At 46.0% G+C, this 72,089-nt stretch overlaps 2 protein-coding genes and 1 pseudogene across 2 annotated transcripts in view; 1 reads left to right on the top strand and 2 right to left on the bottom strand.

Moving 5' to 3' along the window:
• LOC124675978 (cysteine-rich receptor-like protein kinase 10) overlaps positions 1–2,189 on the bottom strand; it is a 3,608-nt gene extending 1,419 nt beyond the window's left edge. Inside the window, exons 1-4 of the mRNA XM_047212067.1 lie at positions 1,177–2,189; positions 904–1,035; positions 145–275; positions 1–60 (exon numbers count right to left, since the gene is read on the bottom strand). The exon at positions 1–60 is cut by the window's left edge and continues 151 nt beyond it. Of these exons, the coding sequence (XP_047068023.1) occupies positions 1–60; positions 145–275; positions 904–1,035; positions 1,177–2,035 (1,182 nt within the window). The 5' untranslated portion in view covers positions 2,036–2,189. The remainder of the gene's footprint in view (positions 61–144; positions 276–903; positions 1,036–1,176) is intronic.
• Positions 2,190–17,783: 15,594 nt separating this feature from the next.
• LOC124672658 (probable long-chain-alcohol O-fatty-acyltransferase 2) lies at positions 17,784–18,794 on the top strand. Its single transcript, XM_047208852.1, has one exon. The coding sequence runs from the start codon at positions 17,784–17,786 to the stop codon at positions 18,792–18,794; it is 1,011 nt and encodes a 336-aa protein (XP_047064808.1).
• A 2,533-nt stretch (positions 18,795–21,327) lies between these two features.
• On the bottom strand, positions 21,328–52,528 carry LOC124675980 (annotated as a pseudogene).
• Positions 52,529–72,089: the final 19,561 nt, after the last annotated feature.

Below are 72,089 nucleotides of genomic sequence, written 5' to 3'. Positions count from 1 at the left end.
TTGCGTCGAGGTCTGGGACATCCGCTTCACCGCTATTTCTTGACCTTCCGAAAGAACACCCTGCGCAATCCAAGACAGTCTATTACTCCACAACTAAGATGTATACTACTTGCAACCAACAAGTTTTGAGTGCATGACCGGCACCTTGTAAACAGAACCGAACCCCCCTTCGCCGAGTTTGTTGCTTTCAGCAAAGTTATCGGTTGCTGCCCGCAGCGTCGACAGGTCAAGAAGAAGAGAATCGATGCTCTGGATGTCATCTTGGTTAGTTGAATCTGTTGCAAGAGGAGAGGTGTACAATAATCAGCCTACAACTCTCCCTTCTTGGGCGCGGTATGCCGCCCCAGACCCAGGATGCTGGGCGTAGCCCCCCTGGAGTCACACTCTGTATTGTTGTCGTTTTCAGATGAAATATGAGTTCAGGTGGATAATCGCCCCCCGTTGATTTCTCAAAAAATCAACCTACAACTAAAGCCAGAAACAAAAGGATGCGAATCTCATTGCAGTCAGTTGAGGTTGAGGTTGCATCATTGGCTAGTACAGGTTTGATTTTGTTGTTGTTGTTGAACTTACTGAAAACTTACCCTCTGTCACTGTTTATTAGCCCTGCGTGGATCCCTACATTATGAATTTAAACTATATAATATAAATTGTATAACATAAAAATTATACTACCATTAAAAAGTATGACATCTAGAGTTTGTAATAGTTTATTTTTTGTAATATATAACTCATATTATGTTGGTTAAATTGAGGATCTAGAAATAAACGCAAGACTAATAGTAGTACTAACAAATTCAGGTAACAAGCGAATGAGCATTCCGGCCATTCCCCTACTGATCCACCAATCGAATCATTTACCGCAAAGGGTTTACTGTCCTTAGGAAGAGATGACTAGCTTACATGGTACCAACGGCTTTCTTTCTGCCTGTTTTCTCCTCCTCCAAAAGCAAACGCACGTGGCAATGAGAAGTAGTGCAGCAGCTATAGGCAGTGTAATGGCCAAGATCAACCCTGTCCTGTGTCTTGTTCTTCCTGCAAAATACATATGATGTACATTTCAGACCAGGTGCATCTTAAGGCTCATAGTCTGCCGCCAAGAAGTATGCCATCATTCCTATGCTCTGTTCCACCATTCAACGAGTCGACTGCAGGAGAGAACAATCAGAAACTCACCTTGTCTGGTCGCCGCTGGCGCTGGCGCCGTTGCAGGCGGCAGCACGCCCGGGAGCTGCAGCAATGGGCGGCCAGAGAAGAAAGAGTAGGTCTCGAACCGGAAGTTGCACCGCACGCCGAAGACTCTCCCGCCCGGCTGGCTGACGAAATACTTGGGAGTGAACGCAATGATGCGCCTGAGGCAGTTCTGGCAGTCGGCCGCCGTCATGTCCGGCGTGCACTGCGCCAGCGAGTAAATCTTGGGGTAGGTCTCGTCGAACCCCTCCTCCCCCGTGCCGAACCGCCGGCTCGGGTCGTTCGCCGCGTAGTCGGCGGTGGCGTTGACGAGCCGGCCGGATGCGGCGTCGAACGCCGGCGCCGCCCCCGCGCTGACGTTATTTCCGTTCACCGCGAGGAGCATCCCCCTGTTATCGGTGACGTTGGCCAGGAAGTCCTGGTCGGAGTAGCGGAGGATGCAGGGGTCGTCGAACATGGTAGCGACCTTGTTGAAGGCGCAGAGCTGCTGGGCGTTCCGGAAGGCGGCGGCGACGCAGGCCGCGCAGGAGGAGGCGTTGGTGTCGCCGCGGCAGAGCGCGAGCGCGTAGACGGCGTCCGGCGCCGTGCCGGCGGAGCCCTTGGTGAAGAGGGCCCGGGACGAGGAGGCGTTCTTGGGGAAGACGCTGGCGAGGACGCGTATGTTGGCCTGGTAGGCGCTGCCCTCCGTATAGCTCCCGGTGTTGTTGCCGCAGAGCTGCCATGGCAGCGGCTGCGCGGCGGTGAGCGGGGCGTTGAGGAACGCGATGACGAGGAGTAGGAGAGCAGCGGCGAGGTAGTAGGAAAGGGCAAGACGGCGTAGCGTGGCCATGGCCACCATCGTCATGGGCAGCGCGAGGAAATCAGCTCCGAGTTAGGCTGCGCTGCTGACGCGGAGGAGAGGTTGAGCGGGGACAGGCGACGATCGAACCATTGCTGCCTTGGTAGAGCACCTGATGGCGAAAGGAGTTCGACGAGTCAGTCAGTGAGGTCGTGATCATGGAGGAAAGCAGCGGATCCGGTTGGGTCGCGTGGCATGGCAATCGGTCAAGAGAGGCGGCTTGTACATTTATTTCCTTATTTCTCTGTTTTTTTTTTCTGAATCAGGTATTCTGGTAGACTGTAGTACAGCGCAGTGATGGTGATGCATACTGTACTAGGTACGGACGGTCAGCCTCACCATTAGCCGCCGGTCTTCAGAAAACAAGGATTTGGAACTCGTTCTCTACGGTCTTCGCTTCTTTTCTCCGATCCACCACGGGTCAATTTGGCAACGGGCCCATTCTCCGATCCCGGTGGTTAATTCACTTATTAGAGGATGATTTTAGTTAGTACTTCTTTCGTCCCAGTTTAAAAAGGCACGCACGCAGTTTAAGATAAACTTTGACCATTGATTTGGTCAACAAAATATAAATTTTATGTCTACAAAATTTATATCATTAGATTCGTCTGGAAGAAAGCTTTTCAATGATATAATTTTTGTGACATATATTTCATATTTTATTGACTAAAATAATGATCAAAACAATTTTTTAAACTACGTGCGCGCCTGTTAAACCGAGACGGAGGGAGTACTTCATCCCTGTGGTCTTATTGGATGTAAACTTTTCCCATTAGGCAAGGTGGGGATGGATCTGTGTTACCACTATCCATATCCGATAACCATGAAATCCCCGTTAGGCACATGACATGCGGCACTATGGTACAAGATAGGTATATATAGATACCAAAAAACCATAATCCTATTGTACTCACATTTCCCCTCCCGTCCCCAACCGCCGTAGTCTCCAAATCCCAAATCCCAAACGCTCGCCACTCCTTCCTAAACTCCTGATATAGCCAACCCTATCATCCTACCATGTTGTCATTTTATTTTGAGCTCACAGTTACTAGCTAAAGCGGAGATGGTTAACATATGGTTATTTGTTTACCCGATGGGATGGAGATGGTAAAAGAACTGGCCCCATGACAGTTAGTGGGGATGGGGACGGAGAAAATTTTCCAGCACGGGGATGGTTATGGTTGAGCAATGACCAGTGGTTAGTGTCCCCGTTGCCATATGGAACAGTGAGGCGCTGGCCTACCACAACGAGGAGGCCAAGGACGACAGTGATGGCGTGTAAGACACACGTCCGTTGGGAACCCCAAGAGGAAGGTGTGATGTCTACAGCGACAAGTTTTCCCTCAGTAAGAAACCAAGGTTATCGAACCAGTAGGAGTCAAGGAGCACGTGAAGGTTGTTGGTGGCGGAGTGTAGTGCGGCGCAACACCAGGGATTCCGGCGCCAACATGGAACCCGCACAACACAATCAAAGTACTTTGCCCCAACGTAACGATGAGGTTGTCAATCTCACCAGCTTACTCGAAAACAAAGGATTAGATGTATAGTGTGGAAGATGATGTTTGTTTGCGAAGAACAATAAAGAACAAGTATTGCGATAGATTGTATTTCAGATGTAAAGAATGGACCGGGGTCCACAGTTCACTAGTGGTGTCTCTCCCATAAGATAAATGGCATGTTGCGTGAACAAATTACAGTTGGGCAATTGACAAATAAAGAAGGCATAACAATGCACATACATATATCACGATGAGTACTATGAGATTTAATCAGGGCATTACGACAAAGTACATAGACCGCTATCTAGCATGCATCTATGCCTAAAAAGTCCACCTTCAGGTTATCATCCGAACCCCTTCCGGTATTAAGTTGCAAACAACGAGACAATTGCATTAAGTATGGTGCGTAATGTAATCAACACAAATATCCTTAGACAAAGCATTGATGTTTTATCCCTAGTGGCAACAACACATCCACAACCTTAGAACTTTACGTCACATCGTCCCGCATTCAATGGAGGCATGAACCCACAATCAAGCATAAATACTCCCTCTTGGAGTTACAAGTATCAACTTGGCCGAGCCTCTACTAGCAACAGAGAGCATGCAAGAACATAAACAACATATATGATAGATTGATAATCAACTTGACATAGTATTCCATATTCATCGGATCCCAACAAACACAACATGTAGCATTACAAATAGACGATCTTGATCATGATAGGCAGCTCACAAGATCTAACATGATAGCACAAGAGGAGAAGACAACCATCTAGCTACTGCTATGGACCCATAGTCCAGGGTGAACTACTCACACATCGATCCGGAAGCGATCATGGCGATGAAGAGCCCTCCGGGAGATGATTCCCCTCTCGGCGAGTGCCGGAGGCAATCTCCTGAATCCCCGAGATGGGATTGGCGGCGGCGGCGTCTCTGGAAGGTTTTCCGTATCGTGGCTCTCGGTACTGGGGTTTTCGCGACGAAGGCTTTAAGTAGGCGGAAGGGCGGAGTCGGAGGGCTGACGGGGGACCCACACCATAGGGCAGCGCGGGCCCCCCTCTGGCCGCGTCGGCCTATGGGTACGGGGCCCCGTCGCCCCACTTCGTTTCCCTTTCGGTCTTCGGAAGCTTCGTGGAAAAATAAGACCCTGGGCGTTGATTTCGTCCAATTCCGAGAATATTTCCTTTGTAGGATTTCTGAAACCAAAAACAGCAGAAAACAACAACTGGCTCTTCGGCATCTCGTCAATAGGTTAGTGCCGGAAAATGCATAATAATGACATAAAATGTGTATAAAACATGTGAGTATCATCATAAAAGTAGCATGGAACATAAGGAATTATAGATACGTTTGAGATGTATCAGACAGCGACGACTACGTCGCGTGCATTTTCCAGGAATGGCAGTTGGCCATGGCAGAGAGCTGAAAGTTCGAGTACCTGGACAACGTGAAAAACGACGAGATCGCGAGGCTCGACGTCCTCGTCTCGGAGGTGGACCGACCGGTGCAGCCGCCGCTGCCCCCGTACGCCACCGGCATCATGCCACTGGGCCTCACGGAGGAAGAGGCCCTAAGACTGGCGCTCTAGGACTTGGCCACGCAATCGGTGCAACCGCTGCCTCCACCTCCGCCGTACAACCCGTGGGGGCCTCCACCTCCACCACCGGAGTGGGCTGCTCAACCTCCTCCGCCGGAGTGGGATGCTCCACCTCCACCACCGACCTGGGCTGCTCCACCTCATGCACCACCACCTGCATGGGCTGCTCCACCTCCACCACCGCCGGCGGCACCAGCGTATGTTCCGCCGCTTCCTAACTAGCCATGGGTGGTTCCGGAGCTCGTCGTGATGAGAACCACTAGGCGCAGATGTTTTAGGGTTTTTATTTTCCTTTCTTTTACTATGTAAATTATGTTTTCATGTTAAAAAAATGCAAAATCAAAAATAAATGCGTCAATGCCGCTGTAACCACGACGTCTGAAATGCGTCGCTCCGTTGGAGATGCCCTTAGACACTATGCCTTAGGCTGCTAGACTGGTACAGACGCTTGTTTAAGCCAGGCGATCGCTTCGTGTCCATTCGTGTCGGCATGCACCTGAGGGCATGTCCAGCTGGGCGGCGCATTTTGGACGCCCGTCGTCCCAAATGGTCGAAATTGATCGCGCGTCTGTTTGCGTTGGGGGCCGGGGTGGCTCCAGCGGCACGATGCATACTTTTTTTTCCCATTCATGAAAGTCATAATTTACATTAATAAAACATAAAAAGACTTTTAAAAGGCCATAAAGGTGTGCTAAAACTAGCTACTAGCTACTGCTCGTCGTCGGTGACGAGGTCGATGAACTCCGGCGTCGGTCATGGAAGCTGGTACGCCAGCGGTGGAGGAGGAGCAGCGTCCAGTTGTAGGAGTTGAGCGCGTACGCCGAATCTTCTCGGAGATCGGCCGGCAAGATCGCTCGGCGGCGGCGCACCTCGGCCCGGCACCCTCGGCCCTCGCGCGGCACGGGGGGGGGGGGGGAGGGGACCGGCACACGCCTGGAGTTGAGGCTGAAAGGACACGGATGTCGCCTAGAGGGGGGGGGTGAATAGGCGATTTAAAACTTTTACGAGATGGGCTTAACAAATGCGGAATAAAACTAGCGTTTACTTTGTCAAGCCCAAAGCCTATATACTATGGTTCACCTATGTGCACCAACAACTTATGCTAAGCAATACAAGCAAGTATGTGATAGCAAGATATATATAACTTCAAGCACGATGGCTATCACAAGGTAAAGTGCATAAGTAAAGAGCTCGGGTATAGAGATAACCGAGGCACGCGGGAGACGATGATTTATCCCGGAGTTCACACTCTTGCGAGTGCTAATCTCCGGTGGAGAGGTGCGGTTGCTTAGTGCTCCCGAACGCCACAAGAGGCTCACCTTGAGGTGTGGTTGCTCGATGCACACCAACGCCACAAAGGCCTCACCCCAAGATGCGGTACTCACACCACACACCGAACGCCACAAAGGCGCCTCACCTAAATCTCCGGTGACCCTCGCCACAAAGGCCTAGGTCACGGTTCCACTAAGGGATTTCCTTCGAGGCGGAAACCGGGCCTTACACAAAGATTGGGGCACACATCCACAACTTAATTGGAGGCTCCCAACAAACCGCCACAAAGGCCTAGAATCCGTCTAGGGTTCCAAGAACCCAAGAGTAACAACTTTCTTGCTTTCACCTCCACGAATCACCGTGGAGAACTCAAACCGATGCACCAAATGCAATGACAAGAACACCACAAAGATGCTCAAGTCCTTCTCTCTCAAATTCCAACAAAGCTACAAAAGCTATTGGGGGAATAAGAGAGGAAGAACAAAGGAATTCACAAAGAACACCAAGATCAAGATCTAGAGAGTTCCACTCACAAAGAGATGGATTTGATTGGTAGAAATGTAGATCTAGATCTCCTCTCTCTTTTCCCTCAAATGGGGGCAAGAATCATGGAGGGATTGAGAGATAGTGCAAGCTTCTCTAGTTCAACAATGGAGGAGAGAGAGTGAGAGAGAAGCTACAGCCCAAGGAGGAAGAAGGGGGGTATTTATACCCCCCAAGAAAATCGAGCCGTTTGGGCAAAACCAGGGCCGGATAATCCGGCCTAAGTAAGGGCCGGATTATCCGGGGGCCGGATTATCCGGCCTCAGGGACAAAACCTGGACAAAATCCGGCCAAAAATCCGGCCCCTATACCGAGCAGCAATTCCCCGGGTCCTTAGCCGATTTCGGGGGCCGGATATTTCCGAAATATCCGGCCCGGATAATCCGGCCCGGATATTTCCGAAATATCCGGCCTAAGCAAACTGCAGAAACACCAAAACTAAAACGGGCATAACTTTTGCACCGGACTCCGATTTCGATGATCTTGGGCTTGTTTTAAAGCTAGGAACAAGCTCTACAAGATCATGCAGGAAACCATCATAGTCCAACAAGGGAGGATAGAAACAAATGATGAAAGGTTTGACCTATCTAAAAAGACATACCGGTAAAACCTCCAATCTTGAAAATGCAACAAGTTGCCCATGCAAAAACCATTCTCAATGAACTAGAGCTTGTCATGAGAATAAGCACAAGCTCTAAAACATCACATGGATAAGATCCAAATAAAACCAAGAAAGATGATGAACCAAACTCGAAAACGCAACAAGTGATCTATGCGAAATCCGTTTTCGATGAACTAGAGCTTGTCATGAGAATGAGCACAAGCTCTAAAACATCACATGGATAAGGTCCAAATAACAACCAAGAAAGATGATGCAAGGATGCAAAGGTTTGAGCTCTCTCCGAACGATACGATCGAGTTACTCACTCGAGAGCCCTCTTGATAGTACGGCAACTAAACTATAAACCGGTCTCCAACTACACTATGAGACCGGTGAGAAAGAAACCCTATCAAGAGCAAACCTTATACTTGCGCGTTCCACTTGAGCTTGATGACGACGATCTTGACCTCAACAAGATGGAGCGCCTTTCTTGCTTGTGCTTGCTTGACGAAGTCTTGTAGATTGCTCCCCCATAAACCACCATGGGAGAGCTTCTTCTTCGGCGCATCTTCACATAACCATGACCACCATGTGGATTGCTCCCCCATAATCCACCATGGGAGAGCTTCTTCTTCGGCGCATCTTCACATATCCATGATCACCATATGGATGGCTAGACTCAAGCAAAGGATCTCTTCGAGATGGCTCATCTTGAACTTGCACTTCATTTCTTCATTCTTCATCATGTTGATGTCTTGAAGTAACTTGAGGGCTCACTTCATCTTCATCTTCAAGACATACTTGACACTTGATATCCTTCATCAATTTCTTCTTATTGCAACCTTGAAGCCAACATATGGTTCAAGAATTGCCTATGGATAACTCCTACAAATATAACTCAATGCAAACATTAGTCCATAGGGATTGTCATTAATTACCAAAACCACACATGGGGGCTCCATGCACTTTCAATCTCCCCCATTTTGGTAATTGATGACAATCTCTTTGAGAGGGTTTATATAAGGAATTTAAGTAACAAATAAGTTGAATATGTAGAGCAAACTCCCCCATAATATATGCGTGTGTGAATGATCTTGACTTTCATTGCATATATTGGCATTCAAAGCCTAGTGGAGTTTCCTCTAACTATTCAACTATGCAAAGCAACAAGATGCAATGCAATAAAGGCACATGCTTAAGCACAAAGCAAAGTCATAACCAAATTCCCTTAAACCCTCCAAACTTCTCCCCCATTGGCACCAATTGCCGAAATGGGTAAAAAATTTAGAAGGCCAATATAGTGAGAGTTCCTCCATAGCGTGTGCATTTCTCATAATTTGAGTGGAATCAAATGCACATATCCAATGACGAATATTCGGAAGGAATCACACTATAGATAGGATCAAAGATTGCAAAAATATAACAAAGTCAAGAAGCTTCAACAAATGAAGCAAGCAACCAAATGAACCACAAAGAGGATACCAAAAGAAAGATAGATATTATGATAAGATCAAGAAGATTGCTCTAAATAATATGAGGAAGCTTCCCAAGGTTTGTGCACAAAACTAGACAATTTGCATTGGAGTATAAAGTGCACAAACATGGAATCATCACTCCCATAATATCATTCAAAAACAAAAGATACCAAGTGAATCAAACTCTAATGATCACCACAAGATAGTGCTCTAAATCAAATGAGGAAGCTCCCCAAGGTACATGCATAAAATAAAATGTTGCATTTGAATACAATATGCATACCATGGAATCCTCACTCCCTCATTTAAAACACAAACATTTGTAATAGATCATAGATATAAAAGTAAGCTAAACACTTGCAACAAACAAATAGTTGAGCAACAAGTAAGAGGCACCATAATAAAAGGCTCAACCAAGAGGATATATGAAAGGCATGATAAAGCATATTATAAGACTATTACAAGGATGAGCAAAAAGCATCGTCATAGTCTTCAATGAATTATATTGCTTAGCATGACCAATCAACACGCAACAAATAAATAAGATATCGAATGGAGATGTATCATCTCTTATGTGTATAAGTTTCTCTAAGTGAGCAATATCACAAAGATATTTATCCACAAAGAAACATGCACACACAAAATAGATACACAAAAAATATAGCATGATATCCAAGACAAAGTCATGCAATATACCAATAAGAATTTTTGCTTAATAGCATGGCCAAAGGCTCAATTTTATCTTATTGTACATTCATGAACTTCAACCACAAACAACTAAAATACATCACAAATATCAACAAGGGATAGAAGATAGTTGGGATGCATTTGAGAAAGGCAACAAGTATCACAAACGGGGATACTAAAAGAAATAACTCAATTTGCACTTTCATCGATATTGCACATGTGAGAGGCTTGAGGAATTGATATGCAATAAAATTGCTAGATAGGCATAGATGGGATGGGTGAATCATGATCATGATTTTATATACTTCCCAACATATGTGCTCATCTCAAACTACTCACATTCGCAATAAAGAGGTTTCGTTAAGATTTTAGCAAGAAGCACAACATTTGCAAATCAAGAGATTCATGTCAAGATGCAACCACATGGTTGGATGCTAGAAAAATATGCATGAGAAGATACTTGTTACCGAGATAGCATTGGTGAGGATGTAGTAGATATGTGTCCGTTGACTATCCTAGCTTGCCTCAAGTTACCATTGAGTCACCACTTCTCCCCAAGAGTGAGACAAGCATCCAATGCATATCCATTGTACCTAACACAAAGTTAAGTACAAAAAGGTCCCCAAACTAATTGGGTTCAAAGAAGTTAGACACACTACAACATATAGGACAAACTCCACAATACTATGTGCATATAGATATGAAATTGAATTTCATGCACATCTTAGCCAAATTAGGATTTGGTGGAGTTTACCCTATATATTGGATCAAAGAAAGTAACACATGCCATAAGATAGACATATATAGAAGATGCATGCACAATACTTTCAAGAACCAAAGAAAGATATAATTTGGACAAGACACCAAATAAATCAAGAGACAATGGTTGTCCAAATTATATCAAAGAATCAAATCAACACAAGATTGACTCCAAAGAATTATCTCATTATAAGAAGCTAATTAAACCTAAACACAAAGGAATGAGATAACCAACTCCCAAGAGAGCAAGGTTCTAACAAACAAACCAAACCCTCAACACTTTTTATGATGGCACAAAGTACCAAAAGAAAGTTTATGTCTCCCGAAACCAAATTTTTGATAATGATCAAGAGATGTTAAGCATTCTAATAAATATAGGAGAGCTCCCCCAAGATTAGTTCATTGTATAGGATTTTGCATATGAATACTAAATGCACAAAACTAGGATCATCACGCTACCTATATCTACTAAAATGCTAAGAAAGTTTGAATAGACAAATTAGATCAATAAGATGCAAGGAAGACACATGGGAGTCAAAGCACAACACATTCATGGCAATAAATAAGGCAATATAAATACAAGAGCCAATGTAGATATGATCAATAAATATCTACCTCATAATTGATTACCAATTGTCCTAGGACAAGAGGTATTAGGAAATATTTCCTAGTGGTAGTTTGTAAGTATACATAAGATCATATTTACAACTAACAAAGCATATGGTAAAAGATAAGAGTTAACCATCATGCAAAGAGTTTCTTGATAGCTTCATTTAGTCATACCAACATGCAAGGCAATTAATAGTATTCGTACCAACATGCAAAGCAATTAATAGTATTCATACCAACATGCAAAGCAATTAATAGTATGACTTGAAGCACATGGTTTTCCAAAAATGTATTGAGGGACACGTTGTGAAAAACCATGCCAAGAAAAACTTTCACAAATAAGATCCACAAAGATATTAGCAATGAAGCCATTTAAGCAAATTGGAGCTTGTTTGAGCAAACATGCCACATATGAGAGAGATAATTTACGGTATCAATTCTATGTGACACAACCTCAAATGTTCACATTTTCTAGGCTTGTAATATGCACAAAGCTTATTACTCCCCCATAATGTGATAAGGAATTTATTTTCACAAGAGGCAAATAAGATCCAAGTAGAGATATTAATGGACATTAGAATTTGAATTTCTCATGAAGATGACATACCACGTAGCGACTAGATAATCTCGCAATATCAATTCTAAGTGATATTCCTCATGTACACACATTGTTTAGGATCATGAAATTCCCAAAGGAATATCACTCCCCCAAAATGGGATTGTCCATTAATCGCTCATAAGAGCCATATAAGATACAACAAGATGCAAAGAGGCTCCAACACAAACACAAATACATGGTGTGCAACCCAACATGCATAGACTTGATTTCTCAAGCAAAACTATTAGGAAGCACAACATATACAAACACATGTTAGGAACAAAACTAACACATGCAAAGGGGCGAGTAACTTTCAATATAAATGAGTTGAGAACATGTTACCGCAAGGAGGAACATTGGATATATGATAGTAGCAAGATAATCAAAAGACTTGGCTTGATATAATATAAATGATGAAGATCCCTTAATTCTTCATGATGTAGCCAAGTCTCCAATGCCCTCCAACAAGCACCTATTGATCAAGTTTTGGATTGTTGGTCCCCAACTAAGTTGGGTCCTAAGAGGTTAGTCACAATAGGCTTGGCAACCCAAATGGTTCTTTTCTTGACACCACTTTGAGCACCAACATATTTGGCAAACACATTGCCACCCTCATCCTTACGAAGAGAATAAACATCATTAATGGTGATAGAGTTGGATGAGGTACCAATAGTGCACAAGGAGGAGATGTGGCCCTTCTCACGGCATATGTAGCAAGTTCTTTTCTTCGCCTTCTTCTTACTAGATTTCTCCACAATGGGAGCATTGACTTGTTTCTTCTTGGGAAGTGCCATTTCTTCAACTTGAGGTTGAATGTGAGTTTGAGCTTGAGGCCGCTTCCCTTTTTGCTTCTTCTTCAAAGGGCAAGATCTAACATGATGCCCTTCAATTTTGCACTTGAAGCAAACAATCTTGGCCGGGTCTTTGACTTGTACTTGGCCCTTCTTCTTATTGTTGTTCTTGGACTTGTTCTTGTTGTTGGAGTTGAATCCAAGTCCACTTTTGTCATTGGGGAATTGTTGCACACTCAACATCTTGTCAAGTTTGCATTTCCCTTCATGACTCTTTACCAAGTCGTTCTTCAAGGAAGTGACTTGGGCCTTAAGCTCTTTGATTTCCTCTACATGGTTAGTAACAACACAAGTACTAGAGGAAGTAGAACCTTTATTGTTAGAGCAACAAGGCAAGGAAGATAATTCATCACAAGATTTAGCGATACTATGAGTGGATGAATTACAAGGACTAGCACATTGCAATATAGCATTTTGAGTAGTAGTAGTGCTAGTATCCACATGAGGCTCACAAGGTGTTTCCTTTGATATGATAGCCTCATGAGCTAACTTTAGCCTATCATGAGAGGCTAGAAGGTCCTCATGGGAGCTAGAAAGCTTTCCATGATTTTCTTCCAATTTCCCATAATTGCTAGTTAGCAATTCAAGTTGAGCCCTTAGCTCAACATTCTCCTTCAAGATAGATGCTTCACAAGAAGTAGAGTTAGTAGCACAAGCATCATCACAAGACATATTAAGAAGAGAAGGTAACATAGCATGCTCTTTTAAATAGGAAGCTTGAAGTTGCTCATGGGACTTGGTGAGGATAGAGTGTTCGCTCTCCAAGACCTTGTGGGCCTTGTCTAGATCATCTAGATCCTTAACAAGTTTATCATGACCAACACCAACTTTGGAATTTTCCTTTTTAAGCAATTTTACTTGAGCTTTAGCATGGTCTCTTTCCTTAGTGAGTTTAGAAACTATTTCATTTTGAGACACTTCAAGGGTTTCAAGTTGCTCTTCAAGAGAGGCTACGGTCTCTTGTTCTTCTTCAAGATCATTCTTTAGTGATGCTACATCATCGGCATACTCTCGTTCAAGAGCACCCTTTTTATCAATGGTGTTCTCATGCATCCAAATAAGTTTTTGGCTCTCAATAGCGGTAGTCAAGATTTCAAAGAAGTGAGTGCTAGCAATTTTATCTTTGCAAATAACCTTGAATACACTCTCACCTTTATCGCGTAGAGAGACAACCCAATCCTCTTCTTCATATTCATCCTCATTCTTATCACCACGAGACATATTAGGTTCCATGGTAGGAGGTACCGTGGAACCCTTGGCCATAAGGCATATATGAGGACCGTGAGATAAAGATGAGGAGTTACTTGAGGCTCCTTTCAAGATCTTGTCTTGACCAATAGAATCTTTGGTTTCCTCTACATTGTTAGACACACAACAACTAGAGGAAATAGAATCATTTTTATCATGGCCACAAGACAAAGCAAGCATATCATCATTAGATTTTTTCAAGCAACTTACACATGATATGCAAGGACTATCAACACAAGCATGTAAATCATTTCTAGTGCTAGATGTGTTTAAGTCCAAAGATGAAGCATTGCAATGAGATAGAGATGAAGAATCATCAATAGTAAGCTCAATATCAATATTGCAATTTTCATCACCACTCACCATATCATTACCTTGTGTCTTACCACACTTTGGTGAAGTGGATGAAGATGAGAACTCATCACGGCCGGAAGTGGAAGCAATACAATCATCCTCAATAATATTGGACACATCATATTTGTCTTGAAGCTTTGTCCATAATTCATGAGCGCTCCCAAAAGGCATGATTGAAGAAGTAACTACATTGCTCACAACAATGGAAAACACATGAGAAGCAAGAGCATCGAGGCAAGAGTTTTTCTCCTCCTCAAGAGATAAATTTTGAGGATCCTTAGGAGAAGAAAAACCCATGCCAAGAAATCGCTCCATGTCCGGGGACATACGCCGTAAAATATTAAGCACATAAATTTTCCATAGATCATAATTTGTGCCATCAAATATAAACAAGTTATTGTGCACTAATCCCCTAACCGACATCTTTACTCTCAAGGCGGTGAAGCCTAAGAATGAGAGACCTTGCTCGATACCAATTGAAAGGACACGGATGTCGCCTAGAGGGGGGGTGAATAGGCGATTTAAAACTTTTACGAGATGGGCTTAACAAATGCGGAATAAAACTAGCGTTTACTTTGTCAAGCCCAAAGCCTATATACTATGGTTCACCTATGTGCACCAACAACTTATGCTAAGCAATACAAGCAAGTATGTGATAGCAAGATATATATAACTTCAAGCACGATGGCTATCACAAGGTAAAGTGCATAAGTAAAGAGCTCGGGTATAGAGATAACCGAGGCACGCGGGAGACGATGATTTATCCCGGAGTTCACACTCTTGCGAGTGCTAATCTCCGGTGGAGAGGTGCGGTTGCTTAGTGCTCCCGAACGCCACAAGAGGCTCACCTTGAGGTGTGGTTGCTCGATGCACACCAACGCCACAAAGGCCTCACCCCAAGATGCGGTACTCACACCACACACCGAACGCCACAAAGGCGCCTCACCTAAATCTCCGGTGACCCTCGCCACAAAGGCCTAGGTCACGGTTCCACTAAGGGATTTCCTTCGAGGCGGAAACCGGGCCTTACACAAAGATTGGGGCACACATCCACAACTTAATTGGAGGCTCCCAACAAACCGCCACAAAGGCCTAGAATCCGTCTAGGGTTCCAAGAACCCAAGAGTAACAACTTTCTTGCTTTCACCTCCACGAATCACCGTGGAGAACTCAAACCGATGCACCAAATGCAATGACAAGAACACCACAAAGATGCTCAAGTCCTTCTCTCTCAAATTCCAACAAAGCTACAAAAGCTATTGGGGGAATAAGAGAGGAAGAACAAAGGAATTCACAAAGAACACCAAGATCAAGATCTAGAGAGTTCCACTCACAAAGAGATGGATTTGATTGGTAGAAATGTAGATCTAGATCTCCTCTCTCTTTTCCCTCAAATGGGGGCAAGAATCATGGAGGGATTGAGAGATAGTGCAAGCTTCTCTAGTTCAACAATGGAGGAGAGAGAGTGAGAGAGAAGCTACAGCCCAAGGAGGAAGAAGGGGGTATTTATACCCCCCAAGAAAATCGAGCCGTTTGGGCAAAACTGAGGCCGGATAATCCGGCCTAAGTAAGGGCCGGATTATCCGGGGCCGGATTATCCGGCCTCAGTGGACAAAACCTGGACAAAATCCGGCCAAAAATCCGGCCCCTATACCGAGCAGCAATTCCCCAGGTCCTTAGCCGATTTCGGGGCCGGATATTTCCGAAATATCCGGCCCGGATAATCCGGCCCGGATATTTCCGAAATATCCGGCCTAAGCAAACCTGCGAAACACCAAAACTAAAACGGGCATAACTTTTGCACTCGGACTCCGATTTCGATGATCTTGGGCTTGTTTTAAAGCTAGGAACAAGCTCTACAAGATCATGCAGGAAACCATCATAGTCCAACAAGGGAGGATAGAAACAAATGATGAAAGGTTTGACCTATCTAAAAAAGACATACCGGTAAAACCTCCAATCTTGAAAATGCAACAAGTTGCCCATGCAAAAACCATTCTCAATGAACTAGAGCTTGTCATGAGAATAAGCACAAGCTCTAAAACATCACATGGATAAGATCCAAATAAAACCAAGAAAGATGATGAACCAAACTCGAAAACGCAACAAGTGATCTATGCGAAATCCGTTTTCGATGAACTAGAGCTTGTCATGAGAATGAGCACAAGCTCTAAAACATCACATGGATAAGGTCCAAATAACAACCAAGAAAGATGATGCAAGGATGCAAAGGTTTGAGCTCTCTCCGAACGATACGATCGAGTTACTCACTCGAGAGCCCTCTTGATAGTACGGCAACTAAACTATAAACCGGTCTCCAACTACACTATGAGACCGGTGAGAAAGAAACCCTATCAAGAGCAAACCTTATACTTGCGCGTTCCACTTGAGCTTGATGACGACGATCTTGACCTCAACAAGATGGAGCGCCTTTCTTGCTTGTGCTTGCTTGACGAAGTCTTGTAGATTGCTCCCCCATAAACCACCATGGGAGAGCTTCTTCTTCGGCGCATCTTCACATAACCATGACCACCATGTGGATTGCTCCCCCATAATCCACCATGGGAGAGCTTCTTCTTCGGCGCATCTTCACATATCCATGATCACCATATGGATGGCTAGACTCAAGCAAAGGATCTCTTCGAGATGGCTCATCTTGAACTTGCACTTCATTTCTTCATTCTTCATCATGTTGATGTCTTGAAGTAACTTGAGGGCTCACTTCATCTTCATCTTCAAGACATACTTGACACTTGATATCCTTCATCAATTTCTTCTTATTGCAACCTTGAAGCCAACATATGGTTCAAGAATTGCCTATGGATAACTCCTACAAATATAACTCAATGCAAACATTAGTCCATAGGGATTGTCATTAATTACCAAAACCACACATGGGGGCTCCATGCACTTTCAGAGGCACCAGCCTCCTCCAGGCAGGTTTGCGTCCGGCCATGGCACCGGCCAGTTTTCCTTCGAAAGGCGGCGCGCGAACTCGATGCGGATGTACGGCCCGACCCGTGGCTTCTTGCCGGTCGTTCTTGGTCTCGCGGAACGGCCAGCATTTCTTCCCCATGGCCTCGGTCGGGTGGATAGGTCAGGCTCTGGCAATGGTGTGGTCGGAGAAATGGGCGCCGGCAGCGTTCCTTTAAGATGTCGCCATCTTGCCTTCAATGTCCTGCCACCGCGACCCCACCCAGCAGCGCACGCTTGAGGAAGCCTAGGCGTGCCATTAACGCGGTCCTAAAAAGCTGCAGCGCGTCGCCTGTAAGTAATGTTGCGGTAGACGAAACATATGTGCTCCTGCCAGGCGGCCGTGCGTGGACCGGGCGGACAACCGCTGCATCCGCGTAGTGTCTGCAGAGACGCAAACCTAACGCAATTTTAGGTAAAAGTTTGCGTCACGGACGAACAGGTGAGTATGCATCGTCCCGCTGGAGATGGACCATACGCATTTTCGCCCGATGACCTGTACCCGGGCTGAGATGACCTGATACTGATAGTACCGACAAAACTGATGCATCTTAGACTAAAGCGTTTGCCTTGTTTTAAACCTTTTTCAGGAACCAATTTGAGAGTTGAGACAGTGGACTCCATCCAGATCTCACTATCTATCTCAGGCTCTCAACAGCGGCTAGCTGCGCTCATCGAACGCGGCATGGCGTCGGAGCTGGCTAGCCTCGCCTTGGTCTCGGCCGCCGTGGCCGCGGCCATGGCCTACGCGCGCCTCGCCGCCTCGCGCGTGGTCCCCGGACTGGCCCGCCTGGGCGCGCTCCTCCCGGTGCTCCTCGTCCTCCCAGTCCTCCCCTTCACCTTCTCTCCCATCCTCCTCCGCACCATCTCCGCCTTCTTCCTCGTCTGGCTCTGCGGCTTCAAGCTCCTCCTCCTCGCCGCCGGCCACGGCCCCCTCCACCCGGCCCTCCCACTCGTCCGCTTCGTCACCTGCGCCGCGCTCCCCATCAAGCTCCGGGACAGAGGCGCGGAGAACTCGCGGTCCCTCCCTCCGGAGTTCCTCCTGTCCTACGCGGCCAAGGCGGCCCTGCTCGCGGCGCTCATCTCGCTCCGGCGCGTCCGGGCGCGAATGCCGGCGTACTGCGTGGCGGCGTTCGACGGCGCTCACGTGTACCTGATGCTGGAGCTCTTCATGGCGTCCGCCGCGGCGTTCGCGCGCGCGCTGCTGGGCGCGGAGCTGGAGCCGCAGTTCGACCGGCCGTACCTGGCGTCGTCCCTCCGCGACTTCTGGGGCCACCGGTGGAACCTCATGGTGCCCGGGGCGCTCCGGCCGAGCGTGTACCGCCCCGTGCGCGCCCGCCTCGGCGCCCCCGCGGGGGTGCTCGCCACGTTCCTCGTGTCGGGCCTCATGCACGAGCTCATCTTCTACTACATCACGCTCCAGGCCGGCACGGGGGAGGTCACCGCCTTCTTCCTCCTCCACGGCGCGTGCGTGGTGGCCGAGCGGTGGTGCGCGAGGCAGAGAGGGCTGTGGCGGCCGCCGCGCGCGGCGGCGACGGCGGCCACGCTGGCGTTCGTCGCGGGGACCGCGTCATGGCTCTTCTTCGCGCCCGTCACACGGAGCGGCCTGGACAAGGCCATCGTCGCCGAGTGCGAGGGGATGATGGCCGCCTTGGAGAAGCAGGCTGCCGGGGCGGCGCGCTTGGTGTGGTCGTGACGGTTTGAGAAAAGTTGGTTTCACGAGTACAATCACGTTGTGGTCCGTATGGCCTATCGCGATTCACGATCACCTTCAATAGTTACCACATACACAAAAATTAAGCGGCCAACTTCACCATATTTCCGTAGATTGCAATACCAGAACCTCATTTCGCTGCATTATGCATGGGCACTTTGCTCATGGGATTGTCATGTAGCTGCAGTGGCGTACACGCTGCAGAAACAAGAGCATCGGACGACAGGAAAAGAAAAGGATATCTTGTAGCTTGGCACATAATCGTATCTCTTGGACTCTTGGACACTAGTGCTCCTCTATTTAAGAAAATGGAAAATCATATATATTCATTTTAAAAATTTCTAAAAATAAATTTGGATATAGTAAATGATGTAACCTACAAACGTGTAAAATTTTAATATGAAATTCTTTATATTTTAGGCTACACAAAAAAAATCTGTTGAAATTTGGAGATTTGAAATATGCATACCCAGATCATACGTTTGTCATTTTTGTGTAGCCCAGAATATTTTATATTTGAAACTGAAATTTAACACGTTTATGTGATAATTTATTGGCTACACCATGATTTTTTTATAATTTTTTAAAACACATAAATGTGATTTTTTATTTTCTTAAAACAACGGAATCACTGGTGCCCAAGAGCAAAAAAAAAAAAAAACTCTATCCGTCTTCTATGGAATAACCAAAAGAAGACTATCTATATATTGCCGTGGATGTCACCAATGGACCAATCAGACAGTCAGTCACTCCCAGCTCAGCTTATAAAAAAAAAGTCCAATGTCACTATCACGAACACAATGTCAACCACCGGTACAAGTATGAGGCGTGTGATCTGGGAGCCTGTTCCAAAAAAAAGGAAGCCTCCTGAAAACCATCTTTAGCCTATCTTTTTTATTCTTACTTACATTACAGGCAGCGTATGGAGTCATTTTAAACCTGTCTCTATGCTAGTCATATGCAAACCTACTTCATCACAATAAGGCCATCCTTTCACACGGTAGAAGGATAAGTTCACATATGCAAAACTTCCCAATTCTTTCCATAGTCCATGCTAGTTGTTAAGATCAAACTTCCGGTAAGGGCTGACAATTCACTGGAGTTGCTATGCTCACGAAACATCAATCATTAGCTGGATAACGAGATCAACTAAAGAGTCATCTAGATCACTTCACGTGCATGCCATGAATCCTCGGGCTGGAAAGAATTTTAAAATGTACTAACAAAATACACATTATTGCTATTTGGAAATCATCAGAGGTTTGCATGAAAATCCATAGACGACCGTAAACTATCTCACCTAAAAAGGATGAGAAAAAGCCCGGCAGATGAAGGATCACTTGTGCTCGTACCATGTCTGAGGAACATTAGAAAAAAACTGAATTTCTACTGAACCCTACAAAGCCTTCAGCTAAACAAAGTAACATTATGGTCCTTTCCCGGTACACCATATCTAAGGGTGTGTTTGTTTGGGCTGCTAGCAGCCGCTCCAACAGCTTCCGGGCTGTAGAAGCTGGAGCCCAAACAAACATCAGTTTTTGGGCTAGCTCCATGTAGCTGCTTGAGTGGAGCGCTGCCAAATAATACATTACGAGCTAGAAGCTGGGCAATCGAGAATCGACGCTTCTGCCAGTGACTCCAGCTCCAAACGATTCTTTTACCGAATTGCCCTCCCACCAATCTACATAATACGTACCAAATGCCATCAAACCGTTACGTTTCTTTTTCTCCCGGCCAGCAGCAAGCACAGCAGTATGCACAGTGTACGCATGGCTCGCACTGCGTGCGTCGAGTAGGAAAGGCATGCTGGACTGTACCGATTTACATGCGTGTGACCACCTTTTTCCAAACAATGTTTGCATGCATGACGACTTGACGAGTGCTACTAACCATTGCTTTTGTAATTTTGTGCTTATTAGCTTTTACGGCTAGAGTTATGGATATGTCGAATAAGCAATTATTTGCATGTAGTGCTTTCGCTATTTTAACTGCTGCTGAATAATTAATTTTAATTATTTAAACTACATGTATTATTAATATACTTTCTTCGGTTCAAAATAATTGTTTAAAAATAGATGTATCTAGACATATTTTAGTGTGTCAATATATCTATTTTTAGACAATTATTTTAAACCGAAAGGAGGAATGTAATTGTAGTTAAATCTAGTGAAAAAAATGTTCAATTGCAGCAAATATAGCTATCAATAATATTGTTTTCACTTGTAATAACATAGTCAACATTTAAACCCAATCAACGGAACTACAAGGGCATTCAGGTTATTTCACCATATTTTAGTTGCAGCCACAGCTACAATAGCAGCCGAAACAAACAGACATCAGACAGTTCCAACCTTCCAGCCCCAGCTAGCAGCCCCAGCTGATTCTGGTAGTTGCAGCTGTGGCAGCTCCAGTTGTGGAGCTGCAGCCGAAACAAACACACCCTAAGATACTAGAGATGATCAGCGGCTCTGGTAGTTCATCTTCTTCCCACAATCCTACTTACGCTTTTGGGAAGATCAAAATTCAGAAGTTTTGTAAACTGAGGACCGGTATTAAACATGAGATAGGATGTAAAAAATTAGTATCGCATGGATGTGCCCCTGCTAGCTGATTTGTCTCTTGCATCCTTATGCTGGGATGTACGATTCTAACATCATATGTGCACGACGTGGTGACGTAATCTGGACAACAAGAAATCTGAACTTCCATGTCCTGTCAGAGTTATCTTTAAACATCTCAGCAAGCACCTTTCCAGCTCCATGTGGCCCTCGGATAAGAAAGCCCACCTGACATGATGCATGTGAATTTTAACTGGTCAACCAAGTTCAAAGAGGTGCCACACAACTGCATGAAGTGCATAGCCATACTAGTGCCCCCTTCCCAACTAGCAAAGTATCATCTGAAAGCACATAAACTTGCCAAGGTCCATTACATATTAAAATTTATATACTTGTAAAGTATTACTGTTGATCATAACTACTGACTCCTAGTAAAAAAAAATCTTAGTTTTTCTCCTAATGTTGTAGTTTGCAAGTTCTTATTGCCATAATGCTGCCAACAAACTATCATCGGAGAGGAAGGTGTCACACTAACTGCTGCAGCTCCTTGTGGTAAACTTGTATGTTTTCATTGACTCAGCTACCATAATCTTGATGCACAGGTAAGCAGCATAGTTAAAGAATGCACATCATTAAAGAGTAGAGACCGCAGCTCCTCACAGTAAACGTGTATGTTTTCATTGACTTAACTACCATAATCTTGATGCAAAAGTAAGCAGCATAGTTAAAGAAGGCAAATCAATAAATTGTAGAGACATGAAATTATGCTACCTCCACATGTTCAACGCCGTCCTCGTCTGTCCAAACCCTGTTGTAAATGCGCTGCCGAGCTGCACGGTTTCTGGATTCCGTACCATAACCAGTTATAGTTAACCAATTTTGGCCGTAACCTGAAAAATCATGCGAATATATGAAGTATATTACGAGATCAAAATAACACTAACACCCACAAACCTGACTATCACTTTGAACTCTTGCTAGAGCTTTCCCGAAAATTGTGTACCTGTACAATAGTAGCAGCATTAAGCAATCTCCAAATCAGATTGAACAGGGATACCACAGGCAATTTCCAGAAAAATCAATATCGTAAACCACATAGGGATATTTAGCCATAAAGCAACAAGAACAACCATGCCATGTAGAAAAGAGATCGACGTACAAAATTTCTTATGTGATACACCAGATAACAAGTATATCGACAGGTGGGGCAGGCTACTAAGGAGGTGTGGCATGCCACACTTGTGTGGGCCTATGACAGATGGGGTCCTCTGACACAACTGTGGCAGTGAAACAATGAGCGGCCACACTTGTGCCAAAGTTTGGCAGATGTGTGGCTAGGAACGAAATACGCCCGTATGGTTTACCATGTTTCTTACAAATTGTCCTGTTTGGCGTCCTTAAGTTCAAATTAATAGAATGCAAAAGACATACTCTTTTGGTTCAAATATAAGCTCTTTGCAAACAGCATATATATCCCGCCAACGCAACAACTCCAAGCCCAGCAAGTATTACAACACTGTAAGATGCCCCCTCAGCAAATGTCACTGGCTTCTCAGGTATATTATAGGTATATTATAGGTAGGGGCATCAAAGGGATCTTCAGTTGTTGTCAAGTCTGTTCTCTCCTGAGGATAAATAGGGCAATCTTCTATAAGCAGTAAAAAAGACCCAGAATGACATGCACCCTAAGAAGAATTTATTAATGAAACAGGAAACATGAAACAACTATTAAAGCAATAAAAGTATAGTTTACTGATAAATTACAGTTTCCATGAAGATATGCATGAACAGTGGGCATCAAAAGCAGAAAATGAAGGTGTTAGGTGATTAATATTGTTGATGGAGAGTAAATACACAATACTGAACTCTTCTACAGATAAATGTTGTCAAAATGGATAACAAGAAGAGAACAGACAAGACTCAAGATTTCCAATAAACTGTAGTCTATGAGTAACAGAATTAGTTTGTCCTATCAGATCAATAATTCATGCCTCCTCGAGAAATCTGGTGTAGGTAAAGTGAAGAGCTTAATCGAGGATACCACCACATCGATATAATGAACAAAAAGACGGTAAAACACCTAGCAATTACCTACACTGACATGGCAAACGAAGAGAATCTTTTCAGTATATGCATTCCAATAGCAGTTGAGTAACAACTAACAATCTATTCTAACAAACATTAGTTAAAACCTACATTTTAGGGCCTAATGCCTATACATAATCAATAGCGACACAGCAGCTTCCTGATGCACCGATCCCAACAGAACTAGAACTAATGAAAACGAAAAAGAAGCATAGTAAAGCTCACGCATGTATGCAAGAGTTATCATTGTCACTACTGCAAATGGTCACAACGTGACATGGTTAAGAATTACCTATATTCCACAATACACAGAAAATTCATGGTAGCATATTCAAAGAAAATGGACAACATTGTCACTGCTCAAAATTATTTTCAAGAGTCACTACAAGCAAGAAAATATTGAAGAAACCAATATAGTAATAATTATATCAGCAACAGAACTAGCAAATCTGCTTTGGTCTGTTTTCTGAAGCTTGTGTGGAGTAAGATGCAGATGGCTTTATTGAAGAAGGAAGTACTTTGCGGCCATCTTTACGCACTGTCAGAGAACCTGAACGGTTTGAGTTGATCCTATACCACCTTGAACTTTTTGAAGATGATGCTGAAAGGTTGGCCAAAAGAGAACTCCATCAACATTAAATAAGGCCCATAGGATGCACAATACTGAAAAGAACTTTTAGTCCAGATTTAACAACACAGCACATGATATTTACACTATTTTAACACCTTTAGACTGAAAAGAGAGAGCAATGAACATGGACTGACCCAACTTAACTGAAGGACAGAAAAGCCAGAATAATCATTTGCTGGTATCTATCTACCATTAGTTCACTGGAGAAGGCGCAGACAAGCTTTTTTTTTTTGTGCGTCTAGAGTTTTCATTTTGAGAATTCACTGGTGGAAAAAGGGGCTTTGGTCGCGGTTGGCAACTGCCATTAGTCGCGGTGGCGCAACCGCGACCAAAGTAGCGCGACTAAAGGCCCCCCCCTTTAGTCGCGGTTCCTTACGAACCGCGACTAAAGGCCCGTCCACGTGGGCCGCGAGCGCAGCGCCAGGGCGGAGGACCTTTAGTCGCGGTTCTTCCGGCCAACCGCGACTAAAGGCCTCCGCAGGGTTTAGGGTTTAGCCCCCCTCCCCCTAAATCTGGTTTCTTTTTAATTTGTATTATTTTATTTCTTTTGGGTTTTAATTTTGAAGGAGTTTCACATATTCTACGGTACTGTATACATACATGCATATGAATGTACAATTTTAAACAAATTTGAAATTAGAACCAAAAAGAATTCAAGAGGAATATACAATATATATTCAATATCGGATGACCATATACAATATATATTCAATATCGGATGACCATATACAATTTTGAACAAGTTAGTTACAAATTCTGGTGCATATAAAGTTCTACGTCATCGTAATAGTGTTCTCCTCTAGGATCGATGACTTCCCTCGCCAACCATCCAGCTAGTTCCTCTTGAAGTGGTCGGAAGCGAGCTTCGGACTAAGCGTCTTCCGGAGGTTATTCCTCGGGATGTTGTTCTCACACTTCCGGTCCCGCTCATTGCGGTATCTCCGGATCCTCTCACAAACATAGTATCCACATAGATTGGTCCCCGGTGGCTGAGTATCCCCGGTCGTCCGCACTGCCATTTTAAAATTTAGCTCTTTTTTGAATTCACCGACCTTGGTATCTACGAACCGTCTCCAAACCCTACGAGGCAAAGAAAATTAAATAAACAAGAGAGTTATTAATTAGTTACTTGATATTAGGAAATGATGAATGAAATAGGCCGATCGATATAGAGCGCAAATGAATGAAAATAATTACTTTTGCATCATTTTTCTCATGTCGCCCCAAAGCGCCGGATCCATATTCGGAGAGTCGTGGACGAGAACCGAGGAGGTCCGAACTTTAATTACCATAAGAATCCGGTGGAACCTGCGGACACGATACATGCACAGTCATGCATAACTCATCGATTAGCCACATACCATGCATGGAGTAAACAAAAGAGAATGTGCTCAAGACGAAACACTCACCCAAAATGGTAAGGAAATAGAATATCACTTTTCTCGTTGCTGTTTTCTAATAAACCGCCACAGGTCTTCCTCCACGTCGGCGGGGTGGTGTTCTAACACATATGAATTAACGATGTGTGGGTCAATGAACCCAACATCATGGATGTTCCTTATTCGCATTTCCCGCTTCTTCATTCTGCATAATAGCGTACACAACAAGATAGTTAGGACAATATATATATATATAGTGCGGGCAATGAACGAGATGGGGTAGAAATTAATAAATCACTTACGTAACGTAGCAACTGATGATAGATTTGTCGAGGTCGCGCAGATTGAACAGCTGGAACAATTCACTCAGAGGAATTTGTACCCAGTAACGTTTGAAGTGATGCTCATATTTAACTTCCGCATAGATATAGTCTTTGGCGTCTTCATGTTTTATGTAACCCTTGTACCAATTTAGCAGACCTTTCATTTGTCGAGGTAGATCCTCTTCCTGCGCAGGCTCGATGAGAGGGCCATTCTTCACATATGTAAATACTACGTCCTTCATTGGCGCCTCATCAAGGCCTAACAAGTGCACGAAGAGTGATACCTAAGTCGGCCGCTTGTTCTCCGGCACTCGTTACGGTCAATCCATGTGCTGCCGCAGCTGCTATGATATCGGGGGCATCCGGACCGGCGGCTTGCACTATGAGCGGGGCGATCGATTGTTTACTTTGTTCCCCGAGCTGGGCAACTTCTTTCCCCCTTTCTAATTTTGTCTCGGCCTCGTCCTCCAAGGCTTTCTTCTCCGCCTCTTGGTTCCTCTTGAACGCGAGTGCTTGCCTACGAAGTTCACGTAAATAGTCGTCAGGCAGATTCTTCGCGGCTTGGGACGGTGTGTTCAAAAATGACTTAGCCCACTGCTTTTCCTTGTCAGAATATACCGGCTTGGGCTCGCCCTCTATTTTCTTCTTGACGCTCGCCTTCCATTTCTCTAAATCAGCGGCCGCGCCCGCCTCGACTTCCTCGGCACTACTTTCCCAAGGCCTCGTGGGGAGAGGCTTCAGTGATACCTCCGGTACCTTTGTTTTCTTAGGTACGTAAGGGTCCGGGTTAATAACCCAGGACCGCTTCGCTTCTTCGCCGGAGGTGGATTGGGGGCGGTACCGGTGTCCGATCACCCGCCGGACGAGGATCGGGGGCGGCGTCGGCCGACGTGAATGAGGTGTATTAGGTGAAGCACCACCGCCACCGTCACCGCCACCGCCACCGTCACCGCCACCGCCACCGCCACCGTCACCGCCACCGCCACCACCACCACCGTACGGGGGTGGACTTGTTGGCGCCTCGCCCGGAAACTTGATAAATTTCTTCTGCCATAGAATGAACCGGCGCTTGACATCTCCAAGTCTTTTCACCCCTTCGGGTGTAGCAATGTCAATGTCCAGGTCCTCAAACCCTTGGACTATCTCCTCCACCGTCACACGAGCATAGCCATCTTGAATGGGGTTGTTGTGGTGGAGTGCTCCGGTGGTAAAGCACCGCCGATGGCTACCTTCATGGACATGTTCCCGATAGGATAATACGAGATGACATGCTTTCATCTCCTTTATATCGTCCACGGGGTAGCGAGGAGGCTCCGGTGCAGTAATTTCGACCACCGGAGGCTCCGGTGCAGTAATTTCTATCGTCGGTGCACCAGCCGGTGAGGCCTCCGTGGAAGCCACGCTGCTTCTTCTCCGCTGCTGGCTTCCGAGATCCATTGGATGATCTTCATGTTGCGCCCGAGCTGCCTCTCTAGCGGCTACTAGTACACTCACGGTTTTCTTCATCACATCCATTTCCGTTACCAACTGCGCCACAACATCTTTTTCCCGATCCATCTTTCTCTTACGGCTTCTGTAACCGTACGGGTCATCGTTCGGGGGAACCCTATTTTCCACGGAATGGGCCCCATGCCTCGTACACGTCCTCCGTGTTCAAGATTCCCGAGGGCTTTTGTCAGGGCGTCGTTCTCTCTGTTGAACTTGATCTTCCCCTCTTGAGCATCCCTCATTGCCTCAATAAGCTTTTGGGTGGGTGTAATTATTTTGCCCTGGTAAACACACTCCCTCGTCTCCGGGTTCAGCGATCCCCCATGCCCGTACCACCAGCTTTTGGCCCTTGGGTCCCATCCCTCCGTACCTAGACGGATTCCTCGCGCCCTCAGCTCGTTCTCCATCTTCTCCCACCTAGGCTGCCAAAAGCGATACCCTCCTGGCCCCATTTTATGATTGTACTCCTTCTTGGCCGCATTTTCCTTATTTTTTTTTCGATAGTTCAAGGAACTGCTCCGATTTCTTTTGCTTCACAAATTCTGGCCAATCATGTTGCGGTTTCTCATATTGTCCTTTGAAATCCGGAGTCTTGCCCTGGTTGACAAAGTCATGGGCTAGATTTTGCTTGTATTTCCGGAATGCGTTGGCCATCCTAGAAAGAGCGAACTGTTTGACTAGCTTGCGCCTCTTCTTGTTTTCCGCAATCTTGTTACCCTCCTCATCGTATTTGCGGTATTCCGGAGGTAGAACGAAATGTTCCATAAGCTTGTTGAAGCAATCTTTTTTTCTCTCTTATCGACAAAAGTGAAACCAACACGTGCCTTCTTTGGCTCATTCCTCTCCTGGCGGGTGATCGAGATGTTGTCTCTAACACCGGCTCCGCATTGGCCGACAAACTTGGTGGCGTTCTTGCTGGGCTCCGGCGGCTCTGCCGGTTGCTTCGTCGACAACATCGATGGTGCATGTTTCTCCCGCTTTCATCGTCTTGGTTGCGCCACGCTTTGACGACGTACTCGATTTTTTCGACGATCCGGCCGAGGGCTAAAATAAGAAAGAGAGTCGCGCGCGTTAGTACACACACATTTATTCAAATCGGTTAGTTGTATCACCGGACGCTCAATATGTATATATATATACCTCGGCGCCGGAGGTGGTTGCTACTTCCAATTGAAGATCGTCGTTTATCGACGTTTCTTCGGCATCATCTTGCTGACGGCGCCCTTCATCTTCACACTCAAGGTTCAGATAAGAAGAGATATCATCTTCTTCTTCTCCGGTCGGCACAAATGGAATATCGCCTTTTATGATGCCGAACATATGGTCTTCAGCGTCCGGATCATAGTTGTCCAGAATCGGGTCAGCTCTATCATCCGCCATATGTCAGTCCTGAAAACATGTAGTCAAAACAAATTAATTGTGTATATGTCAGCATTATCACATCTCTTCTACATATAAAGAGAGAGGGCGACGAGGGAGGCGAGAGGGGGGACGCGTATATTAGATGTGTATATGCGGACGATCGACCGCGTGACCGAGAGACCGGTGTGGCGGTGACCGAGAGGGCGGTGGCGGCGCCGAGGACACATAACCCTCGCCGCCCCCTCTCGATACCAAATAAAATGTTAAGTTAAAATTTTGATCATTAAGTCTAATTTTTCTTAAGTTAAAATTTTGATCATTAAGTCTAATTTTTCTTAAGTAAAATTTTGATCATTAAGTCTAAATTTTGTTAAGTACGGCCGGCCGGCGCGGTGAGAGAGAGAGGGCCGGCCGGCGGCGCGCGGGAAGGGGAGAGGAGGAGGGCGGCAAGGAGCACGGACGGTGAGAGAGAGACCGGCACGGTGGCGGTGGCGAAAGGGGGGTGGCGGTGGCGCCGCCCCGTCGCTGCGAAACAAAAAATGCCCGCACATATACGGAGGGGCGGCGAGGGCGCGCGCACGCCGCCCCTCGCTGCCCCCTCTCCGTATACGCGCGGGCATGTCAATTAAGTTTTACTTTTTTTAACTTTTAACTTTTTTGTCAAGTTTTACTTTTTTGTTAATTATCAAATTTTACCGTTTTCTAAAACTAATTAACTAGTTAAAATTAAAAAAAAACTAAAAAACTAAAAAAAAGCGGCCGGCGCCCCAATCGCACGATCTCTCCGTCAACGAGAGAGAGGGCGCGCGCGTGCGCGCGCGGCGCAGCGCGCCGGCGCCGGCGGGCGAGCGAGCTAGGCGGCGGCGGCGGCGCCGTGGGCGAGAGGAGGAGTGGGCCGGGGGCGGCACGTCGGGGCGGGCGTGGCACAGCCGGCCGGCGGCGGTTTCGGATCCGGAGCAGCGCGCGACGCGCGCGCGCGGAAAGAAGAGAAGGAGGCGGCGGCCGACGGCGCGGCGACGTACGACGAGTTCGGCCGGGGCGGCGGTGTCGGCGGTCGGCGGTCGGCGAGGGCGCGTCCGGGCAGCCTCGACGGCGTCCGGGCGCGTCGTCTTCGTCGGTTCGTCCGGGCGTTCGTTCGGCGGAGGAAGAAGATGAGCGGGCCGTTCGCGCCGCGACCTTTATAGGGAGGACCCTTTAGTCGCGGTTGGGGACGCGACCCGCGACTAAAGGGTACCCTTTAGTCGCGGTTGGCCAGACCAACCGCGACTAAAGGGTTTTTTCGCCGGGTTTTTCGTTCCCGCGCTGAAGGACCCTGTAGTCGCGGTTGGTGAGGCCAACCGCGACTAAAGGTCTTTTTTCAAATTACTTTTCTTTTTCAATTCAGAAAATAAAACTAATTCATTTCAGAATCATAAAATACAAATAATATATCAAAAAATTCAGAAAAATAAAACTAATTCAATTCAAATTCTTAAAAATACAAATAATATATCAAAAAAATCAGAAAAATAAAACTAATTCAATTCAAATTCTTAAAAATACAAATAATATATCAAAAAAATCAGAAAAATAAAACTAATTCAATTCAAATTCTTAAAAATACAAATAATATATCAAAAAAATCAGAAAAATAAAACTAATTCATTTCAAAATTTTAAAAGTACAAATTATATATCAAAAAAATCAGAAAAATAAAACTAATTCATTTCAATATGTTAAAAATACAAATAATATATCAAAAAATTAAGAAAAATAAAACTAATTCAATTCAATATGTTAAAAATACATATAATATATCAAAAAATTCATAAAAATAAAACTAATTCAATTCAAAATGTTTAAAATACATATAATATATCAAAAAATTCATAAAAATAAAACTAATTCAATTCAAAATCTTAAAAATACAAATAATATATCAAAAAATTCATGAAAATAAAACTAATTCAATTCAAAATCTTAAAAATACAAATAATATATCAAAAAATTCAGAAAAATAAAACTAATTCAATTCAAAAATTTAAAAATACAAATTATCAAAAATTCATAAAAATAAAACTAATTCAATTCAAAAGTTCGTTGGCCCCCTCTTCCCGCCTCTTTCCGCCGACCCCTCTTCCCTCCTCGTCTTCCCGCCATTTCTTCCCTGTCTTCCCGCCTCTTTCTTCCCGCCAATTGTTTCCCGCCAATTTCTTCCGGCCTCTTTCTTCCCGCCAATTTTTTCCCGCCAATTTCTTCCCGCCACTTTCTCCCCGCCTCTTTCTTCCCGCCTCCTCGTCTTCCCGCTCCCATTTTTCCCGCCATTTGTCACTACATATAGGTAGCCCGGCTTGGCCAGCATCACATCTCTACAATCTCTCATCACTCTCTCATGGCTTCCACCGCACCCACTCTAACCTACCGGCGAGTGGAGGAGCTTTGCGCCTCGAACTACCCTTGCCCTCCGGGCTACCGCGTCCTCGCCGGGCCGGAGCCTAAGCGCCGGCGGCGTGCCGGTCCCTCCCGTCCCTCGGGGTACTGCGCGCCGGGCGGCCATCACGAACCACTACTACCTCGACCTCACGCCGGAGCAGCGGATGAATCCCGGCCGGCATCCCGATAACCGAGCATACTTGGGACGCCTTCTTCATCAATCGGCGTGAGAGGGCGCTCGCCGGGTATGAGGAGGACGGTCCGCCTCCCGGAAACTTCCACGAGGCCGGCCGTCGGCTATGGTGGTACGGCCGGACTCGCGGAGCGTCATGGACTACATCACGGCCGGCGATATCCCCCGCCTGCGCTACCCTCGCTTCGAGCCACGAGCGCCGCCCGACGACAGCCGACGACGAGCAGCCGACGACGACGCCGGCAACTTAGAAGGCGACGACTACCGAGTACAACGGCGGCGGCTATGAAGACTACGAGTATGCATATTATACGCCTAGGCAGGAGTATGACTAAATCACTCCAAATTTCATGTATGCGGGAGTATGACTTAGTCACTCCAAATTTCCTATATGCAGGAGTATGACTTAGTCACTCCAAATTTCATGTATGCAGGAGTATGACTTAGTCACTCCAAATTTCATGTATCATCGGTGCTATCTCGAGTCAATTGAATCATTCGAAAATGGACACCAAACACATCACGGGTAATATAATTCACATGATTCATTCAACAAAGTTTGGTACAATAAATTATTACACATCATTTCTTCCCTTGTGTCCCCGCTTGCTTACAATTGTGCCGTATCCATGGAGCATCCTCATCATTTAACTTAATGCTTGGGTCGGTGTTCACTTTGAAGGGCGGAATTTCAGCAAACATATTATAATCTTCTCGACATGTCTGTCTTGTCCTCCACTCCCACGATGTTTCTTTTCCCCGAAAGAACAATGTGGCGCTTTGGATCATCGCATGATGTACTCGACCGTTTTCTTATCTTTCCGTTTCCTCGGTTTGCTACTCATGTCCTTCACATAGAAAACCCGAGCGACATCTTTCGCTAGGACGAATGGTTCGTCAAGGTAACCAAGATTGTTGAAATCCACCATTGTCATTCCGTATTGCTGGTCCACCTTTACCCCACCTCCCGTTAGCTTGAACCATTTGCACCGGAACAAAGGGACCCTAAAGGAGGGTCCATAGTCAAGTTCCCATATCTCCTCTATGTAACCATAATATGTGACCTTTTGCCCATTCTCGGTTGCTCGCATCAAAGCGGACACCACCGTTTTGGTTGGTGCTCTTTTTATCTTGGGCGATCGTGTAAAATGTATTCCCATTTATCTCGTACCCTTGGAAAGTCGTTATAGTCGAAGATGGTGTCTTGGCCAACATGTACAGCTGATCTACAACCTTATTGTCACTCATTAAATGTTTTCTCAACCAACCGCCGAAAGTCTCCATGTGGGCCTTCCTAATCCAGGATTCAGGCTTCCCGGGGTTGTCCGAGCGTAAAATATTCTTGTGTTTCTCAAAGTACGGAGCCACCAAGCTGGAATTGGTCGAACCGTGTGGTGTGCTTCAGTCGGAGAATGGCCGTCCATACATATCATTGATTTCCTTCCGATCGTGCCTTTTCCACTTAGTCTCCCCTCGTGCCGCGATTGAGGAAGACCAATCGGCTTAAGGTCGGGAACAAAGTCAACACAAAACTCAATTACCTCCTCATTTCCATAGCCCTTGGCGATGCTTCCTTCCGGCCTAGCACGGTTACGAACATATTTCTTTAATACTCCCATGAACCTCTCGAAGGGGAACATATTGTGTAGAAATACGGGACCGAGAATGGAAATCTCATCGACTAGGTGAACCAGGAGGTGCGTCATAATATTGAAGAAGGATGGCGGGAACACCAACTCGAAACGGACAAGACATTGGATCACATCGTTCTGTAACCGTGGTAGAACTTCTGGATTGATTACCTTCTGAGAGATTGCATTGAGGAATGCACATAGCTTCACAATGGCTACTCGAACATTTTCCGGCAGGAGCCCCTCAAAGCAATCGGAAGCAATTGCGTCATAATCACGTGGCGGTCGTGAGACTTCAGGTTTTGGAACTTTTTCTCCGCCATGTTTATTATTCCCTTTATATTGGACGAGAATCTCGACGGGACCTTCATACCGCTCGGGCATTCAAAAAAGATGACCTTCTCTTCTTTGGTCGGAGCGTAGCCGGCACGACCTTGAAACCGTTCCGGATGCAGGTCATCGGGGTCTTTCAAACTTTGCTGGTCCCGCCGTGCTTCCTTTGTATCATTTGACTTCCCATACACGCCCAAGAAGCTTAGGATGTTCACGCAAATATTCTTCGTAACGTGCATCACGTCGATTGCGGAGCGGACTTCTAGGACTTTCCAATATTCTAGCTCCCGAATATAGATTTCTTCTTCCACATGGCTACGTGCCCGTCGGCTCCCTTCGGAACCGATTGTCCGCCAGGACCCTTTCCAAAGATGACTTTCAAACCCTTGACCATATCAAATACCTCAGCACCGAGTGTGTTCCGCGAGCTTCGGCCGGTGATCTGCCTTGCCGTTGTAATGCTTGCCTTTCTTTCTTACTGGATGACCTTTCGGAAGAAATCGACGATGCCCAAGGTACACGTTCTTCTTATAATTTGGCAAATGTACACTTTTAGTCTCATGTAAGAAGTGCGTGCATGCATTGTATCCCTTATTTGAAAGTCCCGAAAGGTTACTAAGAGCAGGCCAATCGTTGATGGTTACGAAAAGCAACGCTCGTAGGTCAAATTCCTCTTCTTTGTGCTCATCCCACACACGGACACCAGGTCTGCCCCACAGCTGTAAAAGTTCATCAACTAATGGCCTTAGGTACACATCGATGTCGTTGCCGGGTTGCTTCGGACCTTGGATGAGCACCGGCATCATAATGAACTTCCGCTTCATGCACAACCAAGGAGGAAGGTTGTAGATGCATAGAGTCACGGGCCAGTGTGCTATGGCTGGAGCTCGCTCGCCAAAAGGATTCATGCCATCCGTACTTAGACCAAATCTTATGTTCCTTGCGTCAGCTGCAAAATCTTTGAACTCTCTGTCGATCTTTCTCCATTGCGTTCCATCTGCGGGGTGTCTCAACTCCCCGTCCGACTTACGGTCCTCTTTGTGCCATCGCAACAACTTGGCATGCTCTTTGTTCCTGAACAGACGTTTCAACCGTGGTATTATAGGAGCATACCACATCACCTTGGCGGGAACCCTCTTCCTGGGTTTCTGGTCCTCAACATCGTCACCAGGGTCATCGCCTCTGATCTTATAACGCAATGCGAGTGCATACCGGGCATTCATTCAAATTCTCGTATTCACCGCGGTAGAGGATGCGATCGTTGATGCATGCATGTATCTTCAGAACCTCTAAACCTAGAGGGCGGACAACCTTCTTTGCTTCGTACGTAGTGGCGGGCAACTCGTTATTCTTTGGAAACATATTCTTCAACATTTTCAGCAAGTTTTCAAATGCCGAGTCGGCTACACCTGCTCGTGCCTTCCATCTCAGCAAATCCGAGTGTGCAGCCCAGCTTTTTCAGACCATCATCGCATCCGGGGTACAGCGCCTTCCCGTGATCCTCTAACATGCGATCCAAATTCTCCCTCTCTTTTTCGGTTTCGCAGCGTCTCCGTGCATCGGCAATGGTCCGACCAAGATCATCAACGGGATCATCACGTGCCTCTTCTTCACCTTCCCCTTCACCTTCCCCTTCACCTTCAGCATCCTCCATGAAAGTATCACCGAAATGAGCAAGATAGCTTTCATCATTGAAATCATCCCCTTCTTCATCTTCTTCCATTATAACCCCTCTTTCTCTATGCTTGGTCCAACAATTATAGCTTGGCATGAAACCGTGCCGAAGCAGGTGCATGTGAACATCTCTTGAGAAAGAGTAACCATTCTGATTCTTACATTTAACACATGGACAGATAACAAAACCCCCCGCTTGTTCGCATTGGCCACTACGAGGAAATCTTTCAAACCCGCACTGAACTCGCCGGAGAGTCGGTTACCGTACATCCATTGTCGATTCATCTGCATTATTATAATATAAAATATATAATTAACCATCATGCATTTGTTAAACTAACTAGCTACAAACAATATAAATTAAACAATGAACTACACACACATGCACATTTTATCAACGACACATCAAAGGTTCAAGTTGCTAACCGCGATCGAGGAGGAAAAATAAATGAGAAAGCTCAAGTGTGGCTCCAACACTTCATATCATGTTTGTTTCATGCTCTTGGGGCATTTCATCAAACACCTTATGTGCATAAGAGGAACCAAAAGCAAACCTAACACCCACTTGTGAAGCTTGTGAAGAGAATGGCACCAAATGGCTAAGTGTTGGCTGCTGGGTGGGTATATATAGGGAGGGGCTTTAGTCCCGGTTGGCTCGGCCAACCGCGACTAAAGGCCTTCGAGCACCTTAGTCGCGGTTGGCCCGGCCAACCGCGACTAAAGCCCCCCACGTGCACCGGCTGGCCACCGAGCGCCCTGGGCCCAGGCCTTTGGTCGCGGTTCGCCTCCCGAACCGCGACTAAATGTACCATTAGTCGCGATTCCTGCAGCGTCGCGACTTATGGGGCTCACCCGAAGCCTGTTTTTCCACCAGTGATTTGTGCCTTTTAAATTCTAACCATTTCATTCTAGCAGGTTTGCTGAATGGAAGATTAAGTTCAAATATTTCCAAGGAAGATTCACTAAACAAGTATACGGAAGCTATCCTTAATGATTCTTCTGGTAAAATTGAAAAGATTTGACTTGTTTAAGGTATAAATTATTCATAGCTAAGGGGTCTTAGCAGAAAACAACAAAATCCTGACTAGAAGATGTACTTGTTCAATAGTTTTTCTGATAGAATGAATAATACTCGAGACAAAAATTACTGTGTTCTGCTATAGTATGTGCTTCTTGCTATAATTTAGTCTGCAATTATATCAGAATAATATTGCACAAACACAAGCATGCTAAGAACAACAATGTTCAAATTATAAGAAAAATATACCATGCCCAACTTCACCAGACATTCGAAAAGCGTCCCTAAGTCCACCAATTGTTGTCTGCTTGCTTAACCCTATACATCATTGCTAATAATATGAGTCCAGATGTTGTGTAGACAAGAAGGTTAACATGAAAGGAAACAACCCAAAAGTGGTGACAAATTTAAACTTCTAACTGTAACAGAAGACAGTAAATAGGAAAAGGGGAACTTTTCTTTTTTGAAACTTGGAAAGGCGAACTATACTCCCTCCTTTTGTTCAACGAACAAGAATATGTATAACAAGATCAACAACATTCAATGATTTAGTTACGACTAGTGATAAATTTAAGAATCACAGCGCCATAAGAGTATAACTGCCATAACTTTAAATGGTACTTACCAGGGTTTTAATATAACTGTACTGGCTTTTTAAAGTGGTTGTTAGAAAAGTGTTTTTTGGTTCCATTATTTTCATGTTATAAGGTTTCACGTGTGTACATATAGAGCAAGCAAGAACCAAGATGGGAAAAAATCTCGGTCTGAAGTCACGATATTCAAAAATTTGGGTTTAGTTTCACAATCTCCTCTTGAAATGGTCACCTATTTGGTACTTTCTAGTGAGCAAAACCACTGATCTAGTTTCTGATGCTTAGTCAATCATCACCTACGCTATTGGTGATGGTGTGTCAAGTGAAAGTAAAATTGACCCCGAGAAATAGAAAAAAAAACAAAAGATGGAATAAAGCTGCCTAGAGAGAAAGTGCAGACGGAGAAGATTGCTAGTTGGCTGCAGTTCCTCTAGAACTGGTCTTTCAGTTTCAACCTGTAGCCTCTGCTCAAAACAGTTGAACGATAGGATCTCCAGAGGAGCCATCAGCTTCTATTCCATGAGAGGACTGGTTGATGTATCATGCAGAACAATTATGATTTCAAGAGATGGATGATCATCCAATATCATAGCGCTGCGATATTGGCTCGGTCACCAGTAGAGTGTGTCAGGGCGCATTCTGGTGTGAGACTAAATTGACAAAAATGGGGTTCGGTCCATGTATAGGCCCATCTTTATGAGAGCGGACGATGTACGCCCGGGCTTGGGTGCACTCGGCAGGTGAGTGGCTGTGGTTAATCGCCAAGCAATAAATGCTAACCATTTTCTAATGATATACAGTGTGTTGAAATTGTAATACACGTCTTCTTGGTCTAGTCTGATAGTACAAACTTTAATAAGGACAGTTGGCACGCTGTAGAAAAATAAATTTCCACCGGTCAGAACCTGTACCGCACAGGCAAACCATTGGAGTTGTGGCACATCATGGACCATTTTTCATTCCTTCATTAGTAAACGGAGGCTTTTCATGTGCCAGCCGTGCAACGTGTATTAGTCTAAACAGGTATAGTACGAGGTTGGGAAGGTGAAAAGTGCTAATTAGAGCCCGGGCTCTTTTAAAAAATTGAAAACTTCCAAAAATTGAAAACTATATACAGTACCAGCGTGCAAGTTTTTAACGTGAAATACCTTGTATTGTAGATACAGCAAAAAAGACAAATTGGACAATTTTTTGAACATTCAAAAGGGACACTATTCATGCTTCTAGATCTGGATTTTTGTTACTCCCTCTGTCGCATGAAACATGTCTTAATTTTGTCTAAATTTTGAGACAAAGTTAAGACACCAAATTTAGACAAAGTTAAGGCATGTCTAATTTTTTTTATCGAATCAAGGACATAATACAAGATATTTCGTACCGAAAATTCTTAATAAATTTCCAGTGTGAGCACCAGAAAAGCTATGATGTTGCGAATGGTTATCCATCTGTCTAGTTTTGTTCAGATCCATGTAAGTCTTTTTACTGGTGTTAGCAGAATAAAATGTAAAACAGTTGAACAGGGATGTCTTTGATTTAGATGAGATTGTCCAGCAGTGAACATAAAGATTGCAGGCCCTGTGGATCTTGGAGTTTTAATATACTACTAATGGATTTAGACATAATTTACATGTTTGGGCATCTACACAAGAGTGGCAGCATTGCTTAATCCAACATGGTAAGTTCAATGTTAGCCGCGTGGAGGCGATCTTCAGCAAAACTGGATGCACTCCCTTGCATCACCATTACTTTGTGTAATATCATTCATCCGTGGTTATCAATATTATCCTGTGATATGTTGCAAGTAAAATTACTTGTCAGCTATGTTGTGGAACCCCACAGGAACAGCCAAGATTGGTAGCTACATTTTTTTTCAGGCTGGGTAAATATATAAAAGAAATTGATAACCATAGAAATCATATAAAGGTAAAACCTTGCAAACTGCTAATTTCAAGTCTTAGACACCAGTTTTTCACAAAGAAAGATGCGCAGATATCGGATTCATCACTGTAAAAAAGAGTTGAATACAGTCGTGGCATCACGAATATTCTTGTTACTATAATATTTGCATAGGAAATAAGGACGAAAGTTCAAGCAGCGTAAAATGATAACCTCCTGTAATGGGTGTACTAGTATAGGGAATCGCTTTGACAAGTTGAATTTATCAACTTGCCAGTCAGCGAAATATTTTTGGATGCATTCAAATAAATCCTTTTGGATTAAATTTGCAGTTAGTTTTAGCTTCTTTGTTGCGTTTAATCCTCAAGATCCAGTGGTAGGATCCATGACATGAATTATTTTGTTTGGCGTTTCAAAAGAAAAATTGTACAAGCTGTCAAGTAGAAGTAAAGGAGTGTGGAACAACATGGAGAAGTGTTCTATGATCTAAATTATTTTGAATTTGTGGGAAGGTATGTGTGCATTAGATTTACCGCAAATTATGGTTCAAGATGACAGCTCCAATGAGAAATCCATGCCATGCTGCATTCTGTGATGTTGATTTGCATTATTCGCCTAATTATACAAGAGAAAAGCTTGTGATCCATCGGGTGGTTCCAATTAACAGTTCTGATAACAATTCCAAGAATGTCTACTAATCTAGGGTACTCATGTATGATCCATGACCTGACGAAATGAAAATCATGGATCGATTAAAAGTTATGTTTACTTGAGAGATAATTAACAACAAATATACAATGTGCAACACTCACATTTCTGCAAGAACTTCCAGTAATTTAGAGAGGTATGAAAATAATCTCGCATAGCTAGTAAATAGAGGTGTGTGAAACTGGATGCATAAATTATTTATATGCTAAATTGGGGTAGTTGTGGTAATTGTAGGTGGGCTAGCGACAGTAAATAAACTAGATTTTTTGACAATGGCGAGAAGTTATCTATGCAGGTGCTTAAGGTGTCCGGGTTATCTTATAAGATTGTCTATTTGTGTGAGGAATTGTAGTGATTGTTAGTTCGTAGAGTACGAGTTTAGACTCAAACGTAATATTTAGGTCAACAAAAATAAAAGGGGTACATATCAATAATTTCGGCAATGTTTACAGTGGGGGAGTTATTCAACTGGAAGTTAATTATAATCTAAAGGCATCTTCAATGAGGAGACCTATTTCGGACACAAAACTGTCCATTATTGTCCAAAATGGGTCGCCCTTGACAAGAGTCTGCACAACTGGCATACCTATCTGGACAAAAACTTGTCCGTTTGTTTAGTCAATAACAAAAGGGGTCTACATGTCATAGACTCTATAATTTCCTATTCTCGCTGAAATCAGTATATCTCAAACAATTGCAATCAAAATTTGCACTGAATCACATACAGCTAGCAAATTCTAATTATGCGTACTAGTACAACATTTTACCAGATAATAATAAAAAGTGCATCACCCAAAGATTAGTTAGTGCATCATATACTGATTAGCTAGCAGCCAGGGACGAAGCTCCACAAAGAGTGCTATGGTGTCACCTCTACTGGAATGGGGTCAGGTTATCCAAGACAGCAGCGCCGACCTGCTCCGTCCCTGCTAGCACCTGATGCGGACGACGTGGGGGCGCGCACCACAGCCATGGGCACGGACCGAGCGAGCCTCACGCGCACAACCACGAGCTCCTCTGGCCGCGGGGAGAGGGCCTAGCCGAGGGAGACGCCGATAGCAACCGCGACCTCGTCAGGGCGGCGGCGGCTGGTGGCACCGTCGGTCGGGGAGTCGCGGGAGCGCCATTGGTCGGGGAGTCGCGGCGGGGCCGGCCAGAGCGGAGGCGGTGGCCGGTGGGGATCGAGATGCGCTTCGACACGGGATTAGAGTTAAGAGAGAAGAGGAAATAGAATAGTCTGACTGCTTTTCGACCTCCATGTTCTATGAATCTATGATGAGTAAATGACGAAGAACTACCACATTATAGACGGTCATGTCTGAAAACTACCAATATTGGGAAAATTGACACATAACTACCACTCTTGAGGCTTGGTCGAGACGCGGAGCACTGATTCTAACAATTAGCCTTATTAAGCCGTTTTCTGATCGTTCAGCCCCACCTGTCAGGTCCACGTGGCTGAAACAGAAAAAATGAACCACTACAAGAATTTTATAACCTTTGAGGATGGATTTGCAAAATCACCGAAGGGATAAGATTTCCCGATGGGTGCTCTCCTAACCGTCCATGCCTGTCACCCCATCTCCTTCGTCGGCGGCTCCTCCGGCGCCGGAGCAGCAGTACCAATCGGCGGCAGCGAGGTCCGCGCCGGGGCCTTCGGTGACGGATGAGCAGCGCCACGCCATCGCGCTCACCGTGGCGACTGCCGCTACGTCCGAAGCCGCCGTGGTCAGGGCGTAGGCCGTCGCCGAGGTGGTCCGCCTCACCCGCCCCTCCTCCAGCTTCGTGTGCGAGCACTGCGCCGCCGTCGTCGTGCAGGCGCTGGTGCGCGTCCAGGCGCGGGTGCGCGACCAGCAGCGCGGGTGCGCGACCAGCGGGTGCGCGTCCACAGACCACCGCGACCAGGTCAAGATGCTGGAGATCGACACCGACCGTCGCAGCACGAGAGCGGCTCGCCGATGCACCGGGCGCAGCACCACTCCGCGGGGACGCCGTCGCCAGGGAAGGCGCCACGCCGCCGTGCCTGCCGGCCGCGCGCTTGGCCGTGCTCGCCTACCGCCGCACCATGGCTGCCCCTCCTCCCAGCCCCTTCTTCTGCCGCGCGCCTGGCCGCCGCGCCACCGTGCCTACCCACCCTCTCCGGTCAGCGCTGCAGGCGTTCCTGGCCCGCACGGCGCACGAGCGCACGATGAGGAAGACTTTGACTTGGTACCTGAATCGACGGCGCGGCGGAGGTCCATCGCCACCGGGCGGGCTGCAGGGGAGGGGCGGGGACGCCGCCTTGCGACCTGCAGGGGAGGGGCGGCCGAGGAACATCGTCGAGTTCTTCCAACGTGCCGGCGCGGCGTGGGAGAGCTCCGGCCCAACCGCGGGCGGTGCTGCCGCCGCCACTGTGTTCATGCGCGGACGCGCACAGAGCCTGATGGCTCTTCCAATCTGGTCAACGCTCACGAAAATAAGAAAATAAGAAATCTGGGCTCTTTTGTAAAATGAAACTCGTGATTTGCTTTTTACTTGCCACGTGGACCTGATAGGTGGGGCCGAATGATCAGAAAACGGGTTAACAAGGCTAATTGTCAGAATCTGTGCTCCGTGTCTCGACCAAGCCTCAAGAGTGGTAGTTATGTGTCGATTTGCCCAATACTGGTAGTTTTCAGACATGACCGCCTATAATGTGGTAGTTCTTCGTCATTTACTCATCTATGATGCATACGAGTGAGGTGGTTGAGGCTATCCAGGCTCTGTATTTCATCAGCCTGTCTATACATCTATATCTATATCTATACCTATATATATATATATATATATATCTATACCTAATAATAAAGGAGCTAAGGTTTCTGCCAAAATTTTCGTCCAACTTTTTAATGGACAGTTTTACCCTCCCACCAAACCGCATAATACGCAAAATGCCACCGTACCGGTTTGGTTCTTATGTTTTCTTTCCCAATCGAACGATGTCGTTTCTCCCCTCATCCCGTCCCCCCGCATCCCCTGCTCCACCTCGCGCTTCGCCGCTCGCCCAGCGCCGCCAAGTCAATGGAGTAACGGTTCGTACGAGCAAGGGGGTCGGTCGTGTGATGTGGTGCTAGCTGCAAGTTACACGTGGTTGCCCAAGACCGCCGCCGAACGTCTGCAGGGCGCGCGGGTGCGGTCGCGGAAGCTCCAGGCCGCCTGCTGCGCCCCTCTGGCCTGGCCTCCGCCACGAGCACCCCCGCGGGCGCGCTGCCGAGCCACGCGCGCAGGAGGCGGTACACGCACGGCCGGAGCACCGTGCAGGGGCGCCATCGTCGACGCCGCCGAGCGTCTGCAAGAAGAACGCCGACAAGAAACGCACGGAAGGAGACGGCGGGACGGGTCACCGCGGAGTCCAGCACCATGAATGTCTGATTGGGAGACAGCAGCGTGCTCAAATTGACCGCGCACACAAGGGGCAATGAACGAATCGACACCGCTCGGAATCCAGCGATTTAAGATGGTGATGCAGTTTCTCCAGATGATTTGGGATTTGGGAAAGTAATTGGGGATTTTTTTTAGTCAAGCATAGTCCCGTGGTAGAAAATTGGAGCGGTCGGGTCGACGGCTGAAAGCAGACATACTTGCGCGAGGTGTAGAGCACCGCGCAGAGAACCTCAAATGGAGGCGATGGATCCATTGAGCTCACTTGCAGGTGCCTGGCCTGCAGGGGGCACATCAGTAAGAAGATATGGGCCCAAGCAGTACGTCTTGCTGTCGCAGTATACTGCCCAGGCTTCTCAACCTCAAGTGAGAACATCACTCCTGCTTCGGAAATTCAGTAGTCTGAATATTCGTTTGAATAACTCAACTTTGTCCAATTCAGCAATAATTTGAATCACCCTTATTGTCTGGAGTGTATCAAATAGGCCAAAGGTCGTTTCAGATAAAGCTCAAAGAGGTATAGGTGCAGAACAACTGATCTTGTAGAGTTTGATTTGAAGAAACATACAATACAGAAAATTGTTCTATTTTCATGAGGTCTATATCGATTCTCCATAAGGTAATTCAGTTGGGATTCAGTGACATGCTTACCACTCGTCATCAGTCAGTGCCCTCTCTGACCTTGACAACAAATGGATCCTGCCCATGAGAAAGATTAAATTTTTTCATATTGTAGATGGCTATACTTGATTAAAAAGTAGATACACTTCTATACATGAATGGATTTATAAGAATACGGCGGCGGGTATATTAGATTAAATATAAAGAGACTAAAATAGTATATTGAATAAAAATGAAACTGAATAAAGTATAAAAGATTTAAAATGTAATAAAGTTGAAGATTTAAACTAATAGAACAAAGTAAAATATATTTGAATTAATAATAATGATTCAGTCTTATATATTCACCCGTTTTATGAATTTACTTATTTTGTTTGGGTGGACAGTTGTGTTTATATCGATCGGGTAGTTACATGAAATTAGAATTTATTGCTAAAACAAATATAAAGATCGAGAATTAACAAGCTCATTGGAATGTTGGTGTAAACCAAAACAGCATTGGTTTTAAAGTATATGGTACCATCCATTATGACCAGTCTAATGGAATGGCGCAAGGTTAAGAGTGGTCAATTTGAGAAATGTTTGCTTCCTCTCGGTAAGGATCAAGTTATTAAGTTCCTGATGGCGGAATTCACGAGGGAAAATGTCCATGCTCTCTGCTAATGTCATTTGAACAAAAAAAGAATAGAAAGAGCGGTGGAAATTTAACATGGTTAAGCGTGGAGCTAATAAACCAACACGCCACGTTACTTGATTTTTCCAAAAAGTAAATTTTTATTTAGCTTCTCATGAATTCTATTATTAGTTCAATTTATCAAGAAAATTGTTAGCTCAGCTCTATTTTTATGTTTTATGTTGAGGTGACAATTTCAGACAAAATTTGCTTGTACACAAACGTGACTTGAATGCACCATCTCAGCCAGTATGTCGTTATCCTGGAGCTCCGTCTTCCGATCTTCATCGCCGTGCTGCCGACTTCCTTTGCGTTTTGTCCATGCTCCAGTTGTGCTCGTCATGTTAATCATGTCCGACATTCTCACTTGCTTAAAACTTCATCTCACTTTTAGTTTGAATGAAATGATGGTGGTCTGGCCGATGAAGGATACGAGGCCAATTTGGACAAAAATGAACCCGTAGCAACGCTCCTCGATATCACCACGTCAGGACATTTTGTTGTTGATGAGTATTCCTATTTCCATTTTTCTATATCAGCAGTTATGTTTCACTTCCGCAGCAACGCGCGGGCATTGTCCTAGTATAATAATAAAGGAGCTAACGTTTCCGTGGTTTGGTCCGTTAAAGTGCGCTTTCGTCCACCCTACTATACGTTTTCGCGTCCCTTTGCGCCCGTCCGCTGGTTCATGTTCGTAAAGGAAACTGATCGATGCGATCCGATATGGTAGCTCTACGACCCTGCGTTAGTTTGTTTCAGGTACGATCCCTTGCGTTGTAAACCACCTTGGCGCGTGCATAAGAGACTCCAATAATCTCAACTCAAGTAGTCGGAACCGAAGTCTTTTTTTTTTCGGGGATAACGTACAAGAAAGAGTTCCATGGAATTAAAACAGCCTTGCTAGCCAGGACTCTTGGTACGTAGGATAGTCCAATCAAAACAAAATAGACTAGCTAGCCATGAGCCCATGATTCTTTGGCAGTTGTTACGTGCACCTTTGATGTGTATATAAGTTGATTGATCCCGATCCCTTCGAGCGAAGGACCGAAATCTACTCTTGCTGAAACCTAAAACGATGGACACCGCGTCCTGCTCATGGACACCATTGGTGACGATGTCCTGCATCTGCTAGCTGATGCCGCCATCGGCAACGTGGACGTGCAAGTTGCTTATAGCCCTACTGAACTTCTCGTCACAACCGACAGCGATGGCGTATAGCTTCACGAGGACCTCCGCCACCATGGTTGGAGGTGGTGCCAATGCCAAAGATCGGGGCGCCTCCAGTCGTTCTGGTGTGGTTCGGCACCTCTGGTCTTTGTTGGTCATGTCGCCAACGTTGGAACGGGGACGTCAATTGCAACGATGAAGTCTGTGACGACAATGACCATGATGATGACCTCTGCGCCGACACGAGCACCTCGAACCGCGCGTCGGTGCACCATGACCTCCAATGTGGCGGCCATCTCCGGTGCAGGGCGTGCAAAGCCACGGAGGCCCTCGACGCCGTAGCAGAGGATCACGAGCCAGACTTTCAGCTTCAACACCATGGTCTCGCCAGCGGCTAGCGGTCCCCCATGCCGTACCAAGCTGCTGTGAGCAGAGCGGCACCTCCGAGAGGTCGAACCAGACGCGGACTAGGTGGCCGTCTCAGCCATGGGCGCGCACGAAGACTGGAAATCACGTGCACGTCGGGCGCCGCCAATACGATGCCATTGAGTTCTTGCTGTGTCGATGTGCTACCTGAGCCTGTGCAGCTGTGTTGGCGCCATGGTAGTTCTATGTGAGCTCATCAGGGGTGAGGATTCGCCAATGGAGAACAACGCAAGTGTCACGCATGGCTAATTCTTTGTTTGGATAATTCAGCTGCAGATTGAACATTGCTAATTTTCTTAGACAAAACCAGTGTGGTTTATCTACATGTAGATCTGGTACCATCAGTAATTCAATAGTTGATCACAATGTTAGTTTCAAGGGTGTGCAGAGCAAATTTAGCCAAAAGTCCATGGATGCGAATTGATTGGAGCTTGGAAGAACTTACATGGGATGACAATGTGATACTCAGATCAGATTCCGCTCTGTTAACTGAGATGTATATATCAGAGTTACCTTACCACGTGTTGACCGTCTTCGTTGTAGGCGTCGTGGCAATAGCGTGGGCGTCGTCGCTCTTGCCACGCAGAACAAGGTAGAGCCTCATGATCACCAACACGATACAATATCATATCATCACCAAGTCAATAAATACTGATCGAGCTCACTAATAACTGCTGCAATTCCGACGAAGTTTTAGCAATGTTCAGAGATGGAAATTCATTTCAGAGAGATAGTGTGTGAAGTTCAGAGAAAAATACTGCTGCTGGTGATGTACTATTTCTGAAATATTGTTTTCTGTGATTGCGTGTATTTTCTTATAAAGATTGTGCCAGCTTTTATTTGGGCAAAGTTTGGACAGATGTAGCACGTAAATACTCGTAATTTCTTTTGTTGGGATTCATTATGTAGGTTGCGAAAAGACAAATACGTGACCAATATATTGGATTCTCCCGGTCCAACGCACGGACACTTTTGCTAGTCTATACCTAATAATAAAGGAGCTAAGGTTTCTGCCAAAATTTTCGTCAACGCTTTTTTTGGGACCGTTTTACCCTCCCACCAAATAACATATAACGCACCGTGCCACCATACCGGTTCAATTGTTTTCTTCTGAACCAACAACCGCCTGCTCGCGCTGGGTGTCCGCTGCGAACTATCCCCGATCTAGCCTGGGCCATAGCAATCTTGGTGCGTATGGGCCATACCCCTAAAAAGCTGTAAAACCCATCTACCCCTAAAAAGCTGTAAAACCCATCTGATATGCCTAATACTTTGTGCTCGATAGTCCCACCTCGCTATGTTATAACGAATTTTGCTGATTTATATACGTCAATACTCCTGGAATTAACAAGCCGCTCAATAAGATATGATCAGGGACAAATTAACTTCGGTCGGTAAATGAGAGAGAATTGCTGGGTAGCGGCGTGGCCGATCAAAGGAGGGACGGACGGGCAATTGATGGAAGGGGAAAGTGGAGACGCGAGGTGTCGGAGGTCGACGGCACAGCTGCGCTGCAGCAGGGGAGTTCGGGAGATCTGCTAGACGCGGGACAAGCGGAGAGGGCAGGACGGTGGTGCCATGTCAGCTGCAGAGCTCTAGAGCGGGCGTCACCGCCGTCTCGCTTGGCCAGCAGCTCTCTTAGAGCATCTCCAACAGGCGCGCTATATCGCGGCGCGCTAAAACTAAGAATCCCGCGCGGTAAACAGATAGCGCGCGCTGTGCCGTTTTTTCCTCCGCCGGACGCGCTAATATGCAGCGCGTGCGCGCGCAGGAAAAATGGTCCTCCGCCAGGCGCGGCAAAATACAGCGCGCGCGGGCGCGGAAAACAGATTTCTAGACTATTTTGCATTCACAAAGATCAAATAAACACACATAATTGCATTCACAATTCATGAAACAAATGACACAAAGTGCAACAACATCACATAGTTCAACAAGGACACACAAAATGACGTAGTTCAACATACACCTGGGCAAAGTTCGGGCCGGGCCGGGCTTCGGGCCGGGCTTAAAAAAGCCCGCGGGTAAAAAGTCAGGCCCGAGCCCGGCCCGGCCCGACCGTCGGGCCTGTATTTTAAGCCCGAACCCGGCCCGAACGATCAAAAAGCCCGGCCCGGCCCGAGAAGCCCGGCCCGACTAGGCTAAAATGCACGAAAACGCAGGCCCGAGCCCGGCCCGGCCCGACGTTCGGGCTCAGTTTTCAGGCCCGAACCCGGCCCGAAGTGCAAGCCCGACCCGGCCTGGCCCGGGATTTTCGGGCCGGGTCGGGCCGGGTCGTCCGGGCCGGGCTGCCCATGCCCAGATGTAGTTCAACAATGACACACGACATATGGTTCAAATGGACAAAGTGGAACAATGCATATCACAAATGCATATCACACTTCCGCATTTTCCAAGTCAACACCTTCTTCTTCCTCCTCGTCATCTTGGGTTGAAGGAGGAATAGTAGCATTCATGGAAGACACGAAGCCTCCCGGTGGTGCTCCCATACTCCCATACACACCACTCACGGAGCCTCCCATGGTCCCTCCAAACACTCCTCCATAGCTTGGTCCTCCCATGCCGGCCATGCCTCCATAGCCTCCCATGCCGGCCATGCCTCCCATGCCGGCCATGGGTATGCTTCCCATGCCGGCCATGCCTTCCATGGTGGGCATGGGCATGCTTCCCATGCCGGCCATGCCTCCCATGCCTCCTCCAAACGTCGGCATGCCTCCTCCAAACATGCCGGTAGTGGAAGTGTTCATGTTGGCTACCAACAATCTCTTTTTGGCCAACACTTCATCGCGAAGAAGGTTGATGTACTCCTTTTGCCTCTCATCCATATGGGAAGTATCCATCAAGAAAAGCTTCCTCTCCTCCTCCGCTAGGCGTGCATGCTCCTCGGTGGCTTGCCTCTTCTCCTCCAAAGCCAACTTCCTCTCCTCGTTGGCGGCAATCCTCTCCTCCAAAGCGGCTCTTCTAGCTTCAATAGCATCCATAGCTTCTTTCTCCAAGTTTCGTTGCATCTTTCTATCTTCATTTGCTTGCAACCTTGCATTTGCAATCCTCTCCATAGCCATGGCAATGTCATCATCTCCGGCCTTCTTTCCCTTCATTTCCTTGGCGGTCTTCCTACCATGCACATTCCTCCGCCCATTGTTGACGGAGTGAGGAGTGGAGCTACTCTTCTTCCCTTCATCACTTGAATCATCATCATTGATGATTGTTGCATCACCGGTAGCATTGGCCGCCATAGTTGCCGCATCCAACTTGCCGCGCGTCTTCCACTTCTCTTCATTCCCTAGCATTTCATAGCAATGATGCAAGGTGAATAGCTTGCCAAGAATCTTGTTGCCTTTCTTGTTCTTCTTTCCCACATCCCTAAACAATCCTTGAGCCATGGAGTTCTACACATATGCGGAAAAGAAAATAGATGAGCCATATGAAGTACAACCGTATTCTTCTCATATGAGCCATATGGTGAACATAGTAGAATAACTTACCCTATCATTCTCATTAGTGCCACTTGGATTGAGAACATCGATGTTGGCTTGCACGCCCGCCCATTTTTGGCAATCGGTGTTGATACCGGACCAACGGGACCGAAGTGAGCGCATGGTTCGCTCGATCCCACTTGTGTTTGTGTTGAAGTACTCCGTCATCCTCATCCAATATGTTTCTCTTGTTTGATCGGTACAGGTTGTTGGATCCATTCCAATTGTCAACCACGTCTTGCAAAGCAACTTGTCCTCCGCTATGGTGTAGTTGGCGGCCCGGCCTGGAGGGCGAGGTTCAATCAACCCTTCTCTTTCCTCATCTACATCCTCATATTCCTCCTCCCCATCGGCGGCTTCATCGTCATGCAAGAACGAGGATCCAACATTCATTGTCTCCATGAATGCCGCATCATCCACTCTACATTGCAATGAAATTCATTACCATCGGCTAGGTATGCATCTAAACCACAATTCGACAAAAAGTAGTGTTTTTTTACCTCTCGGGTATTTCACCATCCACCATATGTGCGCCCGCGCGGTTGCCGGACGGAGGCGTCGGCTGGGTCGGCGGAGGAGGAGGAGGAGGAGGCGCCTGGTTCGGCGCCGGAGGAGGAGGCTATCGGCGGGGGACGGGCGCCTTCGCTTTCTTCGGCGGCGCGACGGCGGCGGGGCCGAGGTGCGGCCGTTTGGTCGACGGCGCCTTCCCCTCCTCGGCGCGGGCCGCGCGTTGCCGGCGCCCTGCGCGGCCATCTGCGCCGCGGCAGCGCCTGCGTGCAGTGCCCCGCGCGGCGGGACGAAGAGCGCGCGCGCAGCAGCCGTTGGGTTCCGGCGTCGGCGCCGCCGCTAGGGTTTGGCGGTGGCGCGGCGGAAGTGGCGGCGGCGGAGGGTGTGACGAGTAGGGAGGGGTCGGCGGGTTGCCGGAGGGGTCGTCCATCGTCGGGATCGCCGGCGGCGCGCGGAGACGACGGATTGGGCTCGGGGCAGCGACGCGGAGGAGGAAGTTTCGGCGCGGGGGATTTTTCGCGCTTGGACGAGCGATGCCGCGCGCTGTAGCCGACGCGCCAGATATGCCGCTCCGGATTGTGCAAAACGCCGCGCGCCCTAAAATTTTTACAGCGCCGCGCCGTTTACCGCGCCTGCTGGAGGGCCACATTCCCTCCCGCGCGTGCTATATCAGACGTTTTTATGCCGCGCGATCTATATAGCGCGCGTGTTGGAGATGCTCTTATACGGAGTATGGATACGAGCGTCCGCAGGGGCGTCGCTCGCCGCGGCCACCAGCTGGTCAACGCCCGCACCAGCTTCCGCCCATCCACGACATGCCTAGCCTAGACCGCCGTCCTGCACCACGCCGCAGATCCCGCGCAAGAACAAATTTTGTGTTGAGCTGGCGCCATGAATTGGAGCCGATTTGTGGGCGCCCTGTGTGCTTTGCTGTAGATGTGTGGATTTGGGGGTGGCCTGGCCTGGGTTGTTCTTTGTGAGTTTGTGGCAGATTCTCTTCAATTGGTGCGGTCTGGAGGGATGGGACAACCAGAGAGAGGACAGTGAGGAAAGAAAGAGACACGAGGTCAGGGACGACAACGTGGTGTGGCTGGGGCAACAGAAGAAATAACGATGTTGAATACTAATTAAAATTAAATTATACTACTACCCTTCTAGAAAAGGATTTTACTAATTAAAATAAAATAAACTTAAAGGATTTTGCATATTTATAAACGTAAATGTATGTATGTACTAAACAATAGTGTCTGCATGTATCCCAAATTAAACAAACTTGCATCATCCTTCTTAAAAAAGGAGAAAATTATTTATAAAAAAACCCAAAAATATAGGTATATTAAAAAAATAGGGCTAGCAATGGGGTTAGGAAGTCAGTCCACTCTAAAAAAAAATCTGATTAAGTCAATCCTCACGAACATTGGCAATTGTAGAAAAGAAACAAATAGTATTTCAACTTTGTTATCCTGAGCGACGAGCAAGATACAAGGAGCGGCGAACAACCTCGACCTTGTGATGGAAGACGCAGCCTCCAAGCTGGCCTCCTTGTCCACGGAGTCCGCTCCTATCTGGGTCTGCTTGGGCTTCCGCGCTCACGCGGCGCAACAATCTCGGTGTGTTATTGGACCCAGCTTCAGGACGACCTCGTGTCACTGGACGTGCCATCGAGTTGATTTTCAGCACCATCGCCACAACATCCATCGATAACAACACCGATCTAAGCTATGATGAATAGCGAGCTCTCGTAGCCACCTCCAAACATGACACAGTGGCCGATACGGCAAGTGGCAAAGTGGGCACGGTGGTGCTGGCCCTAGGAATCAATGGCGACGGCCTATGGAGGTAGGAAAAAAGCACTCCGGTGAAGATCCGTCCGTTGCCGGACGTGGCCATCATCAATATGGTTCGTCTACTTCTCCATTAAATCATGTTAACACGGCCATGAATCACACGTCATCGTGAGTTCGTACTCGATCGAGACTAGACCTCCGCCTGGTGGTTCCCTCTTATGGCCTAGCACTCCAGGACGTTGACGATCGACCACCAGGTGTGTATGAACTCTTTGTTCTTCTTCTGCATCATCTTCTGAACTCCATTATTTATGAAGAAAGGTAAAAAAATATTTTATCCAGCCATGTTGCTAGAGCAATTTTCCATTTCCTATTTTGAAGTTAATATATTTAGTTCTTCCGCCGCAACGCGTGGGCATTGTTCTAGTACAAAATTATACACAACGTGTTATGACGTAGGCTTATGAAACGGATGGTCTGATGGGGATTCGATAAAAGGAGCACCCAAGCTCGGGCTGCCTTCAGAGTTTTCGCATCTTTATGTTCTATTCAAGCAAGGTATGAATTATTTTTAACCACTTCTAGCTCTCTCAAAAAAAAAGGTATGGTCTCGTCATATGGTCGATACATATCTATTCAGGGATCCACAATAAAGTTCATTTCCTGTGATGGTACACTTGATACCCTTCTAGAACTCTCCCTGCTATTTTTTTAAGAACAAGTTCATGTGATTCGTTCACATCACATGAACAACATGAGAACATGCATATGCCTGGGTTACTTGACATAATTCATGCCAATGATTTGCAAGGACTCTATGGTACCCTCTATATGTTTTTCCAAACAATTCTATATTTAAAAAATCGCAAAAAAAATCTTTTAAAATTAAATACAAAAGAAAATAATCAAGCAAGAATGCAGGGCTTGAATAAGCAACGCTGCAACAGTCCATGGTATGCTGCGATGACTGCCTTAGCGCAACCCAAAATGCCAACTTTCTAAACAGGCCAAAAGAAAAATCTAATGTCCGAGACGCCAGCTTAATTATAATTAGGCCAAATCCAGAACTACCTGACTCTAGATGATTTGTGCAAGATTTAATCCCGCAAGACTACTACCATGCTACTAGGAAGGAAGGAAGGAATGACAGGAAGGGGAAGGAGAAGGGAAAGAAAGAATCATACCAGGGACGAAGAGGTTGGGCAAGGACTCAGCCTTCGGGGGAGGGGTTGGCAGCTTCCGTGGCAGAAAGGCTGACATGGAGAACAGGCGCCGGGATCCAAACCTTGTCGCAGCCGCCGCCATCGCCACCCAGATGTCTTCCCGTGGAAAGGCAACCAGAGGGTTAGGGCTTTCCTTCTTCTATTGCTTCGAGCCCATACTTCAATCAAGGGAAATTCAATAAAATCAGTTAACATGCAGCAAATGAATTTCTCAACCCTAAGCTACTCACATGTGTAAGAATTGATCACATATTGGCCATATTAATCATGGCTTGCTGTAGTAATTTAAACCTTTATAGCTAATTATATGGCCTCGAAGCATCAATAGTGAACACGATATACTTATATGCACAAGCATCAAGTTCTGTGTATTAAGAAACTATCACTAAACCTATTCAGTGATGCTGCAAGTGAAAGCAAATATTTATTTTCCAGCTCATTACAACACCCCTAGACATGCATGCAGGATTGCAGGAACCATAAAATACATGAGTAAAAGCACCGGAGGTTTGCTATAGTACTGTAGTTAGGTGACTTAGCTTCAGTAAATTAGAGAATATGTGCCCTATTTCAAGCAAGGAAGTTATACAAAATGTATATGCTATTTGTTTGTCAGTAGGTTGAATTGACCGATCAGAAAAAGTTGAACAATTTATGAACCATTTCAGATATATCTACTGCATGTATTCTTCCAAATTGCTACGAGATCCTCTTCCAAGGGGCCGTTGTGTCAAGATCTTGGAAGGTCAGCTGGCGCTCTTGGGCTCCCACACAGGTCAGGTTCTTCATCTTGCTTGCTTGCCAAGTTCTTCATCTTCGACAACGCAGCTCCTAACACGTTTAGAGCATCTCCAGCCGCGTCCCCCAAAGCGTCCCCCAAAGCGTCCCCCAAAGGGATTTGGGCGCGCCGGACAAAAAAACCGTTCCAGCCGCGTCCCCCAAAGCCCATTTTTGTCCGGCGCGCCCCCATACGGTGTCCGGCGCCCCGAGCCCGTCCCCGTCCCACAGGGGACGCACCGGGGGCGCCGGACACAACGAAAAGCGAGGCGGGGAGTGGAGGGGCCGACTCGTCAGCGGCACAATAAATTTTTAACCTAACCGTCGCCTACCTCGCGACGGAAGTTATTGGCGGTGCAGTTCCCGCAGCGATGCGGCGACGGTGCGGTTCCCGCAGCGACGCGGCGACGCGTCCCGTCGCGCCCTAGCTCGCGTGCCGGCGTTAATGCGCGCCACCGCTCCCCCGCCTCCCTCCGGCCTATAAAAGGGCCGCCTCTCATCGTCCCTCTCACACACAAACCCTAGCGCCTCTCTCCCAAACCCTAGCCACCACCATCTCAACAAGACTCGACGCTATGTCCGGTAGAGGCGGAGGCCGACCTCGCGGCCGTGGTCGTGGTCGTGGCCGCGGCAGAGCTAAACGCTCGCCGTCGCCTTCCACGCCGCCGGCTTCATCATCGTCGGAGATGGACGTGGAGCCGGACGTGCGGTTCAAGTTCGTTCTCGTCCTCAAGGGCGACCCGCGCGGCATCCAGAGGCTGCCGACTCCTTCGCCGACTACGTCGCCGGCGACGATCGCCCGCGCACGATGCATCTGCGGGAGGCTGCGTGCGGCTACTACCGGTGGATCGTCGACGTGATCTACAACGCGCACGGCAAGATGTACCTCAACATCGGCTGGGAGAAGTTCGCGCGGCAGCACAGCCTCCAAGCCGGCTTCATCCTCCTGTTCTCCTACTTCGGCGACAGGGACATGAGCGTCAAGGTCTTCGACGAGACGCGGTGCCGCCGGGACTACCGGGGCGACGGCACCGACGAGGAGGGACGGCGGAGTGTTCTTTCTTCGCAGCGAACACGTGCACGGAGGTTTCTAGATGTTCGCCTCCTCGGTAGAACCAACAAGGGCACCATCCTCCCGCTGGATTTTCCGGTTTAGGTGACTCGGGTGTGCCCTCGAGTGTTCTTTCTTAGCGGCGAACATAGGAAACCTTCGATGCACGGCCTAGTTAGGTTTAGTTTCTTTGCAAAATTCTATATTTGTGTCCACGACGGTTCAAACTATGTATTAGTTTGTGGAAAACCATGTGCCTAACTGTGTTTTCGTGTAAACCACGTTCCAAATTATGTATTAGTTTGTGGAAATTGAAATAAAAAATTATAAAAAAAGTATTTTAAATGTTTGAGGGCGGCGTTTGGGGGACGCGGCTGGGAAGCGACGTCCCCCAAAGGCGGCACGAACAAAACACGTCCCCCAAACGCTCAATCCGGCGCGGTTTGGGGGGCGCTTTGGGGGACGCGGCTGGAGGTGCTCTTAGTCTCCTCAACACGATGGCCTGTTTCGTTTCTTGTATGGGCTGTTGTGTATCTTACCTGTTAAATTTTTGTTCGTGGGCTGTAGTTGTTCTGTCTCAGGCCTTTTTTCTCTGTGTTTCACGGGCTGGTACGCACGGCCTAAGTTTTTCTTTACCTGGCTCATTCTTGTTTTACCTACCACGTGTTGTGTTGGGATTTGTTTTTTTTTCTTCTTTTATTTAAGGATACGTCATGGAGAGACTTATCTGGTTCATAGAAGAAGGGCCAAAAGCCATTATACAACACACTCTTGACACAGCCGCAGAGAGTGCAACACCACTCTACCCTCGAAAGGGCAGCAGCACACACACTCTACGGGACTACTCGCGACATCTCCACTTACCCACGTCTACAAGGACACCTCTGAACAGTCCAGCAGCACGCCACAGCTCTGCTTCGTCTGGAACCCGGGTAACTACCTCGCCCAACGATGGGGTGGCGCCTTCAAAGACGATGTCGTTCCGGTGGCGCCACATGCACCAGCAAACAAGGGTGACAGCCGTCCAGAGATCTCGGTCCTTGCCCGGACCCCCCTGTTTCGCTTGGAGCCAAGGGACGAAACTCGTGTCAGCATGCGGCATCCAATGGAGCTTACCCCACCATCTCAGACACGTTGCCCAGACCTGCCGTGCCAGGACGCAGCCAAGCAGAAGGTGGTCAAGCGTCTCAGCCTCCTAGTCGCAGAACGGGCAAGTCGCCGGGTGCGGGAGGCCACGTCTACTCAATCTGTCCGCAATCCAGCATCTGTTCTTGGCCGCCAACCAAAGGAAAACCCTGCGGTTTGGCGGAGCTCTAGACCGCCAAATCTGTACAGCGCCAGCCATTTCCACTCTAGCTCCAAACATCACATGATAACAGGATCGCGCAGAGTAGCAGTGATCATGCTCCCATCTCCATCGGAAAGCATCCTCCATGACCACGCCCTCAGCAAGGGTAACATCCGTCAGACGATTTGCTACTTGGAATAGCCTCCGTAGGTGTGCTGATAGTCTCTCTTTTGTATGCTTTTTTTTTGGTTGTTGTAAGATGGATGATGAAGATGTTAGAGCACCCACAGAGCAGCCCTTATATTCCGATGCCAAGATGAAAATCCGAGTCGATTGGCGGTTGCTGCCGTCGATCATGGGCGTCCAATGACAGAAGTTTCACCTCACGCTCCAGTTTATTTTTTTTTTTGCTGGCAGCATTGATAGCGGATACTGCTGGGCCCGAGAAGATAAGTGCCCAACGTTATGGCAAACCAAAAAAAACACTAGTAGAAAAGGACCGTTCCTTCCCCACCTACACTACCAGGGAGGCGAATTTCTGAGCGACCGTAGCTTTCTCACCTCGCCGGCGCCGAATCGGTTGTTGCCTCGCCCTCCGCCGGCCGCCCGGCGGCGGGAGGACGGGGGAACGCCGATTCGCGTCGTGTACATAGTGTAGAGGAGGTTAGGGTATCCAGCCGGCGGCGTCGGGGCGGAAGCGGCACGGTCGGAGTGGTTTTGCTGGCGGTGGTTCTTCTCCTCGACGGCGGCGCTCCGCGGGGCTCCGACGTCGATCTGCCGCATTCGTTGGGCTGGCGGTTCTGTGGAACTGCTGGTCACGACTTCCCCTTGCCGGATTCGGTGGTCCGGTGGCGGATCTGGCAGCTGTTGAAGATCTCGACGAAGAAGCTGGGGCGGCTCGGTTCGGCGACGACGGTGTCCTTCGGTGTAGGCCCTTCGGGGCCGGCGATCGGCGACTTCCCGCTCGCTCGGGGACTACCTTCGATCCAAGGCGTGAAGGAGGGTAGGAGCGACGGCGCGCCACCGACGGCGCTCGGGACGACGATGTGGTCGAGTTGCAGAAGGGCAGGACTTTATTTTTTGTTTTCTGTAGGGACCTTTCTGTAATTTGCTGTGCTGTTCCACTTCTTTGTACTCGCAAAAAAAAACGTTATGGCAAACCGACGATAGATGATATATTAACTTTTTTTTGGACGATTTGCACAAAAATAACCCTTTTATTAAAGAAATGCATAAAATAACCTCCCGGCCAAACTATTTCACATCACTAATCCTTTTTTGTGGCGCCTATGCGAGCGGCGCCACACTTCACTGTGTGGCGCCCATGCGATGGGCGCCACACATCTTACCTGCGTGGCATGCATGAGCGTGCCTGGCCTACAGCTGCCAACGTGGAAGCATGTGTGGCGCCCATGGCAAAGGCGCCACACTACTCTTTATAAATAAACTTTGTCTAGAGTTGATAGAACATAGTGTTAGCTCACTGGGTGAAGCCATTGGTGCAAACCTGTAGGTCCCGAGTTCAAACCTTCAAAATACATGATTTTATTTTTACTTTTTAAAATTGTGCTAGACATTGTAGTATGTTCTAAAATATAGAACCCAGCTCCGTATTGTTTTAATTTTTTTATCATTTTTTAAATCATTATAGGAGTCCAAAATGAAACATAGTGCCTCCTATTTGTTTTAAGGGATTTCTATTTTCGTGCCCCTGCTTCGTTAGTTGTACTCAGTTTTCCCCAGCTCGTTAGTTTTTCCTCAGCTTTCCCCTCCCTCTAGTTTGAAACCCCTCGAAGACGCGGGTTGCCGTCGAGTCGGAGGCCTTACCGTTACCGTTAATCGACGGGTGGGGCTGCACAGAGGTGGGGCTGCACAGAGGTGGGGCTGCATAGAGGGCAGTTCCTCTCTGACCGTCTCGTGCTGACGGGTAGCCATCCATCTACCGTTGACGCGTGGATCGTTTTATTTCCTGGTTGTATACACGGTGCTGCCAATGACAAATGGGGCCGCTCTATGGGGCTGCCGCAGCCAATGACCAGTGGGTCGTCTATTTATTTATAGAAAATTATATTGCCGCTCTGTGGGGCCTCCGCAACCAATGACCGCTGTGGCAGGTGACTATTTTCGCAGCTTAATCTAAAGTGACTCTTATGCTAAACATTGTGCATCCCGACGTTGACCTAGCGGTGGCGGCGAGCATAGCCGTTCCGACCATGCCGATATCGGCATCGGCATCGGCATCGTTTGGAGGATGTGGTGCTCGAATAATAGTGGAAATGCGACATTATCTTTTACATGTGCATAATATATAGAAAATAGTTAGATCTCTAAATCGATGCATATGAAGCTACATATATATTCTTGGTCATAATCCCCTTATCTAAAGGGGATGGATGCATGGCTTCACGTCGTCGTCGCTTTCATCGTCGGTATCTTCGTCGTCCGAGTAGTAGTACTTCCTGCACATTGTTCCGTCGAAAACCTTCACTTGTGAGCACATCATCGCCTTCATATTTGAAGTGTACGAAGCAGCCGAAATCCACACCGTGCGCGATGGCGAATTTCTCCCAGCCCTTGTCGAGGTACATCCGGCCTTGACCGTCAAATAGGACCTCCACGGTCCGGAGACGAGGACCACGGTCAGCTGCTCGCAGATACACCTTAGCTGGCTCCTGGCCGTCAAGATAGTCCGCAAACTTTTTTGGGAGAGCCTGCAAAGAGATCGAGCGCCGATCGTTTGAAATTAAATGCTTTTTAGAACATGCCCATAATTAATCACATGCATCATATATGTGGGAACGCGTACGTACCTTCTTGACCAAAGGGTCTTCATAGACGACGATGAAGAACTCATCTATGATCAATGGCGGTGTTGACGGTGGTGGTGGCAATGGTGATGATCCACTTCCCCTTCCCCTTCCCCTTCCCCTTCCCCTTCCCCTTCCGGTCCGCGTCCGAGACGTGGAAGCCATGGCAATGGATCAAGTGTATGTGAACGAAGAAGAGAGAGGCAGAACCTATTGACACAAGGGATGGCCGTGTGGGTGTTTATAAGGGAGAGATGACCGTTGTAGGGGTTTACACAATAAAACAAGGAGGAGGTGAACGTTGGTGGGGGTTTACACAATAAATTAAGGAGGAGATGACCGTTGTGGGGGTTTACACAATAAATTAAGGAGGAGACGACCGTTGTGGGGGTATATATCTCAACAAAATTAAAAAGTAATGCGGACTATCTTGATGGAAATGGAACTTCGTGATATAGTTTATCATTTTACCGTGAAAAATAATGCCTAAAAGAAATGGTAATTTGTGATAGTTTATCATTTACCGTAATGGCTACAACAAATCGTTGATGGTTTATCATTTTTTGCGTGAAAAGTAATGGCTACAAGAAATAGGTGATGGTGTATCATTTTTTGCGTGACAAGTAATGGCTACAACAAAATCGGTGATGGTTTATCGTTTTTTGCGTGAAAAGTAATGGCTAGAAGAAATGTGTGATGGTGTATCATTTTTTGCGTGAAAAGTAATGTCTACAACGAAATCGGTGATGGTTTATCGTTTTTTTGCGTGAAAAGTAATGGCTACAAGAAATGGGTGATGGTGTATCATTTTTCGTGAAAAGTAATGGCTACAACAAAGTCGGTGATGGTTTATCGTTTTTTGCGTGAAAAGTAATGGCTACAAGAAATGGGTGATGGTGTATCATTTTTTGCGTGAAAAGTAATGGCTACAACAAATTGGTGATGGTGTATCATTTTTTGCGTGAAAAGTAATGGCTACAACAAATCGGTGGTTTATCATTTTTTGCGTGAAACGTAATGCCTAAAAAGAGTTTATAATTTAGCTCGTGAAAAATAATGCAGAAAACCAAACTTTGCGTGAAGCTAACCGACGACGAGAGAGAGAGAGGGTGGTGGCCCCGACCGGAGAGAGAGATAGGGGTTATCCTGCCCGTTAGATCATACGATCAACGGTCGGCGGGCACGATCCGCGTGACATGGGCTAGACCAATCGGGGCAATGTTGGGCGTCCGTGAGAGTTTGTGAAGGGAGAGGGCAAAGCCGAGTAGTATCAAGAAACCAAGGGCAAGTGAATAGTAAACGAGACTAAGGGATTCAAATATGAGATTTAAAAAATGGAAAATGCGTGTTTTGTACAATGAAACCCATCTTGGCCTACCTCAAACTATTTGCAATACAAATCTACATGAGTGTGAAAATTATGGCCTCATTCAGACAAAGTATGTTTTGGGGAAAGCTATTTTGGGTAGGGCTTATTATGGAAAACCATGCACCTTCATAGCTACTAGGTGATTTGAGAAGTGGCAATTTGTGGTGAAACTTGATTTATCTATGATTTATCTATGATTTGAGAAGTGGCAATTTGTGGTAAAGACTCAATGAGTAAGTGCCACTCTTTTTCGGAGTTTTTTGCACATTAAGTAACTCATTTAGCTAGTTAATCCCATTTGTTGACTCTCTGTTGACCAGCCACTTGAGGGTAAAACTGAGTATATTGCACTAGCCAGTATTAGCACTCAAGGGGAAAACTGAGCACACAAAAAATGCTAGTATATGACTCGAGGGTATACCTGAGTATATCTAAATTTCCGGGGTTAGACCCGAGGACGCGTGTTGCGATGCGAAGTGGAAGACGTGCCATTGTTGACGCGTGTCGCGGTGCAGACGTGCAAATAGTGGACGCGGGTCGCATTTAGGACGCGTAAGCCCCTCCATCCCTCCCTCTGCACACAGTCGTCTCATTCTCGCTCACGCACGAAACCACCCCTCTCACGTCCCATCAACTTCTCCAAATCGAAAAAACCCCAACCGCCGTACGCACGCTACCCTGCCGGCGATGGAGAAGAAGAATGCGCCGGCGGTCGTCGCCTCCGAGCCCGTCGCCTCCGCGCCCGTCGCCTCCGCGCTCGTCGCCTCCGAGCCCGTCGCCTCCGCGCCCGTCGCCTCCGAGCCCGTCGCTGCCGAGCCCGTCGCCGCCGAGGGCGGCGCATCCAAGCGCGGCGCCTCCATGAACTGGGCCTCTCTCGGCTGATGGACCACTTCACAAGATCGGCGAATGCTTACCGGCGAACGAGGAGTACGCCGACACCTACTCGCTATGAGGCAAGTCCGTAGAAATTGGCGCTCAGGTTTGCCTGAGCCCGACGTGCACCTGGATGAATGGATCATGCTAGACCACGCCCTTCCACGCGTCGCTGAGTTCACCTTCCTCCAACTCGGCACATCACGCTACGTCACCATAGATCTATTGGAAGTTCATACAAGGTTCAAATTCCTCCATATCTACCTTTTTATTTTCAATCTTAAACATCTTAGTGCTGAATGTTATCTTCATCAATATATTTTAGATACTACTTCGTCGGCTTTTGCCGTGGCGTCATCGTGCTTGCCCAGAAGAACCCGCCGCACAAGATACGGCTGCTGAACCCACTCACAAAGAAATCGAACACTATGTTTGAGGCGCAGATGCCATCTGTTTTTCTGAAATCAATCGCTGTTATCAAATCCCCGACTATGGTCTTCGTTGCCGCACATTACCCGCCGGAAATTGGTTGGGTCGATGAGAGCACTCCAACTAAGGATATAAATGAAGATGGGGATTGGGGAGAAGGAAGATTTTCGATCAAGAACCATTGTTTGCGTTGCATTACCCCGTTCAATGGTGAACTGTATGCGAGTAGCTGCGGACAATTTTGAGATCGGAAGAATAGTGTGCACCAATGTACGGTTGCAGCAGCGCGCGAGCACTTGTCAAGATGGAGATACTAATTTCATTTCCAGAACTTGGACGTCGGAAGTTCTACCTTGTGAAGTCGGATGGTGATCTGTTGCTTGTGTTGTTGGTCGGCGAGGCTTTGGCGGGCAAACCATTGGTGTACCGTGTGGACACTCGGAGCCGCTCTCTCCATCCGGTCGGTAACATTGGCGGTAATGCCTTCTTCGTGAATTATATCCGGTGTATCTCCGTCGACACCGAGTGTACCCGACACTTCAACCTGGCAGCATCTACTACACGGATTTGGGTTATATCAGAGAGTACTCTCATGATACAAATGCCTGGGATGAGTGGCCACTACGTGTGGATAGAATAGGACTCTACGGTTTGAGAAATGAACACAGGCCATACCGTTTGGAGGATGTATTGGCCTCACACTGCCGACGGAAGGAGTTCAATGAATATTTCCTTGGGGAAATGCACGAATGGAGGGAGGAAGAAATATATGGGGAGGAATGAAGAACAAATTCATTCATCCTGGGGTCCCTATCCTAATCTTCTTGTTGTCCATACATTGCGTGCGTCTTGTATATTTTTCAGTTTAGTTTGTCGTTAGCATTAACAACGTTATTGGCTGCTTTTGGCTGCTGTATGCGGTTTATGTATTATACTTAGTTTTCTGATTATGCTGTTGTGAATTTATCATATACTAGCTTCTAGATTTGCTGCCATATTGGGCAAAAAACGAGGGCCAAAAGGCATAAATAACCCCAGAGATTTGCTACTAGATTTGCTGCCATATTGAAGAAAAACAGAAATAGAAGCTTCCCTAGATTTGATACTAATTTAGTGAAAAATACAGAGAGAGAAAGAGGGGAAAATGTGCTCTTAAAAATGCCAATTTGGACCGAGAGAGACAAAACCCAGCTCCTGCTCACGTGCAACCAAACGCTTCTCGTCCTGTCCCACGCGGTCCCTTTCTACCAGCCCCACGCGACGCGGCCCCACGCGGCCACACAGACGACGTGGCGCAACACGTCAGCACAGAACGTCCAAATAGACGGATTCCTTCCGTCTGAACTCCTTCTGCGGGTTTCAGACATAGGCTTGGGGAAAACTGAGGAAAAACTAAGGGGCTGGGAAAAACTGAGTACAACTAACGAAGCGGGGGCACGAAAATAGAAATCCCTTATTTTAATTGATACGCATGTACATAGCGTGGCTGATCTGCTTATTAGAGAAACAAACACAAGCTAAACCATTGCTATTAGTTTATCATAAGATGCATATATATATCAAGTCATCAAAGCAAACCTTTGCGTGCAGAAATGGTTAAAGAATTTGTTTTGGGGTTTCATTTGATGGAGGAGGGCATGGCAAGTAGACAACCGAGGTGAAAATACCAAAACAAATTACTACCAGGGATGAAGTGTCAGCTTGGGATGTGTGTGCGCAGATGAAGATGAAGCATGCATGTGGAGGTGGCCACCACGGCAGACCGGCGCCGGCGGTGTGAATAAGACGGTGTGGGGACTCTGCACCGGCGTCCAATTTCCGTGATTCCAGAACGTCGTCAAGTTGATAACCTTCATAGTTCCAGACTGTTCGCGTCGATTGGCATATGGACAAGCTAGCCGATGATCCAGCTTCCCATTTTGATTTTCTTTCGATTTTACGACCGACATATTGTCATGTAATTTTCTTCATATGGTCTGTTTTCATCAAGTGCCTTTTCTATTACTATTGATCTGCTTATGAAAAAAGCATGTACATGTACTATTTGTGTTGCAAAAGAAATTCCAATGGCCTTTCGTAACATGCTCTTTAAATTTCCTAACCACTCTTTTGCGGGTAGTTAAATTTCGTAAACTTGTGGCAATTTGTTTTTTCATTTTCTTAAGCGGCTTTACATATTCAGCGTCTAAGTCCCATATCATTCAATTGTGCTTCTAAGTCCTATATCGTCCAATTGCATCACAATTTCTAATATTGAGTTGTAAGTGAGATTTTGTTGCAAGCTTAAACATATAAGTTGCAAGTCAGATTGCAAGCGAAATTTATTTTAGAGTTGCAAGTTTGATTGCAAAAAGATTTATTTTAGTTGTAAGTGGTGTTGCAAGTAGCAAAAATATTTTGAACCGTGAGACTCAATTCGTATTTTGACTGTAATTAAGATTTAATGATATCACTGGATAGGCAGAAATTGCACTTGATATTTTGAGATTTAATGATATCAGTGGATAGGAGGCAGTATGTTTTATTTTGGACTCCTACAATGATTTAAAAAATGATAAAAAGTTTTAAAAACAATACGGAGCTGGGTTCTATATTTTAGAACATACTACAGTGTCTAGCACAATTTTAAAAAGTAAAGATAAAATCACGTATTTGGGAGGTTTGAACTCAAGACTACAGATTTGCACCAAAGGCTTCACCCAGCTGAGCTACCACTATGTTCTATCAACTCTAGATAAAGTTTATTTATAAAGAGTAGAGTGACGCCTTTGCCATAGGCGCCACACATGCTTTTTGTAGGCCACGCGCATGCACGCCACGCAGGCAAGATGTGTGGCGTCCATCACATGGGCGCCACACAGTGAAGTGTGGCGCCGCTCGCATAGACGCCACAAAAAAGGGTTAGATGAGTGAAATAGTTTGCTGAAGAATCAGTCTGTGCTATAGTTTCAGAAAAGGATTATTTTGTGTAAATCGCTTTTTTTTTGTCACATAAGCGCCTAGATTAGCATCTAGCATTGTGGATGCTCTTACACTTTCTACATGGAGAAAGAGAGAGTGCCGGTTCCAGCGACTAGAGCGGCGGTTACAACTCAACTTTTTTTTTTTTTTTTTTATAATTCTAAAATGGAAAATCTCAATTACGACCATTGCAAGTAGAGTTGTAACTAACACTTTTCTATTCCAAGTGGAATTCCAACGAAGATTTTTCAGTTGCAAGTGCAACTGAGTTTTTTCTCAATTGCAACTGAGATTTTTTAGTTGCAACTTATTTTTTTCTCAATTGTAAGTGAGGTTGCACCTAAGATTTTACAGTTGAAATGAGGTTGCAACTGAATTATTCTCATTTTAAGAGAGTAGCAGCAACAACAGAGCAGACTGAGAGTTAGGGCGCGCCTCGCTAGAGGCCTGCATCCCAGGATGCCGCCAGCGAAGCGCTCGAGTACGATGTGGCTCACAAGTGATTGTTGGGCAACGGGACGAGAGCGTGCGGGTCGCAGTAAGCCGGCAGCGATGACGCTCGAGCAGGGGAAGCGGGCAGCGAGCCGATTGAGGCGGCGTGGTGCTCCCTACGATGGACGGGGAAGGGGCGTGCCGGCGGAGGAGCTAGGTCGGGCACGGTTGAGCCGCTCGCTGGTAGGATTTTCTGCACTCGTCGAAGTTAGTCGTCGCTGCCAAACTCCAACGCTTCCTAGACGTTCATTGGAAGAGATGTCGAGTCTCCACCTAGATCTAAAAGAGCACCATTGCCAACGAGATTTTGTGGGTATATGCACATGCATGTTGCAACCAGCGAGGCACATATCGTTGTGGCACGTCGACCGGATGACATCCCCATGGTACCTTGGACCAAGATCCGCCACATCATATCTATCAAATCGAGGAATACCGACAAATCCAGCACCCCTAGATCAACTTACTTGCTCCAGAGCATCCATGTCGTCCCGGCCCCAGCGCTGACGTGGATAACGACAAACGCCAGCAACATGTCAAGAAATGGATCTCACCAGATCTGAAGAAATGCAAGCAGACCAAGCCGCCGGTCTGAAGGATCGGCAAGCACACATTGCCATCAACTTTGAGACGAAACCATGAAGGTCGCTGTCGCCCGCCGGTGTGGGAGTAGAGTAGCGTCAGATTTATTCTCTTGTGTGCTGCTCCGACCACCCCAACAACACACCACAACATACAGACCCTAACCCTAATTACAGAATGGAGGAACGAGGCCCTCCTCCCTCCTAACGTCGAATCGGCATGGAGGGAGAGGGGACTCACGCTATGGATGATGGAGATGGGGCGGAATTGGTCATTGTTGTCGTTTGTCTCGTTGATACGTCTCCGACGTATCGATAATTTCTTATGTTCTATGCCATATTATTGATGATACCTACATGTTTTATGCACACTTTATGTCATATTCGTGCATTTTCTGGAACTAACCTATTAACAAGATGCCGAAGTGCCGCTTGCTGTTTTCTCGCTGTTTTTGGTTTCAGAAATCCTAGTAAGGAAATATTCTCGGAATTGGACGAAATCAAAGCCCAGGGGCCTATTTTTCCACGAAGCTTCCGGAAGTCCGAAGACGAGACGAAGAGGGGCCACGGGGTGGCCAAACCCTAGGGCGGCGCGGCCCCACCCCCGGCCGCGCCGGCCTATGGTGTGGGCCCCCGTGCCGCCTCTTGACTTGCCCTTCCGCCTACTTAAAGCCTCCGTGACGAAACCCCCAGCACCGAGAGCCACGATACGGAAAACCTCACCGAGACGCCGCCGCCGCCGATCCCATCTCGGGGCATCCAGAGATCGCCTCCGGCACCCTGCCGGAGAGGGGAATCATCTCCCGGAGGACTCTACACCGCCATGGTCGCCTCCGGAGTGATGAGTGAGTAGTTCACCCCTGGACTATGGGTCCATAGCAATAGCTAGATGGTTGTCTTCTCCTCATTGTGCTTCATTGTTGGATCTTGTGAGCTGCCTAACATGATCAAGATCATCTATCCGTAATTCTATATGTTGTGTTTGTCGGGATCCGATGGATAGAGAATACCATGTCATGTTAATTATCAAGTTATTATACATGTGTTGTTTATGATCTTGCATGCTCTCCGTTTCTAGTAGAGGCTCCGGCCAAGTTTTTACTTTTAACTCCAAGAGGGAGTACTTATGCTCGATAGTGGGTTCATGCCTGCATTGACACCTGGGACAGTGACAGAAAGTTCTAAGGTTGTGTTGTGCTGTTGCCACTAGGGATAAAACATTGGCGCTATGTCCGAGGATGTAGTTGTTGATTACATTACGCACCATACTTAATGCAATTGTCTCGTTGTTTAGCAACTTAATACCGGAGGGGGTTCGGATGATAACCCGAAGGTGGACTTTTTAGGCATAGATGCAGCTTGGATGGCGGTCTATGTACTTTGTCGTAATGCCCAATTAAATCTCACTATACTTATCATGTCATGTATGTGCATTGTTATGCCCTCTCTATTTTTCAATTGCCCGACTGTAATTTGTTCACACAACATGCTTTTATCTTATGGGAGAGACACCTCTAGTGAACTGTGGACCCCGGTCCATTCTTTAATACTGAAATACAAATCTGCTGCAATACTTGTTTTTACTATTTTCTCTGCAAACAATCATCTTCCACACAATACGGTTAATCCTTTGTTACAGCAAGCCTGTGAGATTGACAACCTCACTGTTTCGTTGGGGCAAAGTACTTTGGTTGTGTTGTGCAGGTTCCACGTTGGCGCCGGAATCCCTGGTGTTGCGCCGCACTACATCCCGCCGCCATCAACCTTCAACGTGCTTCTTGGCTCCTCCCGGTTCGATAAACCTTGGTTTCTTTCTCGAGGGAAAACTTGCTGCTGTGCGCATCATACCTTCCTCTTGGGGTTGCCCAACGAACGTGTGAAATACACGCCATCAAGCTCTTTTTCTGGCGCCGTTGCCGGGGAGATCAAGACACGCCGCAAGGGGAGTCTCCACTTCTCAATCTCTTTACTTTGTTTTTGTCTTGCTTTATTTTATTTACTACTTTGTTTGCTGCACTTATATCAAAACACAAAAAAATTAGTTGCTAGTTTTACTTTATTTACTGTCTTGTTTGCTATATCAAAAACACAAAAAAATTAGTTTACTTGCATTTACTTTATCTAGTTCGCTTTATTTACTATTGCTAAAATGGCCAACCCCGAAAATACTAAGTTGTGTGACTTCACTAGCACAAATAATAATGATTTCTTATGCACACCTATTGCTCCACCTGCTACTACCGCAGAATTCTTTGAAATTAAACCTGCTTTACTTAATCTTGTCATGAGAGAGCAATTTTCTGGTGTTAGTTCCGATGATGCTGCTGCCCATCTCAATAATTTTGTTGAACTATGTGAAATGCAAAAGTATAAAGATGTAGATGGTGACATTATAAAATTAAAATTGTTCCCTTTCTCATTAAGAGGAAGAGCTAAAGATTGGTTGCTATCTCTCGCCTAAGAATAGTATTGATTCATGGACTAAATGCAAGGATGCTTTTATTGGTAGATATTATCCCCCTGCTAAAATTATATCTTTGAGGAGTAGCATAATGAATTTTAAACAATTAGATAATGAACATGTTGCTCAAGCTTGGGAAAGAATGAAATCTCTCGGTTAAAAATTGCCCAACCCATGGACTCGACTACTTGGATGATCATCCAAACCTTCTATGCAGGACTAAATTTTTCTTCGCGGAATTTATTGGATTCAGCTGTTGGAGGTACCTTTATGTCCATCACTCTTGGTGAAGCAACAAAGCTTCTTGATAATATGATGGTTAATTACTCTGAATGGCACACGGAAAGAGCTCCACAAGGTAAGAAGGTAAATTCTGTTGAAGAATCCTCTTCCTTGAGTGATAAGGTTGATGCTATTATGTCTATGCTTGCGAATGATAGGACTAATGTTGATCCTAATAATGTTCCATTAGCTTCATTGGTTGCACAAGAAGAACATGTTGATGTAAACTTCATTAAAAATAATAATTTCAACAACAATGCTTATCGGAACAATTCTAGTAATAACTATAGGCCATATCCTTATAATAATGGTAACGGTTATGCTAATTATTATGGGAATTCTTATAACAATAATAGGAATACACCCCCTGGACTTGAAGCCATGCTTAAAGAATTTATTAGTACACAAACTTCCTTTAACAAATCTATTGAGGAAAAGCTCAATAAAATTGATATTCTTGTTTCTAGAGTTGATAGTCTTGCCTCTGATGTTGATCTTTTGAAATCGAAAGTTATGCCTAATAGGGATATTGAAAATAAAATTGTTACTACAGCAAATGCCATCCAAGTTAGAATTAATGAGAATATAAGATTAATGGCTGAACTGCGTGCTAGGTGGGATAGAGAAGAAAATGAAAAACTAGCTAAAAAGGAAAATGTAGCTAAAGTTTGGACTATTACCACCACTAGCAATGCTAATGATTCATATGTTGCTGCACCTCCTACTATCAATGGTAAAATAATTGGTGTTAGCAAAGCTTCTACTCCTAGTGCAAAGCGCGCAAAATTACCTGAAACTGCTAAAACTGCTGAAACTGCTTGTGATAAAACTGCTGAAATTTTTTCCAACCTTGGGGATGATAATCCCATTGCTTTAGATTGTAATGATTTAGATTTTGATGATTGCCACATCTCTGAAGTTATAAAGTTCTTACAAAAACTTGCTAAGAGTCCAAATGCTAGCGCTATAAATTTGGCTTTCACAAAACATATTACAAATGCTCTCATAAAAGCTAGAGAAGAGAAACTAAAACTTGAAACTTCTATTCCTAGAAAGCTAGAGGATGGTTGGGAGCCCATCATTAAAATGAGAATCAAAGATTTTGATTGTAATGCTTTATGTGATCTTGGTGCAAGTATTTCGTTATGCCTAAAAAAGTCTATGATATGCTTGACTTGCCACCATTGAAGAATTGTTATTTGGATGTTAATCTCGCCGATAATGCTAAAAAGAAACCTTTGGGGAAAGTTGATAATGTTCATATTATGGTTAACAATAACCTTGTCCCCGTTGATTTTGTTGTCTTGGATATTGAATGCAATGCATCTTGCCCCATTATATTGGGAAGACCTTTTCTTCGAACCGTTGGTGCTACTATTGATATGAAGGAAGGTAATATTAAATATCAATTTCCTCTCAAGAAAGGTATGGAACACTTCCCTAGAAAGAGAATGAAGGTACCTTATAATTCTATTATTAGAACAAATTATGATGTTGATGCTTCATCTCTCGATGTTAGTTGAGTTACACTTTCTGCGCCTAGCTGAAAGGCGTTAAAGAAAAGCGCTTATGGGAGACAACCCATGTTTTTACTCCAGTATTTTTGTTTTATATTTGTGTCTTGGAAGTTGTTTACTACTGTAGCAACCTCTCCTTATCTTAGTTTTATGTTTTGTTGTGCCAAGTAAAGTCTTTGATAGAAAAGTAAGTACTAGATTTGGATTACTGCGCAGTTTCAGAATTCTTTGCTGTCACGAATCTGGGTCTATCTCCCCGTAGGTAGCTCAGAAAATTATGCCAATTTACGAGCATGATCCTCAGATATGTACGCAACTTTCATTCAATTTGAGCATTTTCGTTTGAGCAAGTCTGGTGGCCTAATAAAATCCATCTTTACGGACTGTTCTGTTTTGACATATTCTGTCTTTTATTTCGCATTGCCTCTTTTGCTATGTTGGATGAATTTCTTTGATCCATTAATGTCCAAGTAGCTTTATGCAATGTCCAGAAGTGTTAAGAATGATTGTGTCACCTCTGAACATGTGAATTTTTATTATGCACTAACCCTCTAATGAGTTGTTTCGAGTTTGGTGTGGAGGAAGTTTTCAAGGATCAAGAGAGGAGTATGATGCAATATGATTAAGGAGAGTGAAAGCTCTAAGCTTGGGGATGCCCCGGTGGTTCACCCCTGCATATATTAAGAAGACTCAAGCGTCTAAGCTTGGGGATGCCCAAGGCATCCCCTTCTTCATCGACAACATTATCAGGTTCCTCCCCCGAAACTATATTTTTATTCGGCCACATCTTATGTACTTTGCTTGGAGCGTCGGTTTGTTTTTGTTTTTTGTTTTGTTTGAATAAAATGGATCCTAGCATTCACTTTATGGGAGAGAGACACGCTCCGCTGTTGCATATGGACAAATATGTCCTTAGGCTCTACTCATAGTATTCATGGCGAAGTTTCTCCTTCGTTAAATTGTTATATGGTTGGAATTGGAAAATGCTACATGTAGTAACTCTAAAATGTCTTGGATAATTTGATACTTGGCAATTGTTGTGCTCATGTTTAAGCTCTTGCATCATATACTTTGCACCCATTAATGAAGAAATACTTAGAGCTTGCTAATTTGGTTTGCATATTTGGTTTCTCTAGAGTCTAGATAACATCTAGTATTGAGTTTTGAACAACAAGGAAGACGGTATGGAGTCTTATAATGTTTACCATATGTCTTTTATGTGAGTTTTGCTGTACCGTTCATCCTTGTGTTTGTTTCAAATAACCTTGCTAGCCTAAACCTTGTATCGAGAGGGAATACTTCTCATGCATCCAAAATACTTGAGCCAACCACTATGCCATTTGTGTCCACCATACCTACCTACTACATGGTATTTACCAGCCATTCCAAAGTAAATTGCTTGAGTGCTACCTTTAAAATTCCATCATTCACCTTTGCAATATATAGCTCATGGGACAAATAGCTTAAAAACTATTGTAGTATTGAATATGTACTTATGCACTTTATCTCTTATTAAGTTGCTTGTTGAGCGGTAACCATGTTTCGGGGACGCCATCAACTATTCTTTGTTGGATATCATGTGAGTTGCTATGCATGTCCGTCTTGTCCGAAGCAAGAGAGATCTACCACCTTCATGGTTGGAGCATGCATATTGTTAGAGAAGAACTTTGGGCCGCTAACTAAAGCCATGATTCATGGTGGAAGTTTCAGTTTGGACACATATCCTCAATCTCATATGAGAATAAAAATTGTTGCCACATGCTTATGCATTAAAGAGGAGTCCATTATCTCGTTGTCCATGTTGTCCCGGTATGGATGTCTAAGTTGAGAATAATCAAAAGCGAGAAATCCAAAATGCGAGCTTTCTCCTTAGACCTTTGTACAAGCGGCATGGAGGTACCCCATTGTGACACTTGGTCAAAACATGTGCATTGCAAAGATCCGGTAGTCCAAGTTAATTAGGACAAGGTGCGGGCACTATTAGTATACTATGCATGAGACTTGCAACTTGTAAGATATAACTTTCATAACTCATATGCTTTATTACTACCGTTGACAAAATTGTTTCATGTTTTCAAAATAAAAGCTCTAGCACAAATATAGCAATCGATGCTTTCCTCTTTGAAGGACCATTCTCTTTACTTTTATGTTGAGTCAGTTCACCTATCTCTCTCCACCTCAAGAAGCAAACACTTGTGTGAACCGTGCATTGATTCTTACATACTTGCATATTGTACTTGTTATATTACTCTATGTTGACAATTATCCATGAGATATACATGTTACAAGTTGAAAGCAACCGCTGAAACTTAATCTTCCTTTGTGTTGCTTCAATACCTTTACTTTGATTTATTGCTTTATGAGTTAACTCTTATGCAAGACTTATTAATACTTGTCTTGAAGTACTATTCATGAAAAGTCTTTGCTATATGATTCACCTGTTTACTCATGTCATCACCATTGTTATGATCGCTGCATCCACTACATATGTTTACAAATAGCATGATCAAGGTTATGATGGCATATCACTTCGAAATTATCTTTGTTATCGTTTTACTCGCTCGGGACGAGCAGTAACTAAGCTTGGGGATGCTTGATACGTCTCCGACGTATCGATAATTTCTTATGTTCTATGCCATATTATTGATGATACCTACATGTTTTATGCACACTTTATGTCATATTCGTGCATTTTCCGGAACTAACCTATTAACAAGATGCCGAAGTGCCAGCTTGTCGTTTTCTCGCTGTTTTTGGTTTCAGTAAATCCTAGTAAGGAAATATTCTCGGAATTGGACGAAATCAAAGCCCAGGGGCCTATTTTTC

This window comes from Lolium rigidum, chromosome 7, assembly GCF_022539505.1.
Source record: "Lolium rigidum isolate FL_2022 chromosome 7, APGP_CSIRO_Lrig_0.1, whole genome shotgun sequence".
Lineage (NCBI taxonomy): Eukaryota > Viridiplantae > Streptophyta > Magnoliopsida > Poales > Poaceae > Lolium > Lolium rigidum.
This window is presented reverse-complemented; position numbering and strand designations above follow the sequence as displayed.

Excerpts from the sequence above, each read along its gene's own strand:
- LOC124672658 (XM_047208852.1), top strand. The coding sequence starts at position 17,784 with ATGGCGTCGGAGCTGGCTAGCCTCGCCTTGGTCTCGGCCGCCGTGGCC.